Genomic DNA, 72,089 nt, shown 5'->3' with positions numbered 1-72,089 from the left:
AGAGAGAGAGAGAGAGAGAGAGAGAGAATAGTATAATTATTTACTATAAATCAAAGTATGTGGACACCCTTCAAATTAGTGGATTCGGCTATTTCAGCCACACTTGTTGCTAACAGGTGTATAAAACCAAGTATACAGCCATAGAATCTCAGTAGACAAACATTGGCAGTAGAATGGCCTTACTGAGGAGCTCAGTGGCATTCAAAATGGCACCATCAAAGGATGCCACCTTTCCAACAAATGCCACCTTTCATTAAATTTCTGCCCTGCTAGAGCTGCCCCAGTCAACTGTACAGTAAGTGCTGTTATTGTGAAGTGGGAAATTCTAGGAGCAACAACAGCTCAGACAGAGAGAGAGAGATTGACAGAGAGAGAGAGAGAGAGAGAGAGAGAGAGAGAGAGAGAGAGAGAGAGAGAGAGAGAGAGAGAGAGAGAGAGAGAGAGAGAGAGAGAGAGAGAGAGAGAGAGAGAGAGAGAGAGAGAGAGAGATTGACAGAGATAGAGTGAGAGAGAGAGAGAGAGATTGACACACAGATAGAGAGAGAGATTGACAGAGAGAGAGAGAGAGAGAGAGAGAGAGAGAGAGAGAGAGAGAGAGAGAGAGAGAGAGAGAGAGAGAGAGAGAGAGAGAGAGAGAGAGAGAGAGAGAGAGAGAGAGGGAGAGAGAGAGAGAGATTGACAGAGAGAGAGAGTAGTTTAATTATTTACTATAAATCAAAGTATGTGGACACCCCTTCAAATTAGTGGATCCGGCTATTTCAGCCACACTTGTTGCTGACAGGTGTATAAAACCAAGTATACAGCCATAGAATCTCAGTAGACAAACATTGGCAGTAGAATGGCCTTACTGAGGAGCTCAGTGGCATTCAAAATGGCACCATCAAAGGATGCCACCTTTCCAACAAATGCCACCTTTCATTAAATTTCTGCCCTGCTAGAGCTGCCCCAGTCAACTGTACAGTAAGTGCTGTTATTGTGAAGTGGGAAATTCTAGGAGCAACAACAGCTCAGACGCGAAGTGGTAGGCCACACAAACTCACAGAACAGGACCGCCAAGTGCTGAAGCGTGTAGCGCTAAAGAATTCCAAACTGCCTCTGGAATCAACATCAGCACAATGTTCGTTTCATGAAATGTGTTTCCATGTCCGCACACAAGCCTAAGATCACCATACACAATGCCAAGTGTTAACTGGAGTGGTGTAAAGCTCAGCGCCATTGGACACTGGAGCAGTGGAAATGTGTTCTCTGTGATGAATCATGCTTCACCATCTGGCAGTCTGACGGATGAATCTGGGTTTGACAGATACCAAGAAAACGCTACCTGCCCGCTACTACCGCGTAGTGCCAACTGTAAAGTTTGGTGGAAGAGTAATAATGGTCTGGGGCTGTCTTTTATGGTTCGGGCTTGGCCCCTTAGTTCCAGTGAAGGGAACTCTTAACACTACAGCATCCAATGACATTATAGGTGATTCTGGGGAAGGCCCTTTCCTGCTTCAGAATGACAATGCCCCCGTGCACAATCAAGGAAGGTCCATAGAAAAATGGTTTGTCGAGATCGGTGTGGAAAAACCTGACTAGCTTGCACAGAGGCCTGACTTCAACCCCATCGAACACCTTTGGGATGTATTGACGCTGACAATGGGCCAGGCCTAATCGCCCAAAATTAGTGTCTCACGTCACTAATGCACTTGTGGCTGAATGAAAGTCAGTCCCCTCATCAATGTTCCAACATCTAGTGGAAAGCCTTCCCAGAAGAGTGGAAGCTGTTATAGCAGCAAAGGGGGGCCAACTCCATATTAATGCACATGCTTTTGCAATGAGATGTTCGATGAGCAGGTGTCCACATACATTTGGTCATGTAGTGTACATAAAATACATAATATACACTGAACAATACTATAAAACGCAACATGCAACAGTTTCAAAGATTTTACTGAGTTACAGTTCATGTAAGGAAATCTAATTCGCATTAAGTTGATCAGGCTGTTGATTGTGGACTGTGGAATGTTGTCTCACTCCTCTTCAATGGCTGTGCGAAATTGTTTGATATTGACGGGAACTGGAACACGCTGTTGTACACGTCTATCCAGAGCATCCCAAACATGCTCAATGGGTGCCATGTCTGGTGAGTAATTTTCTGTGGCTTATGCCTGCCCATACCATAACCCCACTGCCACCATGGGGCATTCTGTTCAAAACGTTGGCATCAACAAACCGTTCACCCATGCGACGCCATAAATGCTGCCTGCCATCTGCCCTGTACAGTTGAAACGGGGATTTATCCAAATCAAATCAAAATCAAAACAAATTTATTTACATAGCCCTTCATACATCAGCTGATATCTCAAAGCGCTGTAAAGAAACCCAGCCTAAAACCCCAAACAGCAAGCAATGCAGGTGTAGAAGCACGGTGGCTAGGAAAAACTCCCTAGAAAGGCTAAATCCTAGGAAGAAACCTAGAGAGGAACCAGGCTATGAGAAGTGGCCAGTCCTCTTCTGGCTGTGCCGGGTGGAGATTATAACAGAACATGGCCAAGATGTTCAAATGTTCATAAATGACCAATATGGTCAAATAATAATAATCACAGACAGAACAGTTGAAACTGGAGCAGCAGAACGGCCAGGTGGACTGGGGACAGCAAGGAGTCATCATGCCAGGTAGTCCTGAGGCATGGTCCTAGGGCTCAGGTCCTCCGAGAGAGAGAAAGAGAAAGAGAGAATTAGAGAGAGCATACTTAGAGAGAGCATACTTAAATTCACACAGGACACCGGATACACTGTGTGTAGTTAATCCGACCTTCCCTGCCTAGTCAACACCATTTTACCTGCTGTTGTTGTGCTAGCCGATTAGCTGTTGTTGTCTCACCTACTGTTTAGCTAGCTCTCCCAATTCAACACCTGTGATTACTGTATGCCTCGCTGTATGTCTCTCTCAAATGTCAATATGCCCTGTATACTGTTGTTCAGGTTAGTTATCATTGTTTTAGTTTACAATGGAGCCCCTAGTTCCACTCTTCATACCCCTGATACCTCCTTTGTCCCACCTCCCACACATGCGGTGACCTCACCCATTACATCCATCATGTCCAGAGATACAACCTCTCTCATCATCACCCAGTGCCTGGTCTTACCTCCGCTGTACCCGCACCCCACCATACCCCTGTCTGCGCATTATGCCCTGAATATATTCTACCATGCCCAGAAATCTGCTCCTTTTACTCTCTGTCCCCAACGCTCTAGGCGACCAGTTTTGATAGCCTTTAGCCGCACATTCATACTACTCCTCCTCTGTTCCGCGGGTGATGTGGAGGTAAACCCAGGCCCTGCATGTCCCCAGGCACCCTCATTTGTTGACTTCTGTGATCGAAAAAGCCTTGGTTTCATGCATGTCAACATCAGAAGCCTGCTCCCTAAGTTTGTTTTACTCACTGCTTTAGCACACTCTGCTAACTCTGATGTCCTTGCCGTGTCTTAATCCTGGCTCAGGAAGGCCACCAAAAAATTATGTGATTTCCATACCCAACTATAACATTTTCCATCAAGATAGAACCGCCAAAGGGGGAGGAGTTGCAGTCTACTGCAGAGATAGCCTGCAAAGTAATGTCATACTTTCCAGGTCCATAGCCAAACAGTTCGAACTACTAATTTTAAAAATGACTCTCTCCAGAAATAAGTCTCTCACTGTTGCCGCCTGCTACCGACCCCCCTCAGCTCCCAGCTGTGCGGTGTCACCATTTGTGAATTGATCGCCCCCCATCCAGCTTCAGAGTTTGTTCTGTTAGGTGACCTAAACTGGGATATGCTTAACACCCCTGCAGTCCTACAATCTAAGCTAGATGCCCTCAATCTCACACAACTCATCAAGGAACCCACCAGGTACAACCCTAAATCTGTAAACAAAGGCACCCTCATAGATGTCATCCTGACCAACTGGCCCTCCAAATACATCTCCGCTGTCTTCAACCAGGATCTCAGCAATCACTGCCTCATTTCCTGTATCCGCTACGGAGCCGCAGTCAAACGACCACCCCTCATCACTGTCAAACGGTTTCTAAAACACTTCTGTGAGCAGGCCTTTCTAATCGACCTGGCCCGGGTATCCTGGAAGGACATTGACCTCATCCCGTCAGTTGAGGATGCCTGGTCATTCTTTAAAAGTAACTTCCTCACCATTTTAGATAAGCATGCTCCGTTCAAACAATGATTGCTGTGCAATCTGGTTTCCGAGCCGGTCACGGGTGCACCTCAGCCACGCTCAAGGCACTAAACGATATCATAACCGCCATCGATAAAAGACAGTACTGTGCAGCCGTCTTGTGTCAAATCGGAGGGCATACTGTCCGGTCCTCTGGCAGTCTCTATGGGGGTGCCACAGGGTTCAATTCTCGGGCCGACTCTTTTCTCTGTATATATCAATGATGTTGCTCTTGCTGCGGGCGATTCCCTGATCCACCTCTACGCAGATGACACCATTCTATATACTTCTGGCCCGTCCTTGGACACTGTGCTATCTAACCTCCAAACGAGCTTCAATGCCATACAACACTCCTTCCGTGGCCTCCAACTGCTCTTAAACGCTAGTAAAACCAAATGCATGCTTTTCAACCGTTCGCTGCCTGCACCCGCACGCCTGACCAGCATCACCACCCTGGATGGTTCCGACCTTGAATATGTGGACATCTATAAGTAGGTGTATGGCTTGACTGTAAACTCTCCTTCCAGCTCATATCAAACATCTCCAATCGAAAATCAAATCAAGAGTCGGCTTTCTATTCCTCAACAAAGCCTCCTTCACTCACGCCGCCAAACTTACCCTAGTAAAACTGACTATCCTACCGATCCTTGACTTCGGCGATGTCATCTACAAAATTGCTTCCAACACTCTACTCAGCAAACTGGATGCAGTTTATCACAGTGCCATCCGTTTTGTTACTAAAGCACCTTATACCACCCACCACTGCGACCTGTATACTCTAGTCGGCTGGCCCTCGCTACATATTCGTTGCCAGCCCCACTGGCTCCAGGTCATCTACAAGTCCATGCTAGGTAAAGCTCCGCCTTATCTAAGTTCACTGGTCACGATGGCAACACCCACCCGTAACACGCGCTCCAGCAGGTGTATCTCACTGATCATCCCTAAAGCCAACACCTCATTTGGCCGCCTTTCCTTCCAGTTCTCTGCTGCCTGTGACTGGAACGAATTGCAAAAATCGCTGAAGTTGGAGACTTTTATCTCCCTCACCAACTTCAAACATCTGCTATCTGAGCAGCTAACCGATCGCTGCCGCTGTACATAGTCTATCGGTAAATAGCCCACCCATTTTTACCTACCTCATCCCCATACTGTTTTTATTTATTTTCTTTTCTGCTCTTTTGCACACCAATATCTCTACCTGTACATGACCATCTGATCATTTATCACTCCAGTGTTAATCTGCAAAATTGTAATTATTCGCCTTCCTACTCATGCCTTTTGCACACAATGTATATAGACTCTCCTTTTTCTACTGTATTATTGACTTGTTAATTGTTTACTCCATGTGTAACTCTGTGTTGTCTGTTCACACTGCTTTATCTTGGCACAGTTGCAAATGAGAACTTGTTCTCAACTAGCCTACCTGGATAAATAAAGGTGAAATAAAAAAAATAAGACAGGAGAAGTACTGCAGATATAATAAACTGACTCTAGCCCCCCGACACAAAACTACTGCAGCATAAATACTGGAGGCTGAGAGAGGAGGGGTAAAGGAGACACTGTGGCCCCATCCGATGATACCCCCGGACAGGGCCAAACAGGAAGGATATAACCCCACCCACTTTGCCAAAGCACAGCCCCCACACCACTGGAGGGATATCTTCAACCACCAACTTACCATCCTGAGACAAGGCCGAGTATAGCCCACAAAGATCTCCCCGCCATGGTAAACCCAAGAGGGGGCGCCAACCCAGACAGGAAGATCACATCAGTGACTCAACCCACTCAAGTGACGCACCCCTCCTAGGGACGGCATGAAAGATCCATAAAGAGCACACTTCTCCAGCGTGCCAGTGTCCATTTAACATTAGCATTTGCCCACTAAAGTCGGTTATGACACCAAACTGCAGACAGGTTAAGACCCTGGTGAGGATGACGAGCATGCAGATGAGCTTCCCTGAGACAGTTTGTGACAGTTTGTGCAGACATTCATCAGCTGTCTTGGTGGCTCGTCTAAGATGATCCCGCAGATAAAGAAGAAGGATGTGGAGGTCCTGGTTGGCGTGATTACACGTGGTCTACTGTTGTGAGGCCGGTTGGACATACTGCCAAATTCTCAAAAACAACATTATGCTAGATAAATTTACATTCAGTTCTCTGGCAACAGCTCTGGTGGACATTCCTGCAGTCATCGTGCCAATTGCATTCTCCCTCAAAAGTTTAGACATCTGTGGCATTGTGTTGTGTGACAAAACTGCACATTTTAGAGTGGCCTTATATTATCCCCATCACAATGTGCACCTGTCTAATGATTATGCTATTTCATCAGCTTCTTGATATGCCACACCTGTTAGGTGGATGGGTTATCTTAGTAAAGGATAAATGCTCAAAAACAGGGATGTAAACAAATTTGTGCAAAGAATGTCAGAGAAGTAAGCTTTTTGTGCATATGGAACATTTCAGGGATCTTTTATTTCAGCTCATGAAACATGGGACCAACACTATACATTTTATATTTTATAAGTTTATATTTCCAGTAGACATACTATAATATACAGTACAAAATATACATAACACTACAAAATACTACATAATCTCCTGCATCTGCCTCACACTTCAGAAACAGGAGATGGCTCCAAGCCAATGTTGGTGCAAGGCCACATACCACAATACATAATACAGTGAAAAATACAGTATAAAATATATTAAGTTGGCTGTGTTTTCACAGTCCCCCGTTGTTCAACAAGGTGTTCTTTTATCTGTTTTTTAACTGTTTATTGCTAGCTTGATTTACCTGGGGTGGCAGAAAGTTCCATGTAGTCATGGCTCTATTTAACACTGTGCATTTCCCAGCCTCTATTCTGGACCTGGGAAATGTGAAGACACCTCTGATTGTATGTCTTGTGTTGTACCGATGAGTGTCCGAACTGTGTGCCAACTTCTTCATCAGACGGTACCTTCAACACATCAACACCTCACACAAAGACCAATAGCCGACATGTATACTGTTGATTTGTCAGTGTACGTAGACACACAGGCTTTATTCAAGGTCAGTGGAAGGTCATTAGTAAAAACAGAAAACTATAATAATAATGGCCCAAGCCAGCTGACCTGCGGTACACCACGGCACACCACCGAATTTGCATTAGATAGAGGGTTTTCTGAAGTGGAAGCCTGTGTTATTTTAGATAGATAAATGTCAATCCATGATAAGGCAGAAGGTGGAAATCCATAACACCTATGGTTTTTCAGTAATAGGTTATGATCAAAGATATCAAAAGCTGCACTGAAGTTTAACAAAACAGCTCCTACCATCAAGTTCCTTCAGCCAATCATCAGTACTTTGTGTCAGTGCTAAGCATGTTGAGTGCCCTTCCCTACAAACATGCTGAAAGTCATTTTTTAAATTTGTTTTCTGTAAAATAACTTTGCATTTGGTCAAACACCATTTTTTCAAAAGGTTTGCTAAGCACTGGTAGCAGGCTGATTGGTCAGCTGTTTGAAATTGAAGATGTGGCAAACAGGAGTTCCACTACAAACCTCATCAATTTACCATCCAGGTTGTCAGTACCAGGTGGCTTGCCCTTATTTATAGAGAGCAACAACATTTTAATACTTTCAACACCCACTTTGTGGAACTCAAAACTACAGTGCTTGCCTTTCATTATCTGGAACGTTATGCATGAATATGAAGGCTCAGCATTCGTTGTTTGCATGTCATGCCGAAGTTTGCTAATCTTGTCAACAAAAAAGTGGTTGGCAATATCAAAGGGTTATGTTATGAACAAGCCATCTACCTCAGTGAAGGAGGGAGCCAAGTTCACTTTTTTCCTAGAATCTCATTTAAAGTTCTCCAGAGCTTTTTACTATCATTCTTTATATCATTTATCTTTGTTCCATAGCATAGTTTCTTCTTCCTTTTGTTTGGTTTAGTTACGTGATTTCTCAAGAGAGAGAGAGAGAGTGAGAGACTGGTAGAATGTGTTTTGGTGTGCCTGCATGTGCGTGTTGCGAGGTTGTGATGGTTGCACAATCACAGGCCATCATTCTGTCCTCGTATTGATCCTATATCACTTCCCTGGGCCACACACAAGCATGCACACACAGAGTCCTACTCCATTTCAGGAATAGATTGCTGCCCCCAGCTATAGGTTGTCAGACACTCTGATTGAAACAGCTATATACCAACACTCTAACCGCAAGGCTATCTGCTGCCTACTATGACAGCTGTTGACAGCCCAGAATCTGATCTGTTCATTGCTGCTTCTCAGATTGTTTTCATCTGCTTCTCAGATTCTCACTGAGGGCAAATACAGGCTAGCAGTCTGTAGCTGTGACTACATGCCCACTAGCTACAGGCTACCAGTCTGACTGCAGGTACTGCATGACTACATGCCCACTAGCTACAGGCTAGCAGTCTGACTGTAGCTATGACTACATGCCCACTAGCTACAGGCTACCAATCTGACTGCAGGTACTGCATGACTACATGCCCACTAGCTACAGGCTAGCAGTCTGACTGTAGCTATGACTACATGCCCACTAGCTACAGGCTACCAGTCTGACTGCAGGTACTGCATGACTACATGCCCACTAGCTACAGGCTAGCAGTCTGACTGTAGCTATGACTACATGCCCACTAGCTACACTACACACTAGAGTTTATGTCAACTAGCTAAATGGCCACAAAACCTAATTACTTTACGTTGTACTCATTTCAGCTGGCACTCTTATTCAGAGAGTCTTATATACGTACAGGGTCACTGATTCTTTGGCACTAAATTTTTAAAAAATCTGCATGGTGAGGTTAATAGAATATGTGTCAGAGAAACAAGGGCTCATGCCACCATTCACCATGCACTGCTGTAGATACTCCACATGTGGGGCAGCAGGTAGCCTAGTGGTTAGAGCGTTGGGCCAGTAACCGGAAGGTTGCTATGTCAAATCCCTGAGCTGACAAGGTAAAACTCTGTTGTTCTACCCCTGAATAAGGCAGTTAACCCACTGTCCCTAGGCTGTCATTGTAAATAAGAATTTGGTCTTTAACTGACTTGCCTAGTTAAATAAAATACAACATTTGATTATGCCTACCCAAGTGTGTGTTAGCAAGGCTACTCACCATATAGGCAGCAGATTTGAGTCACCACTAAAATAGATGTTTATGGTATTAAGTAGGCCTATATCTTTGTTCATTTTAATTAACCAAATGAATAATCCAACAATAAAAATCATTATTTTGTAAGAAATATAAGATCTTTTTACATGTTGCAATAAAGTAGAAGCTACCGTAGAAGCTCATCTTTTGTTTGTTTTCACTTGGTAATGATTAATAAGTAAGTCCATGGTAATTGCTCGTACGTAACTGTATATGTACATAACGTATCATGTAGCTACACAACCGTTACAAGTAAGTACCCCTCAAGACAGACTTAATTTTTCTTTGCAAAATCCTGTGTAACACCTAGCACTTACACAACACCTAGCATTTACTTATGCAAGATATTACATGTACTCTATGGTGCACAAGTGGGTTTATCCTTCCACTTGGATTGCAAGGAGGTTCAGATTGTCATAATGGGCAACATACACATTACTTATAAGTCAAAATTATATATATAAACATCGGGATGCACCCGTACTGTAGACCCCAGTTAGTGAGGTTGACCTATATCTGATTTGTTTTTGTAAACTCAACCAAGTTAGCCCAGATGATACACTGTTGGGCGGGCAACTGCACATTCACGGGTAAGTAATTAGAGGCTATTTAGCCTTCAACCTTTCTAATCTTGGACACCTGGCATATCTGTTCACGAGAGATTGCAATCTTCTGACATCTGCTACTGAATTGGCTGCAGCTGAGAAGAAACAAAACACTAAATTGGTGAATTTAGTGGAAACTTGCTCATTTGTAACAACCACGGTAGCAAGTCTATATTGTTACACCTCTGTAATTACAGACTGCATTTATCATCAGTTACATGTTCTTAATAAATCTCTACAGTCGATTGGTGCGTTGTCCCCATAAAAATCAGTCAGTTTATCTGTTTTTTTTTTGCATTGGATGTGTCTCAGTCCACCACATGTGTTTAACTTCAGCATCTGTGGTCAAAGGTGGCAGAGCTAGAGTGGTGTTTGTCAGACCAAAAGACGTCCTATATATATATATATATATATATATATCGTCTGAACGGTTTTATCTACAAAACTAAAGAAAATGTCTGTATCGTCTGAACGGTTTGATCTACAAAACTAATATGACGGTTTGCTCTACGATCCCCACAAGTGTCAGGGGACTCGTCCGAAGTTGGTACGAACGATGTGCAAACTTCTGTTAGTAGCGTCCGAACCGTTTGAGCTACAAACTAATGTGACCACATTGTAGAAGTGATTCTGACAAACACACTGGTGTTCTCCATTTGCTCTACGACTCCCACAAGTGTCAGGACTTGTCTAAAGGTAACCCGGTTTAATGGAAGTATACAGGTCGTTTTGAGCCTACCCAAAACAGGGTTTAAATATGTGTAAAATATACACAGTTCCAGTCAAAAGTTTGGACAGACCTAAACATTCCAGGGTTTTTCTTTATTTTTACTATTTTCTACATTGTAGAATAATAGTGAACACATCAAAACCATGAAATAACACATTATGGAATCATCTAGTAACCAAAAAAAGAGTTAAACAAATCTGCTATTTTAGATTTAGATTCTTCAAAGTAGGCACCCTTTGCCTTGACAGCTTTGCACACTCTTGGAATTCTCTCAACCAGCTTCACCTGGAATGCTTTTCCAACAGTCTTGAAGGAGTTCCCACATATGCTGAGCACTTGTTGGCTTCACTCTGCGGTCCAACTTATCCCAAATCATCTCAATTGGGTTTGGTCAGATGATTGTGGAGCCAGGCCAGCTGATGCAGCACTCCATCACTCTCCTTCTTGGTCAAATAGCCCTTAGCCTGGAGGTGTGTTGGGTCATTGTCCTGTTGAAAAACAAATGATAGTCCCACTAAGCGCAAAGCAGATGGGATGGCGCATCGCTGCAGAATGCTTTGGTAGCCATGCTGGATAAGTGTGCCTTGAATTGTAAATAAACTACAGACAGTGTCTCCAGCAAAGCACCCCCACACCATCACACCTCCTCCTCCATGGACGTTGGGAACCACATATGCGGAGATCATCCATTCACCTACTCTGTGTCTCACGAAGACACGGCGGTTGGAACCAAAGGACAGTTTTCCAGTAGTCAAATGTCCATTGCTCATTTTTCTTAGTCCAGGCAAGTCTCTTCTTCTTATTGGTGTCCTTTGGTAGCGGTTTCTTTGCAGCCATTCAACCATGAAGGCTTGATTGATACAGTCTCCTCTGAACAGTTAATGATCCAATCAAATCAAATCAAATGTATTTATATAGCCCTTCGTTCATCAGCTGATATCTCAAAGTGCTGTACAGAAACCCAGCCTAAAACCCCAAACAGCAAGCAATGCAGGTGTAGAAGCACGGTGGCTAGGAAAAACTCCCTAGAAAGGCCAAAACCTAGGAATAAACCTAGAGAGGAACCAGGCTATGTGGGGTGGCCAGTCCTCTTCTGGCTGTGCCGGGTGGAGATTATAACAGAACATGGCCAAGATGTTCAAATGTTCATAGGTGACCAGCATGGTCAAATAATAATAATCACAGGCAGAACCGTTGAAACTGGAGCAGCAGCACGGCCAGGTGGCCTGGGGACAGCAAGGAGTCATCATGCCAGGTAGTCCTGGGGCACGGTCCTAGGGGTCAGGTCCTCCGAGAGAGAGAAAGAAAGAGAGAATTAGAGAGAGCATGTGTGGGGTGGCCAGTCCTCTTCTGGCTGTGCCGGGTGGAGATTGTAACAGAACATGTTGAGATGTGTCTGTTAATTGAACTCTGTGAAGCATTTATTTGGGCTGCAATCTGAGGTGCAGTTAATTGTGGATTTCTGAGGTTGGTTCCTTTCCTTTCCTGTGGCGGTCCTCATGAGAGCCAGTTTTATCATAGTGCTTAATGGTTTTTGTGACTGCACTTGAAGAAACTTTCAAAGTTCTTAACATTTTCTAGATTGACTGAACATCATGTCTTAAAGCAATGATGGACAGTCATTTGTCTTTGCCTATTTTAGCTGTTCTTGACATATAATGCTATCATATAGTGCTATCTTCTGAATACCACCCCTACCTTGTCACAACACAACTGATTGGCTCTAACTTAAAATTACACAAATTAACAAGGCACACCTGTTAACGTTTTATGGCTACAGGTGCAGTATTGAGTAGCTTGGATGAAAGGTGCCCATATCAAACGGCCTGCTCCTCAGTCATATCTGTGAGTGTAACAGAACTTATATAGCAGGCAAAACTCATTTTTATTTATTTTTTAGGTCTCTGTCTGTTCAGTGTGTTCCCATTGGCAAACAATATTTCTTAGAAACTTGTCTTCAGTTCCTACCACTTCCACTGGATGTCACCAGTCTTTGGAATTTGGTTGAGGTTATTCATTAGTGCAATGAAGATGTAGGGCCAACTACGAACTGCTTAACACTGTTGAGAGTTGCGCAAGACTTGAAAAGTAGCTTGGTTTGTTGTGTTCCTGTATTGAACACAGATCGACCCGTCTTCAATTTGATCGATTATTAACCTTTAAAAATACCTAAAGTTGTGTTACAAAAGTAGTTTGAAATATTCTGGCAAAGTTTATAGGCAACTTTTGAGATATTTTGTGACGTTGCGCATTTTGGGAGCTGTTTTTTTCTGGATCAAACGCGCCAAATAAATTGACATTTTGGATATATATGGACGGAATTAATCGAACAAAAGGACCAATTTTGATGTTTATGGGACATTTTTACATTTACATTTTAAGTCATTTAGCAGACGCTCTTATCCAGAGCGACTTACAAATTGGTGCATTCACCTTATGACATCCAGTGGGACAGTCACTTAACAATAGTGCATCTAAAACTTAGGGGGGGGGTGGGGTGAGAGGGATTACTTAACCTATCCTAGGTATTCCTTAAAGAGGTGGGGTTTCAGGTGTCTCCGGAAGGTGGTGATTGACTCCGCTGTCCTGGCGTCGTGAGGGAGTTTGTTCCACCATTGGGGGGGCCAGGGCAGCGAACAGTTTTGACTGGGCTGAGCGGGAGCTGTACTTCCTCAGTGGTAGGGAGGCGAGCAGGCCAGAGGTGGATGAACGCAGTGCCCTTGTTTGGGTGTAGGGCCTGATCAGAGCCTGGAGGTACTGAGGTGCCGTTCCCCTCACAGCTCCGTAGGCAAGCACCATGGTCTTGTAGCGGATGCGAGCTTCAACTGGAAGCCAGTGGAGAGAACGGAGGAGCGGGGTGACGTGAACACCAGACGGGCTGCGGCGTTCTGGATGAGTTGAAGGGGTTTAATGGCACAGGCAGGGAGCCCAGCCAACAGCGAGTTGCAGTAATCCAGACGGGAGATGACAAGTGCCTGGATTAGGACCTGCGCCGCTTCCTGTGTGAGGCAGGGTCGTACTCTGCGGATGTTGTAGAGCATGAACCTACAGGAACGGGCCACCGCCTTGATGTTAGTTGAGAACGACAGGGTGTTGTCCAGGATCACACCAAGGTTCTTGGCGCTCTGGGAGGAGGACACAGTGGAGTTGTCAACCGTGATGGCGAGATCATGGAACGGGCAGTCCTTCCCGGGAGGAAGAGCAGCTCCGTCTTGCCGAGGTTCAGCTTGAGGTGGTGATCCGTCATCCACACTGATATGTCTGCCAGACATGCAGAGATGCGATTCGCCACCTGGTCATCAGAAGGGGGAAAGGAGAAGATTAATTGTGTGTCGTCTGCATAGCAATGATAAGAGAGACCATGTGAGGTTATGACAGAGCCAAGTGACTTGGTGTATAGCGAGAATAGGAGAGGGCCAAGAACAGAGCCCTGGGGGACACCAGTGGTGAGAGCGCGTGGTGAGGAGACAGATTCTCGCCACGCCACCTGGTAGGAGCGACCTGTCAGGTAGGACGCAATCCAAGCGTGGGCCGCGCCGGAGATGCCCAACTCGGAGAGGGTGGAGAGGAGGATCTGATGGTTCACAGTATCGAAGGCAGCCGATAGATCTAGAAGGATGAGAGCAGAGGAGAGAGAGTTAGCTTTAGCAGTGCGGAGCGCCTCCGTGATACAGAGGAGAGCAGTCTCAGTTGAATGACTAGTCTTGAAACCTGACTGATTTGGATCAAGAAGGTCATTCAGAGAGAGATAGCGGGAGAGCTGGCCAAGGACGGCACGTTCAAGAGTTTTGGAGAGAAAAGAAAGAAGGGATACTGGTCTGTAATTGTTGACATCGGAGGGATCGAGTGTAGGTTTTTTCAGAAGGGGTGCAACTCTCGCTCTCTTGAAGACGGAAGGGACGTAGCCAACGGTCAGGGATGAGTTGATGAGCGAGGTGAGGTAAGGGAGAAGGTCTCCGGAAATGGTCTGGAGAAGAGAGGAGGGGATAGGGTCAAGCGGGCAGGTTGTTGGGCGGCCGGCCGTCACAAGACGCGAGATTTCATCTGGAGAGAGAGGGGAGAAAGAGGTCAGAGCATAGGGTAGGGCAGTGTGAGCAGAACCAGCGGTGTCGTTTGACTTAGCAAACGAGGATCGGATGTCGTCGACCTTCTTTTCAAAATGGTTGACGAAGTCATCTGCAGAGAGGGAGGAGGGGGGGGGGGAGGGGGCGGAGGATTCAGGAGGGAGGAGAAGGTGGCAAAGAGCTTCCTAGGGTTAGAGGCAGAAGCTTGGAATTTAGCGTGGTAGAAAGTGGCTTTAGCAGCAGAGACAGAGGAGGAAAATGTAGAGAGGAGGGAGTGAAAGGATGCCAGGTCCGCAGGGAGGCGAGTTTTCAAACAAAAGAAGCTCGTCAAAGGTAGGGCATGTTTTATATTTTATTTCTGCGTTTTGTGTGAAATACGGTACCCTCTTTGTTTACTGTTGTGCTATCTTCAGATAATAGCTTCTTATGCTTTCGCCGAAAAGCCTTTTAAAAATCTGACAGGTTGGCTGGATTCACAACGAGTGTAGCTTTAATTGAGTATCTTACGGGTGTTATTTACTGAAAGTTTGATATTTATATACATTTATTTGAATTTGCCGCGCTACATTTTCCAAGTGGGACGCCAGCATCCCCTATACCATAAGAAGTTAAGGAAGTATCTAACTTGCCTGAGGTCGAGTATCTCATGATAAGCTGTAGACCACACTATTTACCAAGAAAGTTTTCATCTATATTTTTCGTAGCTGTCTATATACCACCACAAACCGATACAGGCACTCAGACAGCACTCAGCGAACTGTATAAGGCCATAAGCAAACAAGAAAATGCTCATTCAGATGTGGCGGTCCAAGTGGGTGGGGACTTTAATGCAGCTCAACTTAAATATGTTTTACCAAATTTCTACCAGCATTCTAAAAGGGCGACCAGACTAAATTTATTTTGAGACTACCTTTACTCCACACACAGAAACATGTACAGAGCTCTCCCTCGCCCTCCATTTGGCAAATCTGACCATAATTCTATCCTTCTGATTCCTGCTTACAAGCAAAACCTAAAGCAGGAAGTACCAGTGACTCGCTCAATAAGGAAGTGGTAAGATAATGCAGATGCTAAGCTACAGGACTGTTTTGCTATCACAGACTGGAATATGTTCCGGGATTCTTCCGATGGCACTGATGAGTACACCACATCAGTCACTGGCTTCATCAATATGTGCATCGATGGCATCGTCCCCACAGTGACCGTATGTACATACCCCAACCAGAATCCATGGATTACAGGCAACATCTGCAATGAGCTAAAAGGAAGAGCTACCGCTTTCAAGGAGCGGGACTCTAATCCGGACGCTTATAAGAAATCCCGCTATGCCCTCCGACGAACCATCAAACAGGCAAAGAGCTAAAATACAAGACGAAGATTGAATCGTACTACATCTGTTCTGACACTCATTGGATGCGGCAGGGCTTGCAAACTATTAAGGACTACATAAAGGAAGCAGAGCTGCGAGCTTCCTAGTTACACGAGCTGATGCTACTCAACTTCTGTGCTCGCTTTGAGGCAAGCAACACTGAAGCATGCATGAGAGCATCAACGGTTCCGGACAACTGTGTGATCACGCTCTCCATAGCCAATGTGCCAAAAAGACACAAGTGCGCACACACAGATATTCGGTTGCAAGAGGTCCAACATGTCTTTACTCTTCTTCAGGATACTTCAGGATACATTCATACATAATTACTCTCCGGGTTGGAGGAACAGACAAATGTGCCTCTAGGAGAAATAAAACTATTTGTGTTGTGTGTGCATGTATGTGTGTGATTGTAAGTGTGTTTGCGAGCATGCATGCATGCCCGAGTGTCTGTAATCCCAAACCTAATTTAATTCATATCAACCTCCTCTCCCTCTTCCCCCCCCAAAACGAGAGTGAGATAGTGGAGAGAAAGATGGATAATGGAGGGAAAGAGGGAGAGAGTCTCAGGGCAGTGACAGAGCCTCAGGCAAAGATTAGAGACATGATAGCTCTTTCCCCGGACACACACTTGACACAAACACGCACACAATAGCACACGCACACAAGACTGGGGGCTGGGAGCTGGGTGTACTGATCTAGATTGTAGTTAATAGCGTTCCTTGAGAGCAGACTGTTCTGACTGTTCACACATACCCAAACATATGCACACACACACACACACACACACACACACACACACACACACACACACACACACACACACACACACACACACACACACACACACACACACACACACACACACACACACACACACACACACACACACACACACACACACACACACACACACACACACACACACACACACACACACACACACACACGGCCAGAGGAGCTGGTGTCTCTGATGTGTAGAGTATCACAGCAGTGGTTCAGATCAGATCATTAAAGAAGGAATCCGCAGGTCGTGGTCGACGCTATGCCGCCCTACTTCTTGTGCAGTGTTTTCACTTTGCCTTCATGGGAAAGGAGTGTCTTTATGCTAATCCTGCCTACTGAATGACCCTGCTGCCCCAGAGCTGGAGAGAAAGTGACGGTCACTTACAACATAATGTTACCACTGCCAGAAACACACAGAGGAGTTGAAGCCAACAAGCATCATTCTCGGTTTTTGAACCTGAATCAGTTCGACCCCAAAAGAGGAAAAGAGTGCTCATGACCAATCCAGAAACCGGATAAACATTGTCATTCATTTTTAAAGGTGGAAGAGTGATGACTAAGTGGCCACCGTTCTCAGGAACTGGTAACGTGTTTGGTTGAGTTTTAGCCTGCTAGCTACGTTAGCTGCTAACTTTAGTGTGTTCAATGTTCAAGCTAGCTAACACGGCTACTTAGCTAGCTAACATCTTCTGTATTCTGACTGTTTTGTACTCAGAGGAATCTAACGATAGCAACACTGTATAAATCCAACATGATGCCCAATGCCTTTATTTCAACCAGCTAACATTAGCAAGCTAAATCTAGATATTCAGATAGTTGACATGATAGTGTGTTTCATTTGTAGATTATATTTTTGAGAGCATTTTCAGCCCAGGACCACCCTAAGAAAACGCATCTAGCTATATAATTTGGTATAGATAATGGTGGAGACCGTCTGATTTTGTGGAAAAAGTTGTGGTTGTGCAAACTGTAACACCGAAAGATAAGTAAGAAATGCTTTATTCATTTTCTGTTATGCTTTGAGATTAATTAATTATTTGGTGGTAATCAACGAAAAATAGTTAGCTATGTTTGTCTGGTTCTTCTCTAGGTTTCTTCCTAGGTTCCTGGCTTTCTGGGGAGTGTTTCCTAGCCACCATGCTTCTACCTCTGCATTGCTTGCTGTTTGGGGTTTTAGGCTGGGTTTCTAAATAGCACTTTGTGACATCTGCTGATGTATCTCTCAGGTGAGACCATGGCCAGTATTTTACATACCTCCTTTCTCTCAGGTGAGACCATGGCCAGTATTTTACATACCTCCTTTCTCTCAGGTGAGACCATGGCCAGTATTTTACATACCTCCTTTCTCTCAGGTGAGACCATGGCCAGTATTTTACATACCTCCTTTCTCTCAGGTGAGACCATGGCCAGTATTTTACATACCTCCTTTCTCTCAGGTGAGACCATGGCCAGTATTTTACATACCTCCTTTCTCTCAGGTGAGACCATGGCCAGTATTTTACATACCTCCTTTCTCTCAGGTGAGACCATGGCCAGTATTTTACATACCTCCTTTCTCTCAGGTGAGACCATGGCCAGTATTTTACATACCTCCTTTCTCTCAGGTGAGACCATGGCTGTTACATTACCTACCTTCTCTCTCTCTCTCTCTCTCTCTCTCTCTCTCTCTCTCTCTCTCTCTCTCTCTCTCTCTCTCTCAAGTGAGATCATGGCCAGTATGTCTGTACATACCTCCTCTCCCAGGGCTCTACAGTTCAACCATTTGAATTGCATGTGTGCCAAAATATTTTGCTGTGCAACTTGGAATTTACATTTAGGAGCACCAGTGCAACAAAAATCACCCAGATGATAATTGTTGCATTGATTACTTCACTGTACCGCAGCCCCTGGGTGCCATGGAGACACTGAACTCAGATTCATTATAGTCATGCTTCACTATCACTACAAAGAAAACAGCTTGTTGCCTCAAATATTTTTCAATGTTGGCGCACACACGCTCCTTGTAAAAAAAGGTAATTGTCGAGCCCTGTCCCTCTCAGTTGAGACCATGGTTAGTATGTCACCCACATGCTACCTTGTCCCGGACCTGCTGTTTTCTATTCTCTCTCTCTACCGCTCCTGCTGTCTCGAACTCTGAATGTTCGGCTATGTTCGGCTATTACTCCTGAGGTGCTGACCTGTTGCACATTCTACAACCACTGTGATTATTATTATTTGACCCTGCTGGTCACCTATGAACATTTGAACATAATAATAATATAATAATATATGCCATTTAGCAGACGCTTTTATCCAAAGCGACTTACAGTCATGTGTGCATACGTTCTGTTATAATATCCACCCAAGCACAGCCAGAATAGGACTGGCCACCCCTCATAGCCTGGTTCCTCTCTAGGTTTCTTCCAAGGTTCCTGCCTTTCTAGGGAGTTTTTCCTAGCCACCGTGCTTCTACATCTGCATATTTTGCTGTTTGGGGTTTTATGATGGGTTTCTATATAGCACTTTGTGACATCTGCTGATGTAAAAAAGGCTTCATAAATACATTTGATTGATTGATTGATTGATTGATTGATTGATTGATTGATTGATTGATTGATACCTGATCTCTCTCAGGTGAGACCATGGCCAGTATGTTACCAACCATCAATTAATTGATGGTGAGTTATTGGTTAAATTCCTAAACGTTGCATACGTTCTGACTATAATTTATTCCTATTCCATCAATATTCTTATATCAAATCAAAATCTATGTTTATTTTGGCATATGCACAGGATACGGTGGGGTGTATATGGGAATATGCCATTGCATTGTACCATGTACTATTGAAGAAACAATGTGTTTTACGTTTTCCCACATGGTGCCAACAACCCCCAAAGATTCAGACTCAACCCTCCTGTCCCACTACCAACCAAGCAAAAGTCCCCCCCACCCCAAAACCTTTTGTGAACGAACTAACACTAGCAATGGAATTTTCCCCCCTCTTGATCTTACCCATCCCGGATCCGGGATCGTGAATACACCCTCAGGCTCATTACCATAACGCAACGTTAACGATTTCTAAAAATCGCAAATGAAATGAAATAAATATGCCTGCTCTCAAGCTTAGCCTTTTCTTAACAACACTGTCATCTCAGATTTTCAAAATATGCTTTTGAACCATAGAAAATCAAGCATTTGTGTAAGAGTATTAATAGCTGGCTTAGCATTTATCGGAGCAATTAGCACGCAACATTTTCACAAAAACCAGAAAAGCAATCAAATAAAATAATTTACCTTTTAAGAACTTCAAATGTTTTCAATGAGGAGACTCTCAGTTACATAGCAGATGTCCAGTTTTTCCTGAAATATTCTTTGTGTAGGACAAATCGCTCCGTTTTGTACATCACATTTGGCTACCGAAACGAACCTAAAATTCAGTCACCAAAACGTCAAACTTTTTTCCAAATTAACTCCATAATATCGACCGAAACATGGCAAACGTTGTTTGAATCAATCCTCAAGGTGTTTTTTCACATATCTCTTCATTGATATGCCGTTCGTGGAAGCATGCTTTCGTCTCATAATCCCATGGAAAAATACCAGCAGCTGAGTTTTGCGCACCAATTTCCACTCAGGACACCGTGCGGACACTTGGCAAATGTAGTCTCTTATGGTCAATCTTCCAATGATATGCCTACAAATACATCACAATGCTGCAGACACCTTGGGGAAAATATAGAAAGGGCAGGCTCATTCCTGTCGCATTCACAGCCATATAAAGAGATAATGAAAAACAGAGCCTCAGAAATCCTGCTCATTTCCTGGTTGCAGTTTCATCTTGGTTTTGCCTGAAGCTTCTGTTCTAGGGCACTCACAGTGAATATCTTTGCAGTTCTGGAAACGTCAGAGTGTTTTCTTTCCAAAGCTATCAATTCCATGCATAGTCGAGCATCTTTTTGTGACAAAATATTGCGCCTAGCTATCTTAAGATGAATGCACTAACGATAAGTCGTCTGGATAAATGCGTAATGACTCAATTGTAAATGTAAACATCAGTGCAAAGGGCTTGGTAGGAAACGTTGGTTCATCCAGAATGACAGACAATTATGGTTGTTATAAGTTTTTTTCCTTTTCCGTATAAAACTTGAGATATTAATATACAATTACATTGAGTTCAAATCAATACTATGAAAACTTGGTTTGGAAAGGCCATTGACACCTGCGCTAATAAGTGATTTCAATACATTTAAGTTATATGATTTTTTTTTCTCCCATCAGCGACAACATTTACGGAGTAACAGAACCATGGATGGTCTACTTACTGCAACAACAAAAAACTGACCACTGAATATCTGTTCTGTAAAAATCCACATCATTTACAATTATAAACTTTACAAGGTAAAAGTGACTTTTGTCAACAACAAAAGGGATAATTACAATGACAACTGAACACTTGTAGAACTTAAATAAAACACACACACATACAGGACATATGCAGCTAGCTACCAGCTCCCAGGAAAAAAACCTACGTGGTGCCCCAGCCAATCACAGGTGGCCAGTACTCGCCACACACAGCAGCTTGGAATGACGACCCTGTTGCCAGGTCTCACACCTCCAGGCCACAAACTGTTATGTACTGCTCCTAGTTCCCACCTTTCACCTCTACTAGGTCAGAGCCGGTATGACAGTGAATCTCCAATGCATCCTTACAGCCCTGCTCCAGAGGTGCAATTCTCAGTGGTTGACGCACGCATGTACTTGTAAATTGAAATGAGGACAAATTAAGTTAATTTGGTTGGTTTTTGGTGTAGCAGGTAAAACATCACATGGACACTGCTGATAGCAATGCAGGTAGTGCAGCTGAAGTTTTCGGATGTTCGTCATCACTGAAGGCTGACTGTTTCCTCCGTCCAACAGGTCCAAACTATCCTTTGCAGTATAGGTTGACATTGGGAAAACAGGAAACCAGGGGTTGGAGCCTAAATAATTTAGGTAGCCCACACACACACTGGCAAAGATTTTCAACTGGCAGGCAGACATGGTAATACGTTTCTGAGTTACAAAGTAAGGGCTTATGCATTAGTGTTTTGTTGCATTTTTTTTTGTGGGACTTACATTTCTTGTACAGCCTCAGGTTCCCTTGAAATCAGTCTCCACCAGTATCTCCCTGAGAAATATAAGTTTGTATGATGTTACTGTACCAAATTGTATAGCTAGATGCATTTTTGGGGGGTGGTCCTGGCCTGGGCTGAAGATGCTGTCGAACACCTAGGTAGCTAGCATTATCATCTACAAACTATAGCTAGCTAATGCTAGCTAGTTGAAATAAAGGCATTGGGCATCTTGTGGGGTTCATACAGTGTAGCTAGCTAGATGATGCTATCATTAGATTCCTTTGAGTATAAAATAGTCCGAACACAGAAGATATTAGCTAGCTGGCTAAGTACCTGTGTTAGTTAGCTTGAACATTGAACACACTAAGTTTAGCAGCTAATGTAGCTAGCAGGATATAAATGTTACCCAACACTTACATGATGTTATTAGTCCATGAGAATGGTGGCCATTTCAGTGTCACTCTTCCACCTTTCAAAATTTATCCGGTTTCTGGATGGGGTTTGAGCAGTCTTTTTCTTGCCTCTTTTTCTCTTTTGAGGACAAGTTGATTCAGATCCAAGAACCGAGAATGATGCTTGCTGGCTTTATCTGTTCTAATTGCTTATGGTGGCTGTAACATTAGGCTGCAAGTGACTTACACTTTCATTTGAGTAGGCAGGATTAGCACAAAGACACACCTTGCCCAGAAAGCCAGTTCAAGGCAGCTCAGGGCTCAACCCCTTTGTTTTCATTCAAAGTGAAAATACTACATACAGTGGGGTAAAAAAGTATTTAGTCAGCCACCAATTGTGCAAGTTCTCCCAATTAAAAATATGAGAGAGGCCTGTAATTTTCTTCATAGGTACACTTCAACTATGACAGACAAAATGAGAAAAAAAATCCAGAAAATCACATTGTAGGATTTTTCATTAAATTATTTGCAAATGATGGTGGAAAACAAGTATTTGGTCATCTACAAACAAGCAAGATTTCTGTCTCTCACAGACCTGTAACTTCTTCTTTAAGAGGCTCCTCTGTCCTCCACTCATTACCTGTATTAATGGAACCTGTTTGAACTTGTTATCAGTATAAAAGACACCTGTCCACAACCTTAAACAGTCACACTCCAAACTCCACTATGGCCAAGACCAAAGAGCTGTCAAAGGACACCAGAAACAAAATTGTAGACCTGCACCAGGCTGGGAAGACTGAATCTGCAATAGGTAAGCAGCTTGGTTTGAAATAATCAACTGTGGGAGCAATTATTAGGAAATGGAAGACATACAAGACCACTGATTATCTCCCTCGATCTGGGGCTCCACGCAGGATCTCACCCTGTGGGATCAAAATGATCACAAGAACGGTGAGGAAAAATCCCAGAACCACACAGGGGGACCTAGTGAATGACCTGCAGAGAGCTGGGACCAAAGTAACAAAGCCTACCATCAGTAACACACTACGCCGCCAGGGACTCAAATCCTGCAGTGCCAGACGTGTCCCCCTGCTTAAGCCAGTACATGTCCAGGCCCGTCTGAAGTTTGCTAGAGAGCATTTGGATGATCCAGAAGCAGATTGGGAGAATGTCAAATGGTCAGATGATATCAAAATATAACTTTTTGGTAAAAACTCAACTCGTCGTGTTTGGAGGACAAAGAATGCTGAGTTGCATCCAAAGAACACCATACCTACTGTGAAGCATGGGGATGGAAACATCATGCTTTGGGGCTGTTTTTCTGCAAAGGGACCAGGACGACTGATCCATGTAAAGGAAAGAATGAATGGGGCCATGTATCGTGAGATTTTGAGTGAAAACCTCCTTCCATTAGCAAGGGCATTGAAGATGAAACGTGGCTGGGTCTTTCAGCATGACAATGATCCCAAACACACCGCCCGGGCAACGAATGAGTGGCTTCGCAAGAAGCATTTCAAGGTCCTGGAGTGGCCTAACCAGTCTCCAGATCTCAACCCCTTAGAAAATCTTTGGAGGGAGTTGAAAGTCTGTGTTGCCCAGCAACAGCCCCAAAACATCACGGCTCTAGAGGAGATCTGCATGAAGGAATGGGCCAAAATACCAGCAACAGTGTGTGAAAACCTTGTGAAGACTTACAGAAATCGTTTGACCTCTGTCATTGCCAACAAAGGGTATATAACAAAGTATTGAGATACACTTATGTTATTGATGAAATACTTATTTTCCACCATAATTTGCAAATAAATTCATTAAAAATCCTACAATGTGATTTTCTGGAGAGAAAAAAAATCTCATTTTGTCTGTCATAGTTGAAGTGTACCTATGATGAAAATTACAGGCCTCTCTCATCTTTTTAAGTGGGAGAACTTGCACAATTGGTGTCTGACTAAATATTTTTTTGCCCCACTGTAAGTTTTGGGGCAGTATAGAGTCGACCACAACCTACAGGATTCCTGCTTTAAAGGTTGTAGTGTAACAAATCTCCTCTTTGTCTGAGGAAGTCTCTAAGGATTGGACCAATACGCAGCGTGGTAAGTGTTCGTCGTATTTTTTTATTAAAACTGAACACTACACAAAATGAAAACGAAACAGTTCTGTGTGGAACACACAGAAAATAACTACCCACAAACACCAGGTGGGAACAGGCTACCTAAGTATGGTTCTGAATCAGAGACAGTGGTTGACTGCTGCCTCTGATTGGGAACCATACCAGGCCAAACACATAGAACACATAGAACAAACATATAATGCCCACCCCAACTCACGCCCTGACCAAACTAAAATAGAGACATAAAAAAGGAACTAAGGTCAGGACGTGACATGTAGAACGTGACAGCTGCTTAGGTTTCTTTACAGTAATATAATTGGAGTAACTTCCAGCTGCTGCTTCACATTGTAGACTGATATATTCCCTCTTACCCTTGATTTTCACCAGTAACCCTCACTCATCAGTCACTAGTCTCTAGTCATCTTCTCTAACCCCAGGCTAAGTGATGCGCCAGTTTATGATGTGTCTATATTGTGTAACTGTGTAGATTATTATAAATGTGTCTAGGTGATCATGAACCCTGTGTGAATATGACCTTGAAGTAGTGGATTGATCGAGCTGTTGTCATTGAAATATTGGTGGTAGAGCGGCAGGAGGGGGAATGTTACTGACAAGTTCCTAATGGTGTCTCTCTCTCTCTCTCTCTCTCTCTGACACGCATACTTTCACACGCACACACAGGCACGCACACTTGTCTTGTGAATGAAGAGACTGATGAACGGTGCCGTTTGTTGTTGACAAAGAACGGAACATCAAGTGGTCATAAACCCAAGGCTTTAAAACAAATGTGTCAATGTATGCCGATGACTCAAGCTTACTCTTTCATTTGCAATCTGGAACCCTGCATGATCTCATTGAAAATGTAGATCAATTCTCTAGCCTCTCTGGACTAAAACCAAATGATGATAAGTGTACCATATTATGTATTATATAATTTGTGGGTCTAATCCTTAATGCTTATTGCTTAAAACCACATTCCCGTCGTTGTCTATTGCACCAGCAGCTAAATCTATGAAGTTAAACTTGTGCAATAGACACTGGCTGACTATTTACTCTGTTCCAAACAGTTTATAAACTTGATCTCTGTTATAAAAAGCATCTAGACATTATCTCACATTTCTTTTAGACTAACATTGTGTTTTCAACAGCGGAGATTTGTATGAACCTTGCTGTCTGTCTCTCCGACATTTGCAACATTGTTTCAATGCTCAAATTCGATCTCCAACTGTCCCATAGTAATGAAAATGTCTGGACACAGCTTCAGTTTGAAGTGATGGTGTTAGCTGTGTTGTTGGCGAGCTCCTCTTCTCTGAAGAACAGTGGAAATGCAGCTACTTGCTGTTATTCTGGCTGCTCTTTTTTGCCCTGCCTGTAAGTTAGCCGTAGTTGGCTAGCTTTCAAGAAAGGGATAAGAATGTTGCCAGCATGTATTGCAATTGAACATTTAGATTCAGATACAGAATAAACTTGATCGACTTGGTCGCATCTCTAGCAACCGAACTGATAGAACGGTACTATGTCTTGTGGATGGATGAAATGGAATTCATAAATTAAAGAGGTGCTGTTGTGCTTTCTTCACCACACTACCTTTGTGGGTGGACCATTTCACTTTGTCAGTGACATGTACGCTGAAGAAGTTAAACTTTCCACCTTCTCTACTGCTGTCCCATCGATGTGGATAGGGGGTGCTCCCTGTGCTGTTTCCTGAAGTCCACAATTAGCTCCCTTGTTTTGTTGATGTTTAGTGAGAGGTTTTTTTCTGACACCACACTCCGAGAGCCCTCACCTCCTCGCTGTAGGCTGTCTTGTTGTTGGTAATCAAGCCTACTACTGTTGTTTCATCTGCAAACTTGATGATTGAGTTCGAGGTGTGTGTGGCCAAGCAGTCATGGGTGAACAGGGAGTACAGGAGGGGGCTGAGCATGCACCCTTGTGGGGCCCCAGTGTTGAGGATCAGCGAAGTGGATATGTTGTTTCCTACCTTCACCACCTGGGGGCGGCCCATCGGGAAGTCCAGGACCCAGTAGCACAGGGCAGGGTTGAGACCCAGGGCCTCAAGCTTAATGATGAGCTTGGAGGGTACTATGGTATTGAATGCTGAGCTGTTGTCAATGAACAGCATTCTTACAAAGGTATTCCTCTTGTCTAGATGGGATAGGGCAGTGTGCAGTGTGATTGCGAATGCATCGTCTGTGGAACTGTTGGGGCGGTATGCAAACTGAAGTGGGACTAGGGTGGCAGGTAAGGTGGAGGTCATATGATCCTTTTCTCAAAGCACTTCATGATGACAGAATTGAATGCTACGGGAGATAATCATTTAGTTCAGTTACCTTTGCATTCTTGGGTACAGGAACAATGGTGGCCATCTTCAAGCATGTGGGGACAGCAGACTGAGATAGGGAGAGATTGAATATGTCCTTAATCATACCAGCCAGCTTGTCTACGCATTGTCTGAGGACGCGGCTAGGGATGCCGTCTGGGCCGGCTTGCAAGGGTTAACATGTTTAAATGCCTTAGTCATGTTGGCCATGGAGAAGAAGTGTCCACAGTCCTTGGTAGTAGTGCATTATCCTCAAAGCGGGCAATGAAGGTGTTGAGTTTGTCTGGAAGCAAAGACGTCCTGTCCGCGACGTGGCCGGTTATCCTTCTGTAGTCCGTGACTGTCTGTAGACCCTGTCACATACGTCACGTGTCTGAGCTGTTGAATTGCGACTCCACTTTGTCTCTATACTGTCATTTTTCTTGTTTGATTGCCTTGTGGAGGGAATGACTGGTCTGTTTGTATTCTGCTATATTCCCAGTCGCCTTGAAATGGTTAAATGCAGTGGTTCGCGCTTTCACTTTTGTGCGAATGCTGTCATCTATACAAGGTTTCTGGTTAGGGTAGGTTTTAATAGTCACAGTGGGTACAACATCTCCTATACACGTCCTTATAAGCTCACTCACCAAATCAGCGTATAGATCAATAGTATGCTCTGAGGCTATCCGGAACATATTTCAGACCGCATGATCAAAACAGTCTTGAAGCGTGGATTCCGATTGGTCAGACCAGTCCTTATTACAGGTACTACCTGTTTGAGTTTCTGCCTATAGGAAGGGAGGGGTAAAATGGAGTTGTGGTTAGGGGGAGGGCCTTGTATGCATCGCAGAAGTTAGAGGAACAATGGTCCAGTGTTTTTCCAGCGCGAGTGCTATAGATTCTGGCACTAAGTCCACACTCAACAAGCTATATAGGGCCATAAGCAAACAAGAAAATGCACATCCAGAGGCAGCACTTCTCGTGGCCTGTAATTTTAATGGAGTGAAACTCATCTTTATCAGCATATCATCTGTGCAACTAGAGGTGACAAAACTCTAGATTACCTTTGCTCCACACACAGAAACGCATACAAGGCTCGCCGTCTTTTTGTTAAATCTGACCATAACCCTACCCTGCTGATTCCAGCTTACAAGCAAAAACTCAAGCAGGAAGTATTTTGCGTTCTATACGGAAGTGGTCTGATGAAGCCTATGCTAGGAAACAGGGCTGTTTCGCAACAGCTTTTCCTGAAGACTGATTTTGCTCCCTGTAGCCGAATGATGTCCTGGTAACTTTCAGGGAACGAGACAACGGTCCCCATAGAACGTTAATTTGGGACCATCATGTGACGTCCTAAGGACTAGTAAATGGAAACTCCTGAGAAAGTCCTAGAAAGGTCCTGACATGGTCCTCAGTGACGTCCTGGGAACTTACAGAGAACTAGACAAATGACGTTCCCTGAACGACAGGTTTTAATGTTCCTAGAACGTTTTTGGAAAGTCAGTGGTTCACGTTGTGCCGAAAACCCTTAAGAGACCTAATGGGAACATTGCCGAATGTCCTCAGAACGTCCTCTGTTTAGTGGGGTCTCTGGGCCCAAAAAAACCAAGGTAATCAGGATGGTAACATCTCACATCAACACCATCATCCCAGACACACTGGACCCACTCCAATTCGCAAACCACCAAAATTGATTGACAGATGCAATCTCTATTGCACTCCACACTGACCTCTCCCACCTGGACAAGAGGAATACCTCTGTGAGAAAGCTGTTCCTGACGGGCCGCCCCCAGGTGGTGAGGGTAGGCAATGACACATCGATCACTCTGTCCCCATCCACATCGACATGGGTGTGGTGGAGCAGGTTGAGACCTTCAAGTTCCTCGATGTCCACATCACAAAGGAATTAAAATGGTACACACACAACAACACAGTCATGAGGAAAGCACGACAATGCCTCTTTCCCCTCAGGAGGCTGAAAGGATTTGGAATGGGCCCTCAGATCCTCAAAAAGTTATATCGCTGCACCACTGAGAGAATCTTAACTGGCTGCATCATCTCTTCGTTTAGCAACTGCTTGGCATCCAACCGCAAGGCGCTACAGAGGGTAGTGCGTACGGCCCAGTACATCACTGTCGCCGAACTCCCTCCCATCCAAGACCTCTACACCAGGCGGTGTCAGTGGAAGGCCCTAAACATTGGCAAAGACTCCAGCCACCCAAGTCATAGATTGTTTTCCCTGCTACCGCATGGCAAGCTGTACCGATGAACCAAGTTTGGACAGGACCCTGAACAGCTTCTACCCCAAGCCATAAGACTGCTAAATAGTTAACCAAATAGCTACCCGGACTATCTACATTGACCATTTTTGCACAAACTTTTGACTTATCACATCCGTTGCTACTACTGTTTATTATCTTTCATGTAGCCTAGTCACTTACCCCTACATATATGTACATATCTACCCTAATTACCTCATACCCCTGCACATCAACTCAGTGCTGGTGCCCCATGTATATTTCTCCTGTTATGTTTTCTTTAATTGTTCTATTTTTTTCTCTCTGCAATGTTGGGAAGGGCCAATAAGTAAGCATTTCACTATTTGTCCACACCTGTTGTTTACGAAACATGTGATAAATACAATGTGATTTGATTCGACACTCAAAGAGAGAAACACTTTTGCCCATACTGAGGTAATTGGTAGGTAAGTGCAGGTAATTTCCCCCACTGGAAATCTTGCACTTTTCTCTTTCCCTCGCTCTCTAAATCATTATTGTTGTCAGCTCTTTCTGTCATTCACTCTGGTTCTTCTGTTGAAAGCCAAACGGTCTCAGCCTGTTCTTTAAAGATGTGTTTTGTTATGTCATAATGCAGCAGTCAGGCCAGACATCGACACACGTTTCTCTCTCCAGAACACACCACTGCATTCTCAGCTTCCTCTCTGCGCAAGTGTGCATGTGTGCATGTGTTTTGGTTGCTTGCTTGTGCGTATAATGTCTTTGTGTTGTGTGCACACGTGTCCCTAGAGGGTATAGGGAAGAAGGAAGAACACGAGTGGCTGTAGGTCTTTATAAAAGAAACAAAAACCTGATAGTACAGAATCAGTCTAACAAAAAAAAACGACATAATATATTAGGCCAAAGCAGAACTATTTCCCAAAGCGTGGATCATTAAAAACATTGTTTTTCCAGCATTCCATATAACAACATGGAACACACACACACGCACAAAACACACATACATTAATCATTAAGAAGTAACGTATTTTCCTGCACTCCTTCTCCTTGCAAGCACCTCTCCCCTGTGTCTGCTTTGGCAGCCTTTCAATACGCCCTAACCCAGTTCAACAATACTAGAGTTTACAACACACATACTGTACATATACACCACGATGCTACAGAAAACACACACACATTCAGTAGTACACATCCTGAAAGCAAAACTAACCTTTTTCCTTTCAATTGTGGCTGTAAGCTAATGAGGCTAATGAGGAAGTGTGGGTTGAAATTAACCTACCCAACAATGTGTGTGTGTGTGTGTTGTATTGTTAAAAGCCATGTGCTCTTTCTCTTGCTTTGTTCTTAGAGAAAGAAATTAAATAATAATAATAATATATGCCATTTAGCAGACGCTTTTATCCAAAGCGACTTACAGTCATGTGTGCATACATTCTACGTATGGGTGGTCCCGGGGATCGAACCCACTACCCTGGCATTACAAGCACCATGCTCTACCAACTGAGCTACTCTGAAAATATAATGTATTCCCTCCATGCCAAGTGGGCGTTAAAGAGAGTATTTAAACTTTAAATTGCAACACAGGGCAGACACCTCCGAGGTAACTTTCTCAAAACACACACAAACAGACACTCACGCACTGACGTCACACACACACACATACAGAGAGTTCCAATGCAGCCCTATTACCCTGTTTCCAGGGAGACAAGATTCCTTGTGTCCATGTTTCTGCATTGACCCTGCATTCCTGTGCATTCAAAGTCTATACATATACACACTAAAGCACATATCTACAGCACCTCTTTTCCCACTTTTACAATAATAATTGTCTGATATTGGATACCATTTTATTCAGAGAAATCTTGGATATTACAGAAAATTATCTGCAAATAATTCTCACTTTCTCTTCCCCCCTTTTTCTCTCCCTACCGCACTGCCACACTCCCTCCCTTCCTCTCACGCACGCACACACACCCAGTCGCACACCCCTCTGTGACAGGTAAATAGCTGTAGATGGCTTTAGAGGAGATTGTTTGTCTGTGTTTTGATTTCTAGTGAAATTTCTTTCCGTCTACAAAACTGTTAGGAAGATTGTTTCAGAGTGAATCTGTCGACGTCTGATCTGACCCTGTCGACACCCTTTCTAAACCAGAGCCACATTCAGTTGGACACAACACTGGAAAGCTCAGATGTAAATATATTTACGATAATTGCTAAATGTATTTTGTTGGACAGACAATTATCTCTGACATGTTGAGTGCACAGTCATGTCAGCTCTGTTTATAATGGAATTCCTATCAGTCATAATCAGTATGTTGCACCCAGCTGAAGTCATCCCTAGTCTGACTCTGTCTCTAGTACTTCTGTACCAAAGAGTATCAAATGTGAAACTGCATTATTACAAATGGCAATAATGGGGGGGAACCACAGGCCATTACTCTCCTCTGACCTGAAATACTAAACTTAAATACTTGCTAAATACAGTGGGGCACAAAAGTATTTAGTCAGCCACCAATTGTGCAAGTTCTCCCACTTAAAAAGATGAGAGAGGCCTGTAATTTTCATCATAGGTACACTTCAACTATGACAGACAAAATGAGAAAAAATATTTTTTATGAATTTATTTGCAAATTATGGTGGAAAATGATTATTTGGTCAATAACAAAAGTTTATCTCAATACTTTGTTATATACCCTTTGTTGGCAATGACAGAGGTCAAACGTTTTCTGTCTTCACAAGGTTTTCACACACTGTTGCTGGTATTTTGGCCCATTCCTCCATGCAGATCTCCTCTAGAGCAGTGATGTTTTGGGGCTGTTGCTAAATACTAAATACTTTTTTGCCCCACTGTACATGTACTGTATCGACTTACTAAAAAGATAACCTCTTCTGTCTTTGCAGTGGTTTGCCTCAGACTGACTGAGAGCTCCAGCAGTGTTACCCCCTCATAGACAACATTTCATCATCTCACCACCATTCACACACGCCTGGTCGTTTATACAACTAGTAATTTATTAAAGAAGCAAACGGATGTGAGGAGGAGGGAGAGGGAAGAAGCTGTTTCCCTTTAACTGTTAACGGAGTGAAAGGAGGAGTGTTGTTAGCCAGTGTGTCTTACAGCTGTGATTAGTTCTGGACTGCTGTTGTGTTCTCTTTGCCATGACCGTCCGGCTCCCCAGAATGGAGCCGCTCCTGCAGCCAGTTTCACTTTCAGCCCATTCTCCATCAGGAAACTGGCAACCGCGAGACACCCACTCACAAAAACACTGACACACAGCAGCAGGGCTTTCTGCCGATCCTGTACATACGTATACACACACACACACACACTCCTGGCGAGTGGGGCCTCAGATGGCAGAGGAACAACAGGAGGATTAAAACTACCATTCACCTCAAACACGCTGACAGGCAGCTAGGGGGATTAATATTGTTTGGGGTGGGGTGTGTGTGTGTGTGTGTGTGTGTGTGTGTGTGTGTGTGTGTGTGTGTGTGTGTGTGTGTGTGTGTGTGTGTGTGTGTGTGTGTGTGTGTGTGTGTGTGTGTGTGTGTGTGTGTGTGTGTGTGTGTGTGTGTGTGTGTGTTGACGTGTTTAACTATTCTTGTGGGGACCAGAAGTCCCCGCAAGATAGTAAACTAACAAAAATTTGACATGCTGGGGACATTTTGTTAGTCCTCACTATTTCTAGCGGGTTTAGGGTTAAGGTTGGAATTAGTGTTAGGGTTAGAATTGTGTTAAGGGTTAGGAGGTAGGGTTAGTTTTAGGGTTGGGATCTTATAGTTAGGGTTAAGGTTAGGTTTTTTGGTTAGTGTTAGGTTTAAGGTAAGGGTAAGAGTAAGAGTACAGGTTAGGTTTAGGGGTTAGGGAAAATAGGATTTTGAATGGGACTGAACTGTGTGTCCCCACAAGGTTAGCTGTGCAAGACCGTGTGTGTGTTGGTGGGGAAAAGGGCAGGGAGATGAAAGGAGAGTGTTGCTTTCAATTTCCTCTCATGCAGTGAACACAACATCACACAATCACATGCATGCAGGCACACACACACACACACACACACACACACACACACACACACACACACACACACACACACACACACACACACGCACACACACACACACACACACACACACACACACACACACACACACACACACACACACACACACACACACACACACACACACACACACCTTTGCAGAATGCCCTCTCACCCTCTATATGTAAAGTCTCTCTGCAGGTGAGAGCTTAAAGATATTCTCTAGTACTTTTGTATACTTTTTAGCCATTAGTTCTGAAAGTAGCGCCCATGAGCCAAAAGTAGTCCCCGAAAAGGGAAAGGGCTGAAGCTCATTGGCTGAAAATCTAGTTGCTAGGGGGCTGGCCCATATGGGGGTAATTGTTAGGAAAATGGCGCCACACTGCTTCCAGAAAACAGTCGCTAGACAGACAGTAATTATGCTAATCAATTATGCATGTATGCATTACACCGTTGACACATCCAGCCCAAAGCAGGAGGTTTTAAAACAATGCTTACTGGTGTCCAAAATACCGCAGCATGTCTTTAAGACACTGACTACAAACTGCATCTGTCTGAGACACACACATCAGCTGTACGTCCTGCTTTGTTTTCAGCAGTAGCTGGAATCCCCCACCAGTGCTGGAGTTAAGCCAATCATAAACAACGGAACCTGCCTGGTCAACCAATCACAATGAGAGGGAGAGCAAGATACAGAGAAAAGAGAGAAACAGAAAGAGAGAGATAGAGAGCGAGAGGAAAGGGCTAACTCAATCTGTTATAAGTCAGTTAGTCAGGTAAGTGAATTTGTGTTTCAGAGTTGTGAGTTAGACTGCAGGATATGATCTGTCATCTTGTGACATGGCGAGGTTGGGCCCAGGTGCAGAGAAGAGACCAGACAAGGAATCAGTGGGTAAGGATAAACATAATACTTTACTGAGAAACGGTAGCCGCAGGATCATAGTACAATTGAAAAAAACAACAAGTCTCGAAAACTCACTCTGGAAACGAACGCACATGATAAACAATTCAAGCTTCTGCAAAGGACCACAGAAAACACACCTATTTTAACATGGAAATCATGAGTAAATAGGATACACCTGAGTGTTGTTAACTTCTTTGGGGTAGGGGGCAATATTTTCACTTCCAGATGAAAAGCGTGCCCAGAGTAAACTGCCTGCTACTCAGGCCCAGATCCTAGGATATGCATATTATTAGATTATTAGATTTGGATCAAAACCACTTTGAAGTTTCTAAAACGGTTTGAATGATGTCTGTGAGTATAACAGAACTCATATGGCAGGTGAAAACCTGAGAAGAAATCCAACCAGGAAGTGGGAAATCTGAGGTTTGTAGGTTTTCAACTCTTTGCTTATCCAAGATAGAGTGGAAATTGGGTCATGTTTATTTTTTTATTTTTATTTCACCTTTATTTAACCAGGTAGGCTAGTTGAGAACAGGTTCTCATTTGCAACTGCGACCTGGCCAAGATAAAGCATAGCAGTGTGAACAGACAACAGAGAGTTACACATGGAGTAAACAATTAACAAGTCAATAACACAGAGAAAAAAGGGGAGTCTATATACAATGTGTGCAAAAGGCATGAGGAGGTAGGCGAATAATTACAATATTGCAGATTAACACTGGAGTGATAAATGATCATGTACAGGTAGAGATATTGGTGTGCAAAAGAGCATAAAAGTAAAAAGTGGCTTCCACTAGATGTCAACAGTCTTTAAAATCTTGTTTGATGCTTCTACTGTGATGTGGGGGCGAATGAGAGGAGATTGAGTAAGGTCTCTCCCAGAGTGCCACGAGCTGACCATGCGTGTTCATGTGAGAGTTAGCTGCGTTCCATCGCATCGCAATTCTCAGGTTGGAACATTATTGAAGATTTATGTTCAAAACATCCTAAAGATTGATTCTATGCATCGTTTGCATGTTTCTACGGACTGTAACAGAAATGTTGGGACTTTTCGTCCGTACTTTCCGCTGGACTTGCACGCACGTCGTGAGTTTAGATTGTGTACTGAACGCGCGAACAACAAGGACGAATTTGAACATAAATGATGGACATTATTGAACAAAACAAACATTTATTGTAGAACTGGGATTCCTGGGAATGCATTCTGATTAAGATCATCAAAGGTAAGTGAATATTTATAATGCTATTTCTGACTTATGTTGACTCCAACATGGCGGGTATCTCTTTGGGTTGATTTGTCGTCTGAGCGCCGTACTCAGATTATTGCATAGTTTTCTTTATCTGTAGAGTTTTTAAAAAATTTGACAAAGTGGTTGCATTAAGTAGAAGTGGATCTAAAATTCCATGTATAACACTTGTATTTTCATCAACATTTATGATGACTATTTCTGTAAATTGATGTGTCTCACTGCAAAATCCCCAGATGTTTTGGAACTACTGACCATAACGCGTCAATGTAAATTGAGATTTTTGGATATAAATATGAACTTTACCAAACAAAACATACATGTATTGTGTAACATGAAGTCCTATGAGTGTCATCTGATAACGATCATCAATGGTTAGTGATTCGTTTTATCTCTATTTATGCTTTTTGTGACTCCTCTCTTTGGCTGGAAAAATGGCTTTGTTTTTCTGTGAATAGGCACTCCCCTAACATAATCGTTTGGTTTGCTTTCATCGTTAAAACCTTTTTGAAATCGGACACTGTGGCTGGATTTACAACAAGTGTATCTTTAAAATAGTCTAAAATACATGTACGTATGTTTGAGGAATTTTAATTAAGGGATTTCTGTTCTTTGAATTTGGCACCCTGCAGTTTCACTGGCTGTTGACAAGGTGAGACGCTTGGTTAGTGTAGGCCGGACGACCATCAACAAGTCGAGGAGGCGGAGGGGCAGATATGGGGAGAGAGAAGGGACTGGTCCTTACCCTCATGAGACGGGAAACATGGAAGGATGGACAGATTCTCATAGACCTGGGAAGCTGGAGACGATAGGTGACCGGCTTGATGCGACTCAGGATCTTGAATGGTCCTATGTAACGTGGAGCGAGCTTCTGCGAGTCCAACTCCAAGGGAAGATCACGGGTGGACAGCCACACCCGTTGGCCCAGTCGGAGGAGCTGAAGAGGCTGTCGATGTCGTTTAGCCTGGTGTTGGTGTCGGGCAGAGGAGCGGAGCAAGGAGGATCGCGCTCTGATCCAGATGTGATGAATGCCTCGGCTGATGGCACCCCTGCTTTGGCCTCTTTTTCAAGAAACAGGAGAGGCAATCCCAAACTGATACTCAAAGGGCGACAGTCCAGTGGACGAGTTCGCCTTTTGTTAATCCACCTGTCGTCTCAGATTTTGAAATGATGCTTTACAGAGAAAGTGTTTGTGTAAGTTTATCGATAGCCTAACATAGCATTATGTACACTTAGCATCAGGACGCTTGGTCACGAAAATCAGAAAAGCAATCAAATTAAACGTTTACCTTTGATGATCTTCGGATGTTTTCACTCACGAGACTCCCAGTTACACAACAAATGATCCTTTTGTTCCATAAAGATTATTTTTATACCCAAAATACCGACCTTTGTTTGTCGCGTTATGTTCAAAAATCCACAGGAAAGAGGGGTCACGACAAAGCAGACAGAAATTCCAAATAGTCTTCATAATGTCCACAGAAACATGTCAAACGTTTTGTATAAAAATTCCTCGGGTAGTTTTAAAAATATATATTCGATAATATATCAACCGAGTGTGTAGGTTTTTCAAGAACCGCGGGAGGAACAATGGCGGCTTTACTCACTCTGAGAGCCCCCACCTATCCATTTACGCAATATGATCTTTCATGCTCATTTTTCAAAATAAAAGCCTGAAACTATGTCTAAAGACTGTTGACACCTTAGGGAAGCCAGAGAAAAAGGAATCTGGTTGATATCCCTTTCAATGGAATGGAACAGAAGGGTTTCAAAATAAGAGGCACTTCTTGATTGGATTTTCCTGCAATTTCTGTTATACTCACAAACAATATTTTGACAGTTTTGGAAACTTTAGAGTGTTTTCCATCCTAATCTGTCAATTATATGCAAATTCTAGCATCTGGTCTTGAGAAATAGGCTGTTTACTTTGGGAACGTTATTTTTCCAAACATAAAAATAGTGCCCCCTAGCTTCAAGAGGTTAAAGAGCAGCAGCAAAATAACAAGAGCGCGGCTATATAAAAGGGGTACCGGTCAATGTGCGGGGGCACCGATGGTCGAGGTAATTGAGGTAATATGTACATGTAAGTAGAGTTAAAGTGTCTATGCATAGATACTTAACAAAGAGTAGCAGCAGCGTAAAATGGGGGGTGGGGCGAGCAATGCAAAAAATCTGAGTAGCCATTTGATTAGCTGTTCAGGAGTCTTATGGCTTGGGGGTAGAAGCTGTTAAGAAGCTACAACAGGGTTGTAATATGTATTATGGCACTCAGGTACCGCTTGCCATGCGGTAGGAGAAAGAACAGTCTATGACTAGGGTGACTGGTGTCTTTGACAATTTTATGGGCCTTCCTCCTACTGAAGGGCAGGAAGCTTGGCCCAGTGATGTACTGGGCCGTATGCACGGCCCGTACGCACCCTTCCAGTCGGAGGCTGAGCAGTTACCATACCAGGCAGTGATGCAACCAGTCAGAATGCTCTCAATGGTGCAACTGTAGAACTTTTTGAGGTTCTGAGGACCTTTGCCAAATCTTTCAGTCTCCTGAGGGGGAATAGGTTTTGTTGTGCCCTCTTCACGACTGTCTTGGTGTGTTTAGACCATGATAGTTTGTTGGTGATGTGGACACCAAAGAACCTGAAGCTCTCAACCTGTCCCAATACAACCCTGTCGATGAGAATGGGGGCATACTCAGTCCTCCTTTTCCTGTAGTTCACAATTAAGTCCTTTGTGCTGATCACTTTGAGGGAGAGGTTTGTGTCCTGACACCACACTGCCAGGTCTGTGACCTACTCCCTATAGGCTGTCTCATCGTTGTCGATGATCAGGCCTACCACTGTTGTGTCTTCGGGAAACTGTCATTGGCATGACTACATGCCTGGTCATGTAGTCATGAACAGGGAGTAAAGGAGCATGCACCCATGATGGGCCCCCGTGTTGAGGATCAGCATGATGGATGTGTTGTTACATACCCTTACCACCTGGGGGCGGTCCATCAGGAAGACCAGGATCCAGTTGCAGAGGGAGGTGTTTAGTCAAAAGGTCCTTATCTTAGTGATGAGCTTTGAGGGCACTATGGTGAATAGCATTCTCACATAGGTGTTAATTTTGTCCAGGTGGGAAAGGGCCGTGTGGAGTGCAATAGAGGTTGCATCATCTGTAGATCTGTTGGGGCGGAATGCAAATTTGAGTGGGTCTAAGGTTTTTGGGATAATGGTGATGATGTGAGCCATGACTAGCCTTTCAAAGCACCACAGATGTTAGTGCTAAGTATTCTAAGTGTTATCTTAGTGTTCTTGGGCACAGGGACTACAGTGGTCTGCTTCAAACATGTTGGTATTACATACTCAGACAGGGAGAGGTTGATAATGTCAGTGAAGACGCTAGCCAGTTGGTCAGTGCATGCTTGGAGTACACATCCTGGTAATCCATCTGGCCCTGCGGCCTTGTGAATGTTGACCTGTTAAGATGTCTTACTCACATTGGCTATGGAGAGCGTGATCACACAGTCATACGGAACAGCTCATGCTCTCATGCATGTTTTAGTGTTACTTGCCTCAAAGCGAGAATTTAATAAGTTTGGCTCGTCTGGTAGGCTCGTGTCACTGGGCAGCTCGCAGCTGTGCTTCCTTTTGTTGTCTGTAATAGTTTGCAATCCCTGCCACATCCAGCGAGTGTCGGAGCCGATGTAGTACGATTCAGGCTTAGTCCTGTATTGATGCTTTGCCTGTTGGATGGTTTGTCGGTGGGCATAGCGGGATTTCTTATAAGCTTACAGGTTAGAGCCCCACTCCTTGAAAGCGGCAGCTCCACCCTTTAGCTCAGTGTGGATGTTGCCTGTAATGGTACCCCTCCATGGGTTCTTTTTGGGGTATGTACGTGCTGCCATTATGGGGATGATGTCATTGATGCACTTATTGATGAAGCCAGTGACTGATGTGGTGTACTCTTCAATGCCATCGGAAGAATCCCGGAACATATTCCAGTCTGTGCAAGCAAAACAGTGCTGTAGTTTAGCATCTGCTTCATTTGACCACTTCTTTATTGACCAAGTGATTGGTACTTCCTGCTTTAGTTCTTGCACGTAAGCAGGAATCAGAAGGATAGAATTATGGTCAGATTTGTCAAATGGAGGGCGAGGGAGAGCTTTGTACATGTTTCTGTGTGTGGAGTAAAGGCGGTCAAGAGTTTTTTTCCCTCTGGTTGCAAATTTAACATGCTGGTAGAAATTAGGTAAAAGGGATTTCAGTTTCTCTGCTTTAAAGTCCCTGTGCCACCAGGAGTGCCACCTCTGGATGAGCGTTTTCCTGTTTGCTTATGACCATATACAGCTCATTGAGTGCAGTCCTAGTGCCAGCATCGGTTTGTTGTGGTAAATAGACAGCTATAAAGAATATAGATGAAAACTCTCTTGGTGAACAGTGTGGTCTACAGCGTATCATGAGATACTCTACCTCAGGCGAGCAAAACCTTGAGACTTCCTTAGATTTTGTGCACCAGCTGTTGTTTACAAATATACACAGACCCCTTGTCTTACCGGAGGCAGCTGTTATATCCTGCCGAAAAAAACGTAAAACCCACCAGCTGTATGTTATTCAAGTCGTCGTTCAGCACAACTCTGTGAAACAATAGATATTACAGTTTTTAAATGTCCCGTTGGTAGGATATACGTGCTAATAGTTTGTGTATTTTATTATCCAATGATTGTACTTTGGCTAATAGGACAGGTGGTAAAGGCAATTACCCACTCACTTTCGGATCCTTACAAGGCACCCAGACCTACGTCCCCGATATCTCTGTCTCAATCTCCTGCGAATGACGGGGATCCTTGTTGGTCCTTGAGGTCCTTGTTGGTTGTCAGCCATGGAAGAGGGTGAAATTGCAACACCAGCTTTCAGAAAAGGGAGAGTTTAGTCTAGTCCCGGATAGTGCAAATCATTTTGTGGGAGGACATTCTGAAAATATTATAGAGGGGAAAACTAAGAGGACAGGGAGATAATAGCAAAATAGTATTCAGTGCTGTCTAATTTGAGTATAATGAAGCCTGTTTCTTTGTGATGTTTTCTGCCTTCAGATATGGAAAACTGCGAAAGCCTGTTTGCAGATGAAGAGAGAGGTCCCAATTCGTGTTCCAAGAGACTAAGGGTTATACCTAAATGCCATGGGCGATATGTGTACCTATGTTAGCAAGTGTTGTATACTAAAATACAGTTAAACATCCCCCGCAACCTATTACAACTGGAGCATGTTGACCCTGTGTGGAAGTCTGCTGAGTGTGCAGGGTTCGGTTTCAGCCCTTATTCAACTTGTCAAACGTAATGAGTTGATAATCAAGCGTGCTATTGCTGGTCTGGAACAGAAGTCTGCTCACCCAGTAGATCAGGCGTCATTGGAGCAAGGTTGGTTACTACTGCTATGGACTTTTTTTGTTCACCTGAAATGATGCTATAGTAATAGTAGGCTGCTCTACTAGTGAGGACTGTCACTTCTGTATTACCCTTAAGCGCTAACGGTGTTCCAAAATATACATATTTAAATGTGCAGTTTTTATTGTGTTGATGATTTTCTTGTGCATAGAATGTAAATTGTCCTTCCTAACATTGAGTTGCATTCTCCCACACCCATCCTCCCGGCTAGATGTCCTTTGGGTGGTGGACCGTTCTTGATACACATGAGAAACTGTTGAGCGTGAAAACCCCAGGAAAAGTACAGTTCATGACGCAAACTGGTGTGCCTGGCATCTACTGCCATACCCCGTTGAAAGGCACTTAAATAGTTTGTCTTGCCTGTGAATTCCCCCTGTGAATGGCACACACACACAATCAACGTCACAATTGCCTCAAGGCTTAAAAATCCTTCTTCAACCTGCCTCCTCCCCTTCATCCATGTTTGATATCAATAAGGGATCATAGCTTTCACCTTTGTCTGGTCAGTCTGTCATTGAAAAAGCTTCATGTTTTGTTTACTCGGTGTATAAAAGCCTACTTGATAATACTCAATTATCTATTGTTGTTTAGACTAAGATGACTAACCTTTAAATATGAATTCATTTGAACATTTTTGAAACGATGAAGTGTTGATCATTTTCTGGTGAAGTGTTTTTAAACTTGTTTTAATTGTTGAAATATTATACAAAATGAACGAGTGTCAATGTTGATTAATCACAGATCAGAATCCTGCAATGAAGAGGTGAAAGGGTTCTTCTGGTCTGTAATGTGTCTGTGTCTCTGTGTTGCATTTTCAAATTCACATGTCCTTTTTGTCTATCTGTTTTATTTGAGTCACTCTCTCGGTGTATCAGCCATGTGAATCCATTTAGCAGCTTATCATATGGCATGCATCGACAATGCAGCCAAAGGCCGACATGGCATAACTGGCCTTGTGGGCATGTGCAGTGCACCCCTTGCCATTTGAAGCAGAGAATAGCTAAACTCACACATTGTTTACATGTTGAGCAATGTGTTCTCATTTTGAAATTAGACCATTAGGCAATGCATGAGGCAATGAGGCAAACTACAGTATATACCAGATTTTGTACATGCCCTTTAAAATTCTGGCATATTAATATTACATTTTTGTTGCAAATCCAACCCAAAATAAGGCAATTATTTTCACATTTATTTCTCATGTTTAAGACTTTTTTAAATATTCAACTCAATACTTAAGGCATGAAACTGACCTTATATGTTTGCAGATAAAACTGTTGTGTAGGGCACTTAATAATTTGTATAGTATACAGTATGTATGCTGGTATGGCACACTTGTCTACATGCCCAAATAAGAGCGTCAGTATAGTATGAAAAATGTGGCATATATTTGAAGAGTCTTTTTATTCCAAATTGACTGCAAACAGCTGTTACCTGGCAACAGCTGTTAATAGAGGTAGAATTTGCGTACTCGTTTATCTCAAATGCTTCAATGGAACTTATTTCTGTACTAAAGGAACATAGATAAAAAACATTTTTTCAAACACTTCAACTAGTCTGCAGTATGTCTGCTGCCATTCCACCACACAACAATTAGAGCTTTCGTCAGGAACTGCAACAAACATGTTCACTTACAGCTCTAGAACACCAACAAACATGTTCAATTACAGCTCTAGAACACCAACAAACATGTTCACTTACAGCTCTAGAACATCAACAAACATGTTCACTTACAGCTCTAGAACACCAACAAACATGTTCAATTACAGCTCTAGAACACTGACAAACATGTTCAATTACAGCTCTAGAACACCAACAAACATGTTCAATTACAGCTCTAGAACACCAACAAACATGTTCAATTACAGCTCTAGAACACCAAAAAACATGTTCACTTACAGCTCTAGAACACCAACAAACATGTTCAATTACAGCTCTAGAACACCAACAAACATGTTCACTTACAGCTCTAGAACACCAACAAACATGTTCACTTACAGCTCTAGAACACCAACAAACATGTTCAATTACAGCTCTAGAACACCAACAAACATGTTCACTTACAGCTCTAGAACACCAACAAACATGTTCAATTACAGCTCTAGAACACCAACAAACATGTTCAATTACAGCTCTAGAACACCACCAAACATGTTCACTTACAGCTCTAGAACACCAACAAACATGTTCACTTACAGCTCTAGAACACCAACAAAAAATGTTCACTTTGGGCTAGATTCTACCAGATCCACGCTCGCCGACACCTGCATAGTTTTGATGGTGTCAGAGGCAGCTCTCAAATCCACCAGCGGCTCCCAGAATTACAATAAAAGCTTAAGAAGTAATTATCTTTCCGTGAAAAAGGAAATGTCAATGAATAGAGAGTCAGAATAAAGGATTGGCAACACACACACACACACACGCACACACACACACACACACACACACACACACACACACACACACACACACACACACACACACACACACACACACACACACACACACACACACACACACACACACACACACACACACACACACACACACACACACACACACACACACACACACACACACACACACACACACACACACACACACACACACACACACACACACACACACACACACACACACACACACACACACACTGTGTTTGACACAACACAAAGTGTACAGGTGTAACAAGTGTTGAATTTCATGTAATGTAATTACACAAAATCTGAATCGTTCCCATGCCTGACTACATTCCTTTTGTTGTTGTTGTTGTTGTTGCCCTTTTTCATGTTGAACACTTCCTTTTTCCTTCTGCATTCCCCCTCATAAACACCCCCTGCCCCCCTTACCTCTTCCCTTTTCCCTGTCTACCCATGTGGAAGAGGTAGATTACTGTCAAATTGTCCCATGAATCACAATCAATCCTATATGTTAATTAACTAATAAGGCATGAGAACCCAGGGAATATTGTGCGATAATTCCGGACTAAGCTGTTGCTGTTCTTAGTCGTGTAGCAACACCCAAGGCGTTGCAACCCAAGTGTGCTGGTCGTTAGTTCTTTTCTCATGTTTTGACCCAGTCATTAATTCAAATCCTTCTATTCATTCGACATTGCTATGCTAAACAACTGTTGAGGTTGGCGAGTACGAGCTAGCCAAGCTAGTTGGTGATGTTAATCGTGAAGTTTCCGATGATAGCACACTAGTGGAAGAATTGGCCTTGGTCCTGGCGCTGGTTGGTGACAGCCAGTGCTTGCCTCTACTTTGGTGGAGAATGGGACTTCCCACACATCTTTGCCAGTTAAAATGACACTCAAGCGCTTTCTGTTTTCCATGTTAGGGGTTGCCAATAACTCTTGAGTGAGCTCTCACACCGATGGCCACTTACAGTCATCATTTCGCAAGTCTGTTTGGTGAAAACACACCACTGGTGGGAAAATTGTAATATTTTCTTGATGCAGATTTTTTAATATTGAAAGAAAATCTTTCTCAAATGGATTAAAACCTAGTTACCAACCCTGATCCTTTGGTTCAATGTAAGCCGATCAACGCTAGCATGATCGCAGGGTTCCTCCATCAAGCACTCTGGGGTGTGTGCGAGTCTATGCACGAGAGGTACAGCGCATTTAGGCGTGAAGCAGAGTCATTCAAAACGTGTTTGATGTTCACCACCAGATTTTCTTTTGATGCAATGTTTTGATCTACTGTGTCGGAGATATTTTATCTCTGCAGATATTTTTTTTTCTTCTCACGTTTCCGAGACATTCTCAGTTTCATTTGGAATGTTTATGCACGTGAATGTGCATACTGAGTATTTAGTTCCATTTATTCCATTTACTCCAATTACAGACCAAGTTTTTTTGCTGGTCTTTGCATATGTATAGGCATAGTCTCCATCATGTACTATTCCAGTGACACCTGAATAGTGCGAGCTGAGCCCTGATTAAACCCCAATTCATAGACTGTTCTCTATATACCCCAAGTCATAGAGCATTATCTCTGCTACCGGTAATCTGTACCGATGCACCCAACCTAGTCTCAGAGCATTTCGTATTATTCTGTATGTAAATGTGCAAAAATCCATTTAGTATGATATGTTACATTTCGTATGTATTCATTTGTGGATGTCCATCATCCATTTGGTATGATATGTATGTTATGAATTACAATTCATATGATATGTTAAGAATTGCAATTCACAATATGTTACACATTGCAATTCGTACAATATGCTACGAATTTGCCAAACATACAAAATTGTTAAGAATTTGCTAAACGTATGATATGTTACAAATTCTAATTTGTTGTGACTAACATTAGCTAGGTGGTTACGTGGCTAATGCTATTGCTAGCTAGCTGGCTAACATTAGCTAGGTTAAGGGTTGGGGTTAGGGTTAAGGTTATGAGTTAGGTTAAAGGGTTATGTTTAGGGTTAGGGGAACGGTTAGCTAACAGGGTTAGGGTTAGGGGAAGGATTAGCTAACATGCTAAATTGTTGCAAAGTAGCTCAAATGTAGAAGGCAGCTGAAAAGCTGCTAAAATGTTAAAGTTGTCTGTGATTTGAACCTTTGGATTTGAACCCTTGCTAGACATTTGCGTAATATGCATACTCACCCACTCCAACCAACCACCCTCCTTTTGTTTTTGCCTTAAGCAACCTTAATTAACGTATACTAATTTAATTGTCCCGGATTTACGTTTACTGTCTTATGTCTAGTCTATGGGACCAGGCTGATACACCAAGTCTGGAACCAACAGGACCCTGAAGAGCTTCAACCCCCAAGCCATAGGAGTGCAAAATAGTTATTTACATAGCCAACCAAAAAGCTACCTGTACTATCTACCTTGAACCATTTGTATGAATGTTTTTGACTGCTGTTTATTATTTGTCACTTATTCCCAGTTATTTGTACATATCTACACTTAGGGCCGGTATCTACAAAGTCATTACAAGTACTATCTTTTGCTTTTCATACTCTCCAGATGTTTGCGTAATTCTGAGTGTAACAAGTGTTAGATTTCATGTAATATAATTACACAAAATCGAAATAGTTCCCATGCCTGATATTAGTGTACATTTCTTTTGTTGTTGTAAGTGCCCTTGGTAATGTCCCACACTTCCTTCTCCTTCTGCATTCCCCCTCATAAACATCCCCTGCCCACAATATTATTGTCCCATGAAAATCATAATCAATCCTATATGTTAAAACACATAATGAGTTTATATGTTTACTGGCAGGGTATTATAATGGTGTCCCACCATTACAGTATATTGTGATATATTTTCATGCCATTATCAGGTATGTCATGTGTATTTGTTTGTCAAAACTTTTTTCGGGGATCGGTGTCCCATCCACGGGACAGTTGAGCTAACATAGACTATTGCGATTAGCATGAGGTTGTAAGTAACAAGAACATTTCCCAGGACATAGACATCTGATATTGGCAGGAAGCTTGAAGTCTTGTTAATCTAACCACACTGTCCAATTTACAGTAGCTATTACAGTGAAATAATACCATGCTATTGTTTGAGGAGAGTGCACAATTTTGAACATGAAAAGTTATTAATAAACAAATTAGGCACATTTGGGCAGTCTTGATACAACATTTTGATCAGAAATGCAATGGTACATTGGATCTGTCTAAAACGTTGCACATACAGTGCTGCCATCTAGTGGTCAAATTCTATATTGCACCTGGGCTGGGATAATAGATTATGGCCTTTCTCTTGCATTTCAAAGATGACTGTGCAAAAAAACTAAAAATAACAGTTGTTTTTTTCTTTGTATTATCTTTTACCAGATCTATTGTGTTATATTCTCCTACATTCCTCTCACATGTCCACAAACTTCTAGGTGTGTACCAAGAATATGCATATCCTTGCTTCAGGGCCTGAGGCAGTTAGTTAGATTTGGGTATGTCATTTTAGGCTACATTTAAAAAAAGGAGCGGATCATTCACCTCACGATATTTTGCTGACTGTTAGTTCCTCACAGGTGCACATCACATTTACATTTATAATTCCTGGCTGTTATTAAGAATACCCATAGATCATACTGTATGTAGCATTTACCTTTTGATAGAATGTACTGTCATGTGAAATGAGATTTTTGTTACATTGGGGCCTGTCTACTGTCTACTTCCCATGTGGAAGAGAGGAGTTGGCGAAAAAGGGCAGCACAGCATTTGTTCACAGACATTTTTCCTGTCATTATCAGAGAGTAAAAGATAAACCCTGATCCTATGGTCATATGTAAGCCGATCAAAACGCACAAAGCAGAGGCAATCTACACCGGTCACAGGCACACACACACACACACACACACAGTCATTGGTGAAGCTCCAGGATAAACTCACCCTACAAACTTCTCCAGCCCAACACACTTCACATCCAAAATCACTGTCACACAGTAAGACAGTGATTCAAGAAAGGCTCCGGGAACTTTGGCAACTAGTAAGTCTTTTTTTACACCTCCAATTTGGGCTGGATGTGTCAATGTGTAGTACATACAGTACATGCATAATCTATGAGCATAATTACTTGTCTCACTTCAATTAGCCACAGAATCCTTGAAAGTGACTGTTTACTGGGCGCTGTGTGGTGACATTTTCCCTACATTTTCCCCCCACGTGGGCCAGCCCTCTAGCAAATTTGACTTCCAGCCAATGAGGTTCAGCCTCTCCCCATTTGAGTGACCACGAGCAAGATACACACACAGCAGAGCAACAGAGAGAGCAATGAAGTGGTGTACATACTATACCAGAACACATGTGACATACTGTAGTACGCAATTTTCGGGGACCATGCTCCTGAACGCTATTTTCAGAACTATTGGCTAAAAAGTATACAAATGTACAGGAGAATCTCTTTAACTGGCTTCATTAAAAACTCATCCCTGAGTATAGAGTTGTTCACACGAACGCACGCACGCACGCACGCACGCACGAGCACAAACACACACACAGATACACACGCATCTTGCTGGGGATAGAGGACAGTGCTAGTGTTTGTTTGTATGTTAGTCATGTCTCTCACAGAGCGTGGTGATGCTTGATGTTGTTGTTCTACCCCTCTGGTTGAGTCCTCTCTGCTGATTGACTTCCTTTGTTGTTTCAATGTGATTTGACTTCATCCGAGCTCTGTTTGGCTTTCCTTTAACGTCATGGCAAATCGCATAATGAGCTCTCTTCTTTTAATAATGTACACTAAAATCTGAATTTCCATGTTGTTCTGGTGGAACAACAGAGATAATGAGTGACTGATGATGCTGTCTGATCTGGGGGATAATGTACTGCAGGACTGTAATGTTGCAGTAATGTAATGTGGAGCCATGTGTTCATGGTATCTCTCTGGAGAGCAGGCTCATCTCAGACCTGCTTTCCTCATCCCTGTTCTGAAACCCTTTCTCATTTCTTTCCTTCAGTTCCTTCGCTCAATTTCTCAATTTCAATTTCATTTGATTTAAACCCTTATTTTACCAGGTAAGTTGACTTAGAACACATTCTTATTTACAGAAACAACCTGGGGAATAGTTACAGGGGAGAGGAGCGGGGATGAATGAGACAATTATAAACTGGGGATGATTAGGTGACCGTGATGAAGGCCAGATGGGAATTTAGCCAGGACACCGGGGTTAACACCCCTACTCTTACGATAAGTGCCATGGGATCTTTAGTGACCACAGAGAGTTAGGACACCCGTTTAATGTCCCTTCCAAAAGACGGCACCCTACACAGGGCAATGTCCCCAATCCCTGCCCTGGGGCATTGGGCTCCTACTGGCCCTCCAACATCACGTACAACAGCATCTGGTCTCCCATCCAGGACCAACCCTGCTTAGCTTCAGAGGGTGGTACAGCAGTGGGATTCATGGTGGAATGCAGAGGTGTGTGTGTGTGTGTGTGTGATGTAGCTGGTCTGTGTATTACCGTATGTGAGCAGGTATTTAACTTCATCTGTTCTTCAGTGACATACACACTCACAAACAAACACACACATAGAGAGTTATGCACTGCTATGTGCTGTTATGTTGGTCGTTGTAGCCGTGTAGAGCAGAACAGTGGAACTCCTAATAGAATTGATTACTGAGTGGAAACGGTGGAGAAATGCTGGTTTCAGGGAATATTTATGTGTGTGCGTGTCTGTGTGAGTGTGAGCACGTCAGAGCATTACAGATCGTGTCAGAGTGGATGTTCTCTCTTTCTACCACAGCACACACACACAGATCAGTCAGTAATCCCAGAATCCTTTGCACGCAGACGTGCGTCAATCGGCACCAGCCAGAAAACCTCCTCAGGAACCACTCTCCATACCTCTTCTCGCTCTCTCTTTCTATCCCTCTCTCTCTCCATACCTCTTTCTCCCACTCTATTCCTTTCTCTCTCTCTTTCTCCCACTCTCTCTCGCCCTCTATTTCCTCTCCTTTTCTTTATTTTGCTGTCTCTCTCTCTCTCTCTCTCTCTCTCTCTCTCTCTCTCTCTCTCTCTCTCTCTCTCTCTCTCTCTCTCTCTCTCTCTCTCTCTTTCTCTCTCACTCTCTCTCTCTCTCTCTCTCCTCTGTTTCCTCTCTCTGCTTTACTCTCATTGCCTCTCCTATCCCCTCTTCTCTCTCCTTTCTCTCCTCTCTCTCCTCTCTCTCGTCCCTTCCACTCTCCTCCTCTCCTCTACCCTCACTTATTCCTCTCTCCTTTCCTCTCCCCTTCACTCATTCTGTTGAGTCATGTATTTGTCGGTACTTAACCCCCCTCCCCCTCCTCTTAACAAGCTCCTCAACATAAAGGCCAACAAAGCAGCGGATTGGTTGGTTGTCGGGCTGTCGCCTGGCCGGTCGTCAGGGTGGCCTTGATTTGTCTGTTTCAACACTGATAACGCAAGTAATTATCTCACTGTGTTAAGCCTCACCACCTCACACACCCACATACCCTACAAAGAGACACAAACATTCCACAAACACACACACAAATACTTCAACTACACGCCCTACCTTACGCAATAAAACTGACATTTGGCATGCAGAGAACGTTGTCAGACAGAGGACTCGTATGGGTATGTGCACCTGTGTGACCGTGCCTATTTGTGTGTGTGTGTGTGTGTGTGTGTGTGTGTGTGTGTGTGTGTGTGTGTGTGTGTGTGTGTGTGTGTGTGTGTGTGTGTGTGTGTGTGTGTGTGTGTGTGTGTGTGTGTGTGTGTGTGTGTGTGTGTGTGTGTGTGTGTGTGTGTGTGTGTGTGTGTGTGTGTGTGTGTGTGTGTGTGTGTGTGTGTGTGTGTGTGTGTGTGTGTGTGTGAGGTGCAGGGCTGTGGTACTGATTGATTAGCCTGATTAAACTGTGAACTATATGCAGAGGGAATATTTTGCATATTAAAGACACTAGGCTTCTCTTTCTCCCTGTCACTCAAAGGACCAAGGACAAACAGTTAAACATGACCACCTTGTTTCAGAGGACAGATAGTGACATGGTCCAAGAGGACAGTTAGAGACATATCTAAGAGGACAGGTAGAGACATGGTCTCAGAGGACAGGTAGAGACACGGTCTCAGAGAACAGTGAGAGACACGGTCAAAGAGGACAGGTAGAGACACGGTCTCAGAGGACAGTGAGAGACACGGTCTCAGAGGACAATGAGAGACACGGTCTCAGAGGACAGTGAGAGACACGGTCTAAGAGGACAGTAAGAGACATGGTCTAAGAGGACATTGAGAGACACGGTCTCAGAGGACAATGAGAGACACGGTCAAAGAGGACAGTGAGAGACATGCTCAAAGAGGACAGTTAAAGAAATTTTGTTATCAAACATTTGTCATCAAAGTCTGGCATTCTTGCATGCATGGTGCTTTCAAGACAACTGGGAACTCAGGAAAAAACTAGGTTGAATCATGGCGTCAGTGATCTTCAGGCCGGAGCTCTAGAGAGCGGACGAAATTCCCAACTTGGAACTCCGAGTTGGGTGACCATTCAAAACTCATTTTCACAGTCGGAGCCTATTTTTTCAGAGTTCCAGGTTGTCTTAAACTCACTGAAATCTGAGATCTCCCAGTTCCAAGTTTCCAATTGTTTTGAACATGGCAGAAGTCATACTGTATTTACAGCATGGCCAATGTATTCAACATTTTCTGGCCCATGGTATTGTATGTGAATGTTTATCCTTTTAAGTTGATCCTTTTAAGCAGACTTGGACCACACACCCTCTCCACTGAATAGCAGGTTAGTGATTGCTTTGCAATGCTTAAAGTTAGCCACTGATTCCTTCCAAACCACTCTGTTGATTTTGCGATTTCCAACTTGTTGTGTAATGTTAATGGCCGATGGCACCGATGCTGGCTGGCCCATCACCACACAAAGCACTGAGCTAGGCTGAAACACCTGCATTTTGGAGTTGCCTTACTCAAGAAACAAAAAATATATAAAAATGTTGTATGCGACCTTAATAAAAACACTTTAAAAAATTTGCAAACTGATATGTGATATGTATTTAAGCCAAAATAACATGCAAAACAGGCCAACAAATGTACATTATAATGATAAAAAAATATATATATACATACACAAACAGTACCCGTCAAAAGTTTGGACACAATTACTCATTCAAGGGTTTTTCTTTATTTTTTACTAGTTTCTACATCGTAGAATAATAGTGAAGACATCAAAACTATGAAATAACACATTCATGTATTAAACAAAAAAGTGTTAAACAAATCAAAATAGATTTTAGATTCTTCAAAGTAGCCACCCTTTGCCTTGGTGACAGCTTTGCACATTCTCGGCATTCTCTCAACCAGCTTCACCTGGAATGTTTTTCCAACAGTCTTGAAGGAGTTCTCACATATGCTGAGCACTTGTTGGCTGCTTTTCCTTCATTCTGCAGTCCAACTCATCCTAAACCATCTCAATTGGGATTGTGGAGGCCAGATCATCTGATGCAGTACTCTATCACTATCCGTCTTGGCCAAATAGCCCGTACACAGCCTGGAGGTGTGTTGGGTCATTGTCCTGGTGAAAAACAAATGATATTCCCATTAATCGCAAACCAGACGGGATGGTGTATCGCTGCAGAATTCTGTGGTAGCCATGCTGGTTAAATGTGCCTTTCATTCTAAATAAATCACTGACAGTGTCACCAGCAAAGCACACCCACATCATCACACCTCCTCCTCCATGCTTCACTGGTTCTCATCCGTTCACCTTCCGGTGACATCCTCTAAAATTTGGACTCATCAGACCAAAGGACAGATTTCCACCAGTCAAATGTCCATTGCTTGTGTTTCTTGGCCCAAGCAAGTCTCTTCTTCTCATTGGTGTCCTTTAGGAGTGGTTTCTTTGCAGAAATTCAACCACGAAGGCCTGATTCACGCAGTCTCCTCTGAACAGTTGATGTTGAGATGTGTTTGATATTTGAACTCTGTGAAGCATTTATTTGGGCTGCAATTTCTGAGGCTGGTAACTCTAATGAACTTTCCTCTGCAGCAGATGTAACTCTGGATCTTCCTTTCCTGTGGTAGTCCTCGGGAGAGACAGTTTGATGTTAGCACTTGATTGTTTTTGCGACTGCACTTGAAGAAATTTTCCGAATTGACTGACTTTCATATATTAAAGTAATGAAGGACTGTCGGTTCTCTTTGCTTATATGAGCTGTTCTTGCTATAATATGAACTTGGTCTTTTACCAAATAAATATACCACCCCTAGCTTGTCTCAAATGCTTTAAGAAGGAAAGAAATTCCACAATTGAACTTTTAACAGGGCACACCTGTTAATTGAAATACATTCCAGTTGACCACCTCATGAAGCTGGTTGAGAGAATGCCAAGAGTGTGCAAAGCTGTCATCAAGGCAAAGGGTCGCTCCTTCAAAGAATCTCAAATAAAACATGTATCTTGATTTGTTTAACACTTTTTTGGTTAATACATGATTCCATATGTGTTTTTTCATAGTGTTGATGTCTTTATTGAAGAGATGGCGCCGGAGGAGATGTCTGACGTTTTTCTCGCACCTAACCAATTGTTTTATTGTGTGTTTTTTAAAATATATTTGTAACTCATTTTTCTGCCACGGTCTCTTATGACCGGAAATATGTGTTATTTCATAGTTTTGATATCTTCACTATTATTCTACAATAATTCTAAAAATAATAAGAAAAACCCTTGAATGAGTAGGTGTGTCCAAACATTTAACTGGTACTGTATATTTTTGGGCTGAACAGATGGGGCTCAATACAGGTGGGCCTCTGCTTATGAATATCGCCGTTTCAGCACCAATTAATTGGTAGATACAAAAATGTTGCAGCCAAATACGTATATTGGCACTTTTCTTCAATAAATCCCTATTTCTTCTACTATAAAATAAGTTGAAATTGAAAAACAAACTTTTTGTCTAATATGTGATTGGAACAGAACGCAAGATGCAACAAACAAAGCATCGAAACACCAATGTTCTCTGAACAGCATCTGAATATTTTACATTTACATTTACATTTACATTTAAGTCATTTAGCAGACGCTCTTATCCAGAGCGACTTACAAATTGGTGCATTCACCTTATGACATCCAGTGGAACAGCCACTTTACAATAGTGCATCTAAATCTTTTAAGGAGGGGGTGAGAAGGATTACTTTATCCTATCCTAGGTATTCCTTAAAGAGGTGGGGTTTCAGGTGTCTCCGGAAGGTGGTGATTGACTCCGCTGTCCTGGCGTCGTGAGGGAGTTTGTTCCACCATTGGGGGGCCAGAGCAGCGAACAGTTTTGACTGGGCTGAGCGGGAACTGTACTTCCTCAGTGGTAGGGAGGCGAGCAGGCCAGAGGTGGATGAACGCAGTGCCCTTGTTTGGGTGTAGGGCCTGATCAGAGCCTGGAGGTACTGAGGTGCCGTTTCCCTCACAGCTCCGTAGGCAAGCACCATGGTCTTGTAGCGGATGCGAGCTTCAACTGGAAGCCAGTGGAGAGAGCGGAGGAGCGGGGTGACGTGAGAGAACTTGGGAAGGTTGAACACCAGACGAGCTGCGGCTGGGGTATTGATGGAAAATAAAGGTCTTAAAACCTGTTAGGGATAGGGCTGACTACTGCCCCCTTTGGAGGAATTGCGTGCCCATAGTAAACAGAAAAAAAATCTGTCCAAAATTGCTAATATATGCATATAATAATTAGTATTGAATAGAAAACACTCTAAAGCTTCTAAAACCGTTCAATTATGTCTGTATGTAAAGCAGAACTCTCAGGGCAGCCATTCTCCCAAACTCTCTCTTGTCATCAGAAAAGTTGGCCCAACTTTGACGTCATCGCCCCCACCCTTCCCAAGCAGCTACAGACCTGGGAACAGTTTGTATGTCTTCAGCGCGATGTCTGCTTTCAATGGGGCTTGCCATTGTGAGAATCGCGCGTCGCGTGAAATCTTCGGGTCACGCGAAAAAATAAGTACTCTCATGCGCACGGACGCTCCAGAGATCTCTTTCTTCCAGGATTGACTAAACGATGTGAGTGTTTCTGTTCGTGCTAAGGATTGTTTTCCACGTTTATAACATGCTTTAGCTTGATTATGCACTTAGTTTGACCAGTTTAGTCGACATATAATATGTAATTTTAACGTTTTGGTGCGCATCCACAAGAATTTTGGCTGCATTTCGACCAGAAATTGTCGTGTTTGATAACCTAAAGAGACTTCAAAACCAAACGCTGTTTTTGGTAAGTATAACTCCTTCCAGGTCTTCTGATGGAAGAAGATCAAAGGTAAGGGAATATGTATGTGGTAAATGTGGGTTTCTGTGGACTCCAAGATAGAGGAGTCATAATGCTCATTTCTGAGCGCCGTCTCATATTATAGCCTCGTGAACGAATTCTGTAACGTTAAAAATAAATGTAACACAGCGGTTTGATTAGGAAGAGGTGTATCTTTCTATCTATGTGTAGAACATGTATATTTAGTTAAAGTTTATGATGTGTATTGCTTGTTAGCTCCGTCAGATAACGTCTGCTATCATCATTTCTCCGGACATTTGAGTAGCATTTTTTGAACATGCCGTCATTGTAAACAGAGATTTATGGATATAAATTGCATATTATTGAAAAAACATAAATGTACTGTGTAACATGTTATATTACTGTCATCTGATGAAGATTTCAAAAGGTTAGTGAATTATTTTTCTTTTAATCCTGCGTTTGTTGATTGCATATTTTGTTCAACTTGGCTATGCAAATTAGCTGTGTCTTCGGTGGTGGTTTGACATAAATATGTGCTATGTTTTCGCCGTAAAACATTTTAGAAATCTGACTTGCTGGGTAGATGAACAAGGTGTTTATCTTTCATCTGAGCTATTGGACTTGTTAATGTGTGGAGGTTAAATATTTCTAAGAATATTTTTGCATTCCATGCGCCACCGTTCCAGCTGAACGTGGGAGAGGTAGTTCCCAAATGGGAACCATAACCCCCTTCTGGTTAAACTTTAATCCTCAATTTGACCTTTTATTGTACAAGATAAATGTGACCTTCATCATCCAAGGATCACAGGGAACACAGCCAAACTCATTCCATATAACTTAAACTCACCCCATTCCGAACAAAGAAAACTAATGGAACTGTAGCGACTGTGTTGACTTCAAAATCGGGGTGTGAACTAGGTTTCTATTCCATCGTTGATCGACATGGTAATGGCTCTATAGTTTTGGAGAAAAGTTGAAAAAAACTGACCCTCCGTTTCATCTTGACGTGTCATGTCGTAACGTACAGTACGCATAAAGTAACTATTTATGTCTTACAATCTCTCTCCGCCAGGTGTAGCACTTCTCTCATCGTTTAAAAACAAGAAATGGACAGTGACATAAGGGCGGATACCTAGTCATTATTTGCATCATCATTGCAAGCGATCATCATTCTCAACGCCACTGTTTACTTCTAAGATCACTTTAGCACCACCCTAAAAACCCGATTGAAATTCGTCACAAACCTTCAAATAGGTATGTAATGACACATGATATAAAATCTTTATAGTGTTTAATTTACATTTTAGAGGCGATAAGGTGATAAGTTGGACAGATCTAGTGAAAAAATGCTATTTTCCCACACAACATCTCTCCTTCTCACTATCACGCATTAGTTTCGCTTCCCTACCTGCCATTTTTAAAAAGACCCGACGGGGCTCATTGCCTTCTTGAATCGTGCAGAAACGGGCAGCGTTTAGGTCATGTAATTGATTCTGTTGGAAAGGGGAGAAATTGTGCTTTACAATGGTATTGCCATTACAGTTGATCTGGAAGTATTAAGTTTTGGGGGCGCTAAAATAAGGGCAATTGTACGGACCAAGGCGATGAGTTTACGTTACCAGTCTAAATAACAGGTTGCGATGAAAAAAACATAAGTTAGTGACCTAACAGCTAACCTAGTTTACAATGTATCACATCTCTGGAGATCAAAAGGGACAAATGTAATATTGTTTAGATAAGAGATACAGCGGCTAAATGCTAAAGGATGGCTGCCATGTTTCTTTATGTTTGACAAGTGAAACCTCCCTAATCCCGTAATGCCATTCATATAATGCAGAATTCAAAACACCTGGCAACCCCGAAAGAAATGAGCTCCGTCTGGGAAAAAATGTATTTGAACGTTCATCCAACTTGGAATTCTAACTCAGGTACTCGGGACATCGTGATTTGACCTTTTACCTCATGATTTTACCTAGCGTCATTAGAGGCAAATAAACATTGTCAAATATGGCTGCCCCCATTGCCCGAAAAATGTCAACTTCGTTTGCCTACTTTTTATCAGATTATAAATCTGCGATGTGCTACAGTGTATAGAACAACAGCAGCACATAAAACTGTAAATTACTTTTCAGGTTTTGACAAATCACAAAGCAAATTCAATTTCATCACCCAAATAAGATCATCACCCAAATAATTTTCCTTGGACTATACTGTGTAGTTAGTAATACTTGAAGTTTATAGAAATGCATTTATGTTTTGGATGGAGAGCGATAACTGGTCCGGCCATGTAACATTCAGCCCGTAGCATGAACGTAGATAATCTTGTCAAGCTCCCATAGTTTATAATAACCCACTATGTCTACAACCCAGGTTCACTGATGCCGCGGTCTCTGCGTACAATATAGCTGAGTACACACAAACCATTTAATCGGATCACCCAAACAGGCTACCTCATGTTGTTGCTGACATGACTTGATCCACCCTGTTCTCACTCTCCTCCGCCCTGGCGAAGCCATAATACTCACCGCATTTGATGAGAAATACCTTCCTCGCTTGGTGACAAGGCAGGCATCTGTAGGCTACATGCCCAGTGGTGATATTACATTGACATGTTGATTAAATGTAGCCACCGCTGAAGCCTAGTTTTTCCAAGGGAGAAACAATTCATTTATAAAATGAACACAAAGTATTTAGGAAGTCAGCGTTTCCCGGCTTCAGCCATGCCCGGCATATGTATAATGCTCATACCTCGCTGCCATTTAGTTTGTTTGCCACTATTGTATCAAATACACCGGACTTAGCACCTCGAGGTGTCCCTCCCGATCTCACACAGGTAGCCCCTCTTTCAGATAATACGTGTAATATATATGATAATAATAATTATACAATTATCAATAATACTACAAATACTCACTGCCACTACTAATAGGGAGAACATTTTATAAAGCCTCATATGAAGCGGACGTTGTGGTCTTGATGCAATGAGGAGGTGCAGAGAATAGCGGCAAAATGCAACAATCAAACTCTAGAACAGCAGCATAGAATTCTGGTACCTCGTGCTGTAAGGGCCTTTCTTAATATTTAGAATTTACGCGTCAAAAGGTTACGTTTACAAATGTTCTTTTTTTTAAAATGAAGACAAATGGCATGGACAAAATTATTGGCACCACAGCCTTTGGCCAAGACAACTGGCGACAAATGCTTCTTGTAGCCATCAATACGTTTGCTGCACCTTCCCACTGGCAATTTGGCCCAATCTTCGTCAGCTCTCGCTATCGGTTATGTATGTGATTCAGATCTGGACTCTTCGCTGGCCGCTCCAGAACAGTCCAGCATTTCTTCTTGAATCATTCCAGGGTGCTTTTGATGTTTGTTTGTGGTTGTTGTCTTGCTGGAAGACCCACAATCTTCAACAGAGACAGTTTTTGGACACTGGGTTGAACATTGCACTTAAAAACACGGTAAAAATCAACTGATTTCCTGATGTCTTGAACACAATCAGGGCCCCCAGTATCAGAGGCAGCAAAGCAACCTCACGGCATTACCGAAAATCCCATGTGTTTGGTTGTGGGGAGGGTGTTATTTTCTTCGAATGCTTAATTTGGTCTTTGGTAAACATAGGAAGACCCCACTGCTGAAGCCGATACAAGAACACCACATTGAACTTCACATAAACCCACCTAAACAAGCCTAAATCCTCTGGAAAATGTACTGTGGACCAATGAAACAAAATTAGAGCTCTTTGGCAATACAAATCAGCGCTGTGTTTGCTTATTTCAACTTATTTTTTAGAAGAAACAGGGAATTGTTTAAGAAAAGTGCAAAAGTGCAAATATATATTATCCTAGTCTACCTACTTCATTAAAAAAAAAATTTGGAGAGCCTTTACGCACAACATATATTGGTGAATCAAAAATACAGTGGATTGATTAATTCTGAAAGTTGTCTTTCAGTTGTTCAATCCATTAAATACTGGAAAGGGAGAAAACTGCAACAATAAGTGTTGACCAACAGTCCAATAAATCTACCCTAATTCTCACTGATCGTGGATCTGATACGACAAAGGTCCAGTCTTCATAAACCATGTGGCAGGCTCCAGGTTTAAACTGACAGACTTGATCTGCTTTCCATGATGATTCCATGAAGTGGGCTACATGTCCCATACTATTGAACAACTAATATGTTAAATATTATCCACCATTGCTAGCGACCCTTTAGGATCAAGCACACGGACAGACGTGACAGAGGAAAGAAAGAGAAACCGATCAAACGGAATGATGTGATGGAATGATGCCAAACGTAGGTTACAAATGGAATGGAACTAACACTAAAGTGACAGTTAAGAATCTGTGTGGGCATTACGGACGGTGACTACTGATAGTGGCTAATATTAAGCAGGATACAAAGGGTTAAGAAAAATGTTTTTAAAGATACAGTCTGGTCTGAAATGTAACATTCTTGAGAGCACAAAGGTTAGATTAAATGTTTTATGAGTTGGAGAACACATTGGGAGGGATCTCAGAACATTCCTCCATACAGCCCTCTTCAATTCAAACCACTGGTTTTCAATGGGTTTCAAGTCCGGAGACTGAGGTGGCCAATCCAAAATGTTCATTTTGTGGCCAATTAACAATTTATCTGTGGATTTTGATGTGTTCTTCAATTAAAAAAAAAAACATTTACAAAAATGCTCAGTGCCATTAACCTCGCAAGGTGAGGTGGAAGGTATTGAAAATAGAGACGCCAATCATTTTGACAGCTATCTTTTTGTGAGAGAAAAATAAGACTTGAACTAAATCTGTTTTTCAGAGCATACAATATAGCTCAGTATTTATACAATTGATTATATACAGTATTTTTTTGCTCAACTTTATCAAAGGTGGCAATCATTTTGGACCTGACTAATTACTTTTGGGTGTGTCTATTTTGGCGGAGATCTACATTTTTGTTCTAGAGATATGGTCAAAGAGACATGGTCTACGAGGACAGTTGTAGACGTGGTCTAAGAAAAGTAAAACTACTGAAAACATTGGTATTACCGGTCAGTTAGACTGAGGAACATAAAGGATCATTCCAGAATGATGAAAATGAAACAATGGAAATTCTGCAAACCCAATGGGAACAAAGTGCGACGGAAGCTGGGATACACACGGATGCACGGACGCACCGGCGTACGGACTCACACACACAAACAAACTGTCGATGTTTGCACAGGGACATTAGCCTGAAGACAGATTCTATCCTGCACCAAGAGAGAAAATGGTTTTCTGATTGAATCAACAGCTACCTGCTGCTCCCTTATCGCACGCACACACACACACACACACACACACACACACACACACACACACACACACACACACACACACACACACACACACACACACACACACACACACACACACACACACACACACACACACACACACACACACACACACACACACACACACACACACACACACACACACACACACACACACAGACCGTACGTTACAACCCATGTTATAAAAAGATTGTGCTGGTCCTAAACAATGTGGGGGTTTTTTCAAAAAGAGGAGAGCAAGGTGATCTCCGTTTCTTGAATTCTGCTCTTTTAACAGAGAACATCCAATTACTAGAGTTCATAACATAAGAACAAAGCCAATAGGTCGTGTATAAATCAGTTGGCTTCTTGGGAAAATGATGGGTAAAACCTTTATTCATTTCCCGTGGAATATTCATAGGCATTCTCCAGGGAAGACCATTTGATCATCGATAAAAAAATGTGTTTCATTAACTAAACATCCCCTTCCACTTAACTCTCATTGTATTTCCATAATATATAACATCTACTAAGAGAAACAAACATTAACTAACAAAATATTACTCTCAGAATTAGCTCCTCAATTAAACAATGCCAGGAGAGGGAGAGGTTGACTTTGAGATGATGGCAAATCAATTTTCCCTTGATATTGCAGAAGAAGGACTATCTTCGAAAAGGGTTGAATAGAGAGAAAGATGACAGCTGCTCTGTTAATGTATCCTGTTCTCCTTTAAAATGTTATCCTGTGTGTGTGTGTGTGTGTGTGTGTGTGTGTGTGTGTGTGTGTGTGTGTGTGTGTGTGTGTGTGTGTGTGTGTGTGTGTGTGTGTGTGTGTGTGTGTGTGTGTGTGTGTGTGTGTGTGTGTGTGTGTGTGTGTGTGTGTGTGTGTGTGTGTGTGTGTGTGTGTGTGTGTGTGCGTGTGCGTGTGCGTGTGCGTGTGTGTTACTTAAAAAGAAAATTCCATATCCACAGCAAGTGCTACTGTTAAGTCTTTTGTGAGCTACGTTCAGTTAACGGTTTCTCAGCTCTGCACCTTTAACACCTCACACAAATCTATCACGTAAATGACTCAAGAAACTGATAGTTTTCTTAAACCAAGTACTCACTAATCGACTCTCCCTCGAGTTGACTTCTTGCGTGAAACTTGCATCTTTCAGCAATAAAAATTGTCCTCGGGTATGTTGTGACTTTTCAACAGCGCAAACAACTGTCAACGTTTTTTCATTGAGTTTCTCTGGCGCAAATAAGTCCACTAACAAATTGTGGGTCTTTCTGTCAACAATCGTCTGAAAAATGGATTTAGACTTTTTTGTACTTGAGCCCATTAGCTTCAAAATACTGTTCTAACCTTTCCAAATAGGCTTTGAAACTTTCCTCACTTTCTTCGGCCTTGCCGAATGCCATCTTCGGTGCTAACCACACAGACTGTCTCGATGCACTTTCATGCTCGCTCTGTTCCCCTTCAGACAAAAATTCTGGTTCCTCGTCACCAATCTGTTGCATCCCCAGAAAAAGGAAGCAGGTCATTTTTAGTTATTTGCAAAGAGAAACTTGATAGTATAAAGCGTTAACATCACAACGACGTTTTTTTCCCAACATGACAGTGGATTCAACATAGCCGGTTCCAAACTGAGTCCATCTGCACTCGTTCAAAGGGAGCACACTTGAATACCTTGGCCAACAACCAATGAGGACCTGCCAAAAAAGCTCTGCGCGTCCAATCAGATACACATTTCCAATATCACGCACTGAACACGTGCACTCCATTTGAACCAGGTGTGCATAGTAACATCCTGCTTATCTGTCAAACACTACAATCATTACAATGATAATGATTACATTGCTGCATTAGAGAACATTATTTCGTCAAGGGTTGAGTTCAATACATCATTTTTATTTTGGGAGTCCAAGAGATGACTGACAACATTCAATTTTCCCTGCAGTCTGGGGGTGGCACATGTCTCCTACCAAATGAGGATTGGAAAGGTCCCCAATCTGAACTGTCCAAATGGTCATCATCGGAGATACCTTCCAGGGGTTGCTGGCTATCAATGATCACGGTCATTAAGTCCCCCAGCTTATTTGACTCCGGTCTTAATGGGAGTCTGCCATCAGTCTTGAAACTCTCCCTACGAGCAACTGTCACGAATATTACCGAAGGTGGCTCCCCTTCTTGTTTGGGTGGTGCTCGGCGGTCGTCGTCGCCGGTCTACTAGCTGCCACCGATCCTTTGTTCTGTGTTCGTTTGGTTTTGTCTAATTGGTTTCACCTGTTCATTGTTTGATTAAGGTGGGGTTATTTAAGTTCGTTTAGCCCGCTTCTGTTTGTGCGGGCTTGTTCTTCTGTATTTGTGAGAGGTGTTAGTGTTTTGTTGGGTTTTCTCGCTGTCCTAGTATTTCACAATAGGGTGCTATTTTGTTTTATAGTTACAGCTATGTTGGGTATACTATTTTGTTCCTGTGAATTTTTGGACATTAAAGCGTGTTTTGTCCCGCATCCTTTGCTCTCTGTGCCTGACTCCACACCCATTCACTCATTGAGCGTTACAGCAACAGCAATTGTCTTCTTTAACCAGTTATGCATTAGGGGGCGCTATTAACATTTTTGGATGAAAAACGTTCCCGTTTTAAACAAGATATTTTGTCACGAAAAGCTGCTCGACTATGCATATAATTGACACCTTTGGAAAGAAAACACTCTGACGTTTCCAAAACTGCAAAGATATTGTCTGTGAGAGCCACAGAACTAATGCTACAGGCGAAACCAAGATTGAATTTCATACAGGAAGTGCGCCAGATTTTGAATGAGCTGTGTTCCAATGTCTCCTTATATGGCTGTGAATGCCACAGGAATGAGCCTACACTTTCTGTCATTTCCCCAAGGTGTCTGCAGCATTGTGACGTATTTGTAGGCAAATCATTGGAAGATTGACCTTAAGAGACTACATCTACCAGGTGGCCGCTTGGGGTCCTCCGTTGTAATTATTGCGTAATCTCCAGCTGCGTGTATTTTTCGTTTGCTTCGAGGAGAAACACAGCTGCCACGAATGATTTATCATCGAATAGATATGTGAAAAACACCTTGAGGATTGATTCTAAACAACGTTTGCCATGTTTCTGTCGATATTATGGAGTTAATTTGGTAAAAAGTTTGGCGTTGTAGAGACTGCATTTTCAGATTTTTTTCTTAGCCAAATGTGATGAACAAAACGGAGTGATTTCTCCTACACAAGTAATCTTTTTGGAAAAACTGAACATTTGCTATCTAACTGAGAGTCTCCTCATTGAAAACATCCGAAGTTCTTCAAAGGTAAATGATTTTATTTGAATGCTTTTCTTGTTTTTGTGAAAATGTTGCCTGCTGAATGCTAGGCTTAATGCTATGCTATCTATCAATACTCTTACACAAATAATTGTGTAGCTATGGTTGAAAAGCATATTTTGAAAATCTGAGATGACAGTGTTGTTAACAAAAGGCTAAGCTTGTGAGCCAATATATTTATTTCATTTGCGAATTTCACGAATAGAAAAAGTTGCGTCATGCTAATGCGTTATAGTTGAAGTATTTTTCTGTCGATTTCTCAGCCAAGCAGGATGGACAAACGTGACGTTTTTCACCTACAAAAGTATTATTTTTGGAAAAAAGGAACATTTGCTATCTATCTGGGAGTATCCTGAGTGAAAGCATCTGAAGTTCTTCAAAGGTAAATTATTTAATTTGGTTGCTTTTCTTTTTGTGAAAATGTTGCCTGCTGCCAGCACAGCCTAGCATAGCATTGTGCCATGCTAAACTTACACAAATGCTTGTCCAACATTGGCTGTAACGCATATTTTGAAAATCTGAGATGACAGTGTTGTTAACAAAAGGCTAAGCTTGTGTTTGAATATATTTATTTTATTTAATTTGCGATTTTCATGAATAGGAAACGTTGCGTTATGGTAATGTGCTTGAGGCTATGATTACGCTCCCGGATACGGGATTGCTCGTCGCTAAAGGTTAAGTAGATTTTTATGTTTTTCCACAGGACCTAAGAAAGACAAAACAATATAGAAATTATACTAGTAATTATGTATCATATTGATTATGATACATTTCGGTCACACAAATACATTTAGGCCCCACTGTGGTGTGTTATACAAGAAAACATTTTAACCTGACAATAAATACAGTATCTTACCTGAAGCATCCTTTTGTTGGCTTTTTCATTTGAGTTTAATTCGTTACAAATAGGTAGTCCAGGCATTATTTTGCTTGTAATCTGTTGATGAATGATGCTGTTTCTTCTCGATAATTGGGTGTTTTGACACAATTGTGACCCACCACCTGGATTCGGTCCTATGTAGCAAAATTTGAAATGCTGTTTTTAACGTTGGATAAAAGCAGAGACTCAGAGCTAGAAAGTGCTATATCATACTGTTACAAACCGGCTCATAGCCCGTAACAAAGGGAGATAAAGAAATGACAAACATATTTATTAAGTGAAGTAAACTACATCCAAGTAACAATAGTGAGTGAGTGAGTGAGTGAGTGAGTGAGTGAGTGAGTGAGTGAGTGAGTGAGTGAGTGAGTGAGTGAGTGAGTGAGTGAGTGAGTGAGTGAGTGAGTGAGTGAGTGAGTGAGTGAGTGAGTGAGTGAGTGAGTGGGTGGGTGAGTGGGTGGGTGCATGTATGCATGCATAGATGGTGATAATGAGAGGTGCCAAAACAAATTAACACAAATGTATTTATCCTGGTACACCCGACCCCAGGTGTGTCCCATTTCGCTGACGGCCCTCCCGGCTCCACCCACCGACATCCTAATAAGGAAAACAAGAGCATAGAGAATGAATTCGTCAGACAGAGTGGGAGGGTCGTCACAATACACTGCAGTTGAGGAACAATGGAAAAGTAATTATGCTTTGGAAGTTGATAAACTTGTAACCACTCTTTAGAGAAAATGGCCATTGAATATTTTTGGTACCTACTGGAGAACTCTTCTTTATCTACACCCATTCAGCATCGTTCACACCCTCTTAAGCCTTAGCCCCACCCATCTCTTTAAGGATTCACATGTGAGGCCATATGCTAAACAGAGTGAGTAGCGTAATTAACAACCAACGATTGCAAGACTAAAAGAGGTAAAAGTAGTAGCCTACAATAAGGAAAAACTCCAGGGAGAAATACACTTTATTTAGCCCTTGGCCTATATCCTAATTTGACTTTGGTTCAGGTCCTGTTGTTCTTAACATTACCATCTCTGGTCAACACACACTATAACAAATAAGATCTATGTTTATTTGTCACATGCACAGGATACAGAAGGTGTAATGGTACAGTGAAATAGTTACTTACATATTTGTCATGTTATGTCTTGTCCCTGTGCTTTCTCTTCTCTTCGTTTCCCCCTGCTGGTCGTATTAGGTTACTTTCTCTCTTTCTATCTCTCTCTCTCTCTCTATCGTTCCGTTCCTGCTCCAAGCTGTTCCTCATTCTCCTAACGACCTCGTTTACTCTCTCACACCTGTCTCCTCTTTTGCCCTCTGATTAAGTATCTATTTCTCTCTCTGTTTCTGCTTCTGTCCTTGTCGGATTCTTGTTTGCTTTGCCCTTGTTCCGTCCTGTCGTTTTCTGCCTCTTCATCAGATGCTGCGTGTGAGCAGGTGTCTCTGTCCTCTACAGCCCGCGCCTACCCGAAGGGACCTGCAGTCTGTTGCCACTAGCCCTGCAATTCTCCTCTACTACTAGAAGGAGGACTCTCCTGTAAAGATAGAGGATTTATGTTTTCCTTGTTTGGACATCTCCTGTAAAGATTGAGGATTTATGTTTTCCCTGTTTGGACATTAAAAGACTCTGTTTCTGTTAAATCGCTTTTGGGTCCTCACTCACCTGCATAACAGAAGAATCCGACCAAGAATGGACCCAGCGACTTCGGATCCTCTCTACTCAGCCGTCGAGTTCCAGGGAGCGATGCTAGGCAGACACGAGCAGGAATTGTCTGCTGCTCGACATGCCGTTGAGACCCTGGCCGCCCAGGTCTCCGACCTCTCGAAACATATTCACAATCTCCGCCTCGATCCACTGGCTACTTCCAGGGCTTCCGAGTCTCCGGAGCCCAGAATTAATAACCCACCGTGTTACTCTGGGGAGCCCACTGAATGCCGCTCGTTCCTCACCCAGTGTGATATTGATACAGCTCGTATCGCCTACGTCATATCTCTCCTTACTGGACGGGCTCGTGAGTGGAGCACGGCAATCTGGGAGGCAAGGGCTGAGTGTACTAACCAGTATCAGAACTTTAAGGAGGAGATGATACAGGTTTTTGATCGTTCAGTTTTTGGGAAAGAAGCTTCCAGGGCCTTGTCTTCCCTATGTCAAGGTAATCGATCCATAACGGATTACTCTATAGAGTTTCGCAATCTTGCTGCCTCCAGTGACTGGAACGAGCCGGCGTTGCTCGCTCGTTTTCTGGAGGGTCTCCACGCGGAGGTAAAGGATGAGATTCTCTCACGGGAGGTTCCTTCTAGCGTGGATTCTTTGATTGAACTCGCTATTCGCATAGAGCGAAGGGGAGATCTTCGTCACCGAGCTCGTGGAAGAGAGCTCGCGTTATCCGTTTCCCCTCTCTCCGCATCACTACCATCTTCCTCCACTGGCTCAGGTGCTGAGCCCATGCAGCTGGGGGGTATTCGCATCTCGACTAAGGAGAGGGAACGGAGAATCACCAACCGCCTCTGTCTCTATTGCAGTTCCGCTGGTCATTTTGTCATTTCATGTCCAGTAAAAGGCCAGAGCTCATCAGTAAGCGGAGGGCTACTGGTGAGCGCTACTACTCAGGTCTCTCCTTCAAGATCCTGTACTACCTTGTCGGTCCATCTACGCTGGACCGGTTCGGCAGCTTCCTGCAGTGCCTTGATAGACTCTGGGGCGGAGGGCTGTTTTATGGACGAAGCCTGGGCTCGGGAACATGACATTCCTCTCAGACAGTTAGGGGAGCCCACGGCCATGTTCGCCTTGGATGGTAGTCCTCTCCCCAGGATTCAGCGTGAAACGCTACCTTTAACCCTTACTGTCTCTGGTAATCATAGCGAAACCATTTCTTTTTTGATTTTTCGTTCACCTTTTACACCTGTTGTTTTTGGCCATCCCTGGCTAGTGAGTCATAATCCTTCTATTAATTGGTCTAGTAATTCTATCCTCTCCTGGAACGTCTCTTGTCATGTTAAGTGTTTAATGTCTGCTATCCCTCCTGTTTCTTCTGCCCCCTCTTCACAGGAGGAGCCTGGTGATTTGACAGGGGTGCCGGAGGAATATCATGATCTGCGCACGGTCTTCAGTCGGTCCAGGGCCACCTCCCTTCCTCCTCACCATTCGTATGATTGTAGTATTGATCTCCTTCCGGGTACCACTCCCCCCCGGGGTAGACTATACTCTCTATCGGCTCCCGAACGTAAGGCTCTCGAAGATTATTTGTCTGTAGCTCTCGACGCCGGTACCGTAGTCCCTTCCTCCTCTCCCGCCGGAGCGGAGTTCTTTTTTATTAAGAAAAAGGACGGGACCCTGCGCCCCTGCGTGGATTATCGAGGGCTGAATGACATAACGGTTAAGAATCGTTATCCGCTTCCCCTTATGTCTTCAGCCTTCGAGATCCTGCAGGGAGCCAGGTTTTTCATTAAGTTGGACCTTCGTAACGCTTACCATCTCGTGCGCATCAGGGAGGGGGACGAGTGGAAAACGGCGTTTAACACTCCGTTAGGGCACTTTGAATACTGGGTTCTGCCGTTCGGTCTCGCTAACGCTCCAGCTGTCTTTCAGGCATTAGTGAATGATGTACTGAGAGACATGCTGAACATCTTTGTTTTCGTTTACCTTGACGATATCCTGATTTTTTTCACCGTCACTCCAGATTCATGTTCAGCACGTTCGACGTGTCCTCCAGCGCCTTTTAGAGAAGTCTTTATGTGAAGGCTGAGAAGTGTGCTTTTCATGTCTTCTCCGTCACATTTCTCGGTTCTGTTATTTCCGCTGAAGGCATTCAGATGGATCCCGCTAAGGTCCGAGCTGTCAGCGATTGGCCCGTTCCTAAGTCACGTGTCGAGCTGCAGCGCTTTCTCGGTTTCGCAAATTTCTATTGTCGTTTCATTCGTAATTTCGGTCAGGTGGCAGCTCCTCTCACAGCCCTTACTTCTGTCAAGGCGTGCTTTAAGTGGTCCGTTTCCGCCCAGGGAGCGTTTGATCTCCTCAAGAAGCGTTTTACATCCGCTCCTATCCTTGTTACACCTGACGTCTCTAGACAGTTCATTGTCGAGGTTGACGCGTCAGAGGTGGGCGTGGGAGCCATTCTGTCCCAGCGCTCCCATTCTGACGATAAGGTCCACCCTTGCGCGTATTTTTCTCATCGCCTGTCACCGTCGGAACGTAACTATGATGAGGGAAACCGCGAACTGCTCGCCATCCGCTTAGCCCTAGGCGAATGGCGACAGTGGTTGGAGGGGGCGACCGTTCCTTTTGTCGTTTGGACTGACCATAAGAACCTTGAGTACATCCGTTCTGCCAAACGACTTAATGCGCGTCAGGCTCGTTGGGCGCTGTTTTTCGCTCGTTTCGAGTTCGTTATTTCTTATCGCCCGGGCGCAAAGAACACCAAGCCTGATGCTTTATCCCGTCTCTTCAGTTCTTCAGTAGCCTCCACCGACCCCGAGGGGATTCTCCCTGAGGGACGTGTTGTCGGGTTGACTGTCTGGGGAATTGAGAGGCAGGTAAAGCAAGCACTCACTCACACTCCGTCTCCGCGCGCTTGTCCTAGGAACCTTCTTTTCGTTCCCGTTCCTACTCATCTGGCCGTTCTTCAGTGGGCTCACTCTGCCAAGTTAGCCGGCCATCCCGGCGTTCGGGGTACGCTTGCTTCCATTCACCAGCGTTTTTGGTGGCCCACTCAGGAGCATGACACGCGTCGTTTCGTGGCTGCTTGTTCGGACTGCGCGCAGACTAATTCCGGTAACTCTCTTCCTGCCCCTGCTCCTGGCCTTGCTGTGTCTAAGTCTGTCCCCAGCCACCACCTCTCTCCTGCCCCTACTCCTGGCCATGCTGTGTCTCAGTCTGTCCCCAGCCACTGCATCTCTCCTGGTCCTGCTCCTGGCCTTGCTGTGTCTCAGTCTGTCCCCAGCCACCGCATCTCTCCTGTCCTTGCTGTGTCTCAGTCTGTCCTCAGCTACCGCCTCTCTCCTGGTCCTGTTCTTAGCCTTGCTGTGTCTGTCTGTCCCAAGTTGTCACTCTCCTGGCCTGTTTGGTCCTGATAGCTCAAACTCTTACAGTTCTCTACCCGTGTCTCATTTTAATAATAATAATAGCACAATGATTCCTTCTTCATCGTTTCCCGGTACGGTCCTGAGGAAAGGAGTTGGGTTCCATCTCGGAACTTGCTGGACCGTTCGCTGATCGATGATTTCCTCCGTTGCCGCCAGGTTTCCTCCTCGAGTGCGCCAGGAGGCGCTCGGTGAGTGGGGGGGTACTGTCATGTTATGTCTTGTCCCTGTGCTTTCTCTTCTCTTCGTTTCCCCCTGCTGGTCGTATTAGGTTACTTTCTCTCTCTCTATCTCTCTCTCTCTCTATCGTTCCGTTCCTGCTCCCAGCTGTTCCTCATTCTCCTAACGACCTCATTTACTCTCTCACACCTGTCTCCTCTTTTGCCCTCTGATTAAGTCTCTATTTCTCTCTCTGTTTCTGCTTCTGTCCTTGTCGGATTCTTGTTTGCTTTGCCCTTGTTCCGTCCTGTCGTTTTCTGCCTCTTCATCAGATGCTGCGTGTGAGCAGGTGTCTCTGTCCTCTACGGCCCGCGCCTACCCGAAGGGACCTGCAGTCTGTTGCCACTAGCCCTGCAATTCTCCTCTACTACTAGAAGGAGGACTCTCCTGTAAAGATAGATGATTTATGTTTTCCTTGTTTGGACATCTCCTGTAAAGATTGAGGATTTATGTTTTCCCTGTTTGGACATTAAAAGACTCTGTTTCTGTTAAATCGCTTTTGGGTCCTCACTCACCTGCATAACAATATTTGCATAGCAGCAAAATCAAAAACAGAAAGTGTCCATACAAAAATATTTGATACATATTTTATCATTATTAGATGACACTTACCCAGACACACCTGTCTAAATGGATGGGTCATGTGAAATAAATGTTATAACCATCCCCCCAGCCACATCTAGGTAAGGGGATGGGTCACTATTGTCTGGACATGTATACATGTTCATCAAATATAATATATGGCCTTAATCACCCCCAGACACACCTGGCTAACTTGATGAGTCATGTAATCATCTGGCGAAGTGGAGTCTTTTCTTTGGACATTTAGCTAGCTAGCTACCTAGATAAACAATGAATCGGCATAATCACAACCCATACTACTACCACCAATACAAACTCATCGTCATAGCTGTAGTATGAAACGGCAGGTAGCTAAAGCTAGCCAACTAGGTTCAATGTTAGATAGCTAGCTAACATTAGGCTATAACTTGCTATTCAAATAGATTTCAAATTTCTTATTCTAATAATATCACTACACAGATCATACAAGGAACGTTAGCTAGATTCGCTATCTAGCAAACAGTACGCTTTAACATGCAATGAAAAGACTTTCTGACAAAACTAGAAACGTATAATATCTGAAAATGTAGCTAGACTCTTACCCGTATATATGGATGAACGATTCACAGCAGTCTGAAACCATTTATCTGTTTTGTTTGTAGCTACAGTAACAGTCAACATGTTAAACACCTCCTCATTCAAGGATTTTTCTTTATTTTTTCCATTTTCTATGTTGTAGAATAAGTAATGAAGACATCAACCTATGAAATAGCACAAATGGAATCATGTAGTAACCAAAAATGTGTTAAACAAATCAAAATATATTTTATATTTGGGATTATTCAAAGTAGCCACCCTTTGCCTTTATGACAGCTTTGCAAACTCTTGGCATTTGCTCAACCAACTTCAACTGGAATGCTTTTCCAACTGTTTTTAAGGAGTTCCCACATATGCTGAGCTCTTACTGCCTGATTTTCCTTCACTCTGCGGTCCAACTCATCCCAAACCATCTCAATTGGGTTGAGGTCAGGAGATTGTGGAGGCCAGGTCTTCTGAATCAGCACTTCATCTCTCTCCTTCTTGGTCAAATAGCTCTTACACAGCCTGGAGGTCTGTTGGGTCATTGTCCTGTTGAAAGACAAATGATAGTACCCCTGAGCGCAAACCACATGGGATGGTGTATCACTTCAGAATGCCATGCTGGTTGTGTCCCTTAAATTCTAAATAAATCACAGACAGTGTCACTAGCAAAGCACGCCCACACCAGCACACCTCCTCCTCCATGAGTCATGGTGGGAATCACACATGCAGAGATCATCCATTCACCCACTCTGCGTCTCACAAAGACACAGCGGTTGGGACCAAAAATTGCACATTTGGACTCATCAGACCAAGGGACAACTTTCCACCGGTCTAATGTCCTTCACTCTTGTTTCTTGACCCAAGCAAGTCTCTTCTTATTACTGGTGTCCTTTTGTAGTGGTTTCTTTGCAGCAATTCAACCATAAAGGCCATATTCATGCAGTCTCCTCTGAAATGTTAATGTTGAATTGTGTCTGTTACTTGAACTCTGTCAAGCATTTATTTGCCCTGCAATATTTGAGGCTGGTAAGTAATGAACTTGTCCTCTGCAGCAGAGGTAACTCTGGGTCTTCTATCCTGTGGCGGTCCTCATGAGCGCCAGTTTCATCATAGCGCTTGATGGTTTTTGTGACAGCGCTTGAAGAAACTTTAAAAGTTCTTGACATTTTCAAGTAATAATGGACTGCCGTTTCTCTTTGCTTATTTGAGCTGTTCTTACCATAATATGGACTTGGTCTTTTTATCAAATAGGTCTTTCTTCTGTATACCACCCCTACCTTGTCACAACACAACACAAACGCATTAAGAAATGCATTCCAGGTGACTACCTCATGAAGCTGGTTGAGAGAATGCCTTGATGACAGCTTTGCACACTCTTGGCAAAGGCTGGCTACTTTGATGAATCTCAAATATAACATATATCTTGATTTGTTTAACACTTTATTGGTTACTACATGATTCCATATGTGTCATTTCATAGTTTTGATGTCTTCACTATTATTCTATAATTTAGAAAATAGAACAAATAAAGTAGGTGTGTCCAAACCTTTGACTGGTACTGTACATCTTGTCTGGCCAGCGTTGTGTCAAGTCACTCCGATTCACACTGACCTTCGAGTGTGCAGAAAGTAGCCCATCACAACTTGTTCCAATTGATCTCTCAATGGCCCCTGCTAAATTTAGGGCATCAATGTTGTTGAGAAAAGTAGCAAAACTTTCGAAGTTCTTGATGGCTAACATATCTTAACATATCATATCATAACATATCTTTCAAAAAAGCCACTGTAGAAAGGATTGTCAACACTTACTGAGCAGCTC

The sequence above is a fragment of the Oncorhynchus gorbuscha genome, linkage group LG20, assembly GCF_021184085.1.
Source record: "Oncorhynchus gorbuscha isolate QuinsamMale2020 ecotype Even-year linkage group LG20, OgorEven_v1.0, whole genome shotgun sequence".
In the NCBI taxonomy this organism is placed as follows: domain Eukaryota; kingdom Metazoa; phylum Chordata; class Actinopteri; order Salmoniformes; family Salmonidae; genus Oncorhynchus; species Oncorhynchus gorbuscha.
This window is presented reverse-complemented; position numbering follows the sequence as displayed.